The sequence below is a fragment of the Salminus brasiliensis genome, chromosome 22 (assembly GCF_030463535.1).
Source record: "Salminus brasiliensis chromosome 22, fSalBra1.hap2, whole genome shotgun sequence".
Classification (NCBI taxonomy): Eukaryota; Metazoa; Chordata; class Actinopteri; order Characiformes; family Bryconidae; genus Salminus; species Salminus brasiliensis.
In genome coordinates, this window is record NC_132899.1 from 12,805,677 (window position 1) to 12,860,353 (window position 54,677).

Here is a 54,677-nt window from a genome sequence, read left to right on the forward strand (position 1 = left end):
TCTCTCTCTCTCTCTCTCTCTCTCTCTCTTCACTTTTGTGTTGAGTTGGACAGTGTCTCTCTCTCTCTCTCTCTCTCTTTACTTTTGTGTTGAGTTGGACAGTCTCTCTCTCTCTCTCTCTCTCTCTCTCTCTCTCTTCACTTTTGTGTTGAGTTGGACAGTCTCTCTCTCTCTCTCTCTCTCTCTCTCTCTTCACTTTTGTGTTGAGTTGGACAGTCTCTCTCTCTCTCTCTCTCTCTTCACTTTTGTGTTGAGTTGGACAGTCTCTCTCTCTCTCTCTCTCTCTCTCTCTCTCTCTCTCTCTCTCTCTCTCTCTCTCTCTCTCTCTCCACGCGCAACCCGGCGCCCGCGCGCGTGCTCACACCTCCTTGCCGCCGTGCTCGTGCCGGAGAGATCGCAGTATCGCTCTCCTCACCGTTGGTCGAGCCGCGTTAATCTGAAGGGAAGACTGCGAGAGAGAAAAGGCTTGCTTTTTTGCCAAACACACATCACACCACCGATGGCCGGGATGAGAAATCTAGTGTGCCTTCAGCTACTGGCGCTAACCTTGGTCGGCTCTTCGACGCAGGCGGATGGCAAGAGCGGTAAAGAGGCAGGGAATGCGGGCAATTTCATGGAAGACGAGCAATGGCTGGCCACCATATCCCAGTACAGCCGCAAGATAAAGCACTGGAACCGTTTCAGAGACGTGAGTTGGCATTTCCCCCCTCATTACACACAAACACACACACCGTTGACCAGCAGAACGCGGCTGCTTTCAGTTAGATTTGCTGTCTGTTATTATTTAAACTTGACAAACGTTCTGTTCTCTAAAACCGACCGTTACAGCGAGGAGAAGTCTGACAGCCCGTCGTCGCAACTGTTTAATGTACTTTTCTGCTTCATTAAGGTGTTTTCATTCACCGAGCGCTCCCTTTTCCCTAATTTTGACATTTGACATTGTGAATGTGCTCCCAGGTGAGTCCACCAATTCCCTTTGAACCGATTTCTACTTCTATCACAGCGGATATTCATATAGATAGATAGATAGCTACGCTAGCTGATGCTAGCCAGTTATCACTCGAGTGGAAACCGCTTTTTTGACTTGGGCAGGGGGATGAATGGAGGGTTACACGACATTCAGGAGTCATTTTAGCCTGGAAAGTTACTATGTTGACCGTGTCTCTGTCCTCGCAGCCGAAAATAAGCACTAAACCTAAAAGACTTTTGGTTCAGCGGGTCTCTCTAAGCACATCTACGGTGAGCAGTCTTCGTAGTGGGCAGGTCAGGTTCAGGGGATGCTATGGTGCGGGGTTTCTGTCTTTATTTATTTATTTATTTATTTATTTATTTATTTATTTATTTATTTTAGTATAGCTGTATAGTCCACCCGTATTTTGACAAGTCCCACCCACACGGGATAGGGTTGGCCATTAGCGCCTGAGCATGACCTGCTTAGCCAATCGTGGAGCAGGTGGTGGACATGTCTTAGCCAATCCTAACACAAGAAGGCGGGATATTGCAGAAAACAGGCGAGAAAGAAGCACCTGTACAGAAGACCGAGCCTTAAAGAGGAAAACAGTGAGCCTGCTTCTAGCTAACTGCTGTTCAGCAGGTTGTTCTCATGTGGTCAATTTAATGAATAGAAACATTGTTTGGTATTATTTGCCCCTGTATTTCTATCTTTGCAGATGTGCTGTGTCACATTTTCCAAAACAAAATAAACGTAGCTTAATTATTTACATATATTTATTTGGTTTTATTATAGTGTTATAGTAGTACTCTTAAATAATTGTGCTGTGCGGTTCTGAGAAGCAATCTCAAGCTCTAAAACACAGATTTAAAATAGTAAGCTGGAGGCTGGAAATTGGATACAGGCTGCAGAATTGCCCTGGGAATTAATGAAATTGCAAACACAGCGGCATTTAAATCGAACCGAGCCGGCTCGGTTTGTCCAGGGGGACAGCCAGCTTTTGCTTCACACGGGCAACGTCTTCTTTCAAACGGGGGGCTTTGACTAGTGTCTGTATTCTTTAATCAATATTTATCGATTGCCTCATACCTCTGCCTGCATTGAAAATGGGTTTTACAGCAGAGGAAGGATGAGGATACGCATGGCTGCATACCCACTGCCTCCCAGGCTGCCTCCCTCCTTCACAGAGACAATATTTCCCCTCCCAAATCACTGTGTTTGAAAAGAAGGGAGAAAAACGACAGCTGAAGCCTTGGCGGCTCCCCCAGGAGCTGCTGTCCACTTGAGTTAGAGGCGGCGAGACACGTATTTGTTTATTTATTTTGTTGCGCAAGGCTCCTTGAGCAGGAGTGAGCCAGGTGACAGGTGAGGAAGAGAGAGAAAGGGGACTGTGCAGAATTGGTCTGTATGTGGGGGCAGGTGCAGTGTGGTAAAAACCTCCGCTCCTGTCAGGCAATTGGGCAGAGTTGTATTTCAATTTTGAGAGGGGCAGCAAGGCAAAATTGAATTGATAACTGGCTGGATGTATGCTGAATATCACTGTCTGTCATGTTGCTTTTTGGGCACTGCACTGCTTCTGTGTTTTCTGTTTGTCTACGGAACAACAGACTGTTTATCATCTGCTCGGGATAAGAGCATCAACCACATAACTCAAGAGAAAGGGCGTGCTGGTGTGTTTGCCTTTGCAAGCAAGAGCCTCTGTTATTGAGAGAGCAGGGAAAATGGGAGCAAGCTGTTTGAAGATGTACAGGCAGACTCACTGATCAGGTGCCTTTCTGTGCCGTACTTGATGTTTGAGAACAGGTAACCTATCTCTGTATTACATTATCTTTTAAAGATGTAGACATCAAGAAAGGTTCTTTGCAGTGATACCATAGAAGACACACTATTGGTTCCTTGAAGCAAGTATTTCTTTCCTTGATGTCTGCTTCTGACATTCTTATGGTTTTATGGAGGGCTGCACGGTGTTGGAATTTTCACCAGATTTCACCAGAAGTCCATAGGCCAACATGTCACAAAAAAAGAATGATATTTGGCAGATATTATCTGGTAGATTTCTAAAGGTCCATATCACAACATCTCTTTGTCCCGTTGTCTTTTTTACTCTCCCTGTAAAGAACGAGCACTGTTCTGATCATTTGCACTATACTGTGCCTCATTTAAAAAGCAGCCAGAGTTGAGACACTCAGGAGAATTGCAGTATATAAATGTGTGAAGCAAAAGTGAGGCAAATTGAATAGGTTGATCCATGTAAATTAGTTGGTTCTCAAAACGTCGGAGAATCACTTGTAGCACTTTCCTGACTATAATGTTTTTGGACTTTGGTAGGACGAACAGTGAATATTCGAAGGCTCGCTCCTTCATTGGTGGCGTACATTTAGCCAGATAGTCATAGTCAGTCATGCAGAGTATACTGAAGAAAAACCAGCATTTTCATAAAAGTTAGGCCTTTTTATTACCTACACAGCCAAATGTACACTATAATTTAGAAATTTCTTTAAAATTTCTAATTAAACCAAAAATATGTGTGATATGTGTCTGAAAATGATATTTAATACGTAAAAATTTAAACCCTACATCATCACCCCTGGTATCTATCAGATTGTGAGACTACTTGTGTGTTTATTCAAAATGTAGTAGATACCTTTGGTTAGTCCTCAACAAGCAAAATATGTTTTTTAAAAAAGCAGAATTTCCCTTTAAGAGTGTTCTCTGAATGGCTGAATAGATGAAGGACTGTATTATGTCTCTGCTGTTTACTCACTGCAGTGTGCTTTCATGTCCTTTCACAGGCTGTTGGGACTCATTTACCCAGCTGCCCCCGCCCACTTCAACACCTGTTGAATTTTTAGTCACTACTTACTAATCGATTCTTGCACTGCTGATTTGCCATATAAAAGCTTTATTAAGTATCAGGATGAATTCTCCTCTGAGTGATTGGACTTCATGTCAATGCACTAATTTTATTTAACATCTATGAACAGAAATTTCCTTTTGTTTGAATCTTTTACTTGCTCCTGACAACAGTGATGACTCTGTTATTGCCATGACACTTGTAGAGGAAGCGTGTTTATTGGATCAGAGGAGGCGTGTAACTGGGGGACTTTGACGTGTGGCTTGTTGTCTGCTCTGATCTATTCACCACATAAAGAGAACAGAATGTAATCCTTCTGTTGTTTTTTGATGCATTTTCATTTCAACATCTTAAAGCACAAATACCAAAGCACAGACGATTGGATAGCAAAGGTTAAGCCTTTGCTTTCTCCAGACAAGGGAATTAATTTTTGTCTTTCAGATATTATCTCTGCTTCCATCATAATACAATCCAAGCATAGCATTTATTTACAGTTTTGTGCAATACCCAAATGTCACTTTTTTTAACTGTTAGTAGTAAACACAGTCTCTGTAGCTAAGTTAACAAAACACAAATGTTTTAGCAAATCTGAATGTAAATGTACTTTTCACAGGGCTTTCATTGAATTATTGAGATATTTTAATCAGTGTAACCTTTACAAAGGCTTTAGTAAGTATATATATATATATATATATATATATATATAAATAAATGTGTGTGTGTGTGTGTGTGTGTTTATTTATTTATTTATTTATTTAAAATAGCAAATCAGCCCTAAACAAGCTTTGCAGCAGCCAAGAAGCCAAATTGGCATTACTTACTAAGAAAATATTGATATATCAGTGTATCTCAATATTTACTTTTGCAGTACTGTATCAATTCTCAATCAGTAGTTCACATGCAAAGATTTTAGGTTCATTTTGTGTTGTGTTTAGACCAAAATAACTTTTTTAGTTAATCATATTTTTACATCTGAGGGTTTTTATACTACAACAGTTTTCCTGAAATTAGATTTTTTTTAATGCAGCTTGTTAACAGTATCACAATATATAGATTCTTAACCCCTGTAGAGTGATTCGTATCATATTGCCAGATTCTTGCCAACACACGCCCTATGACTGTGTCCTGTGTCAATGTGTCCAAATGTTTGCACAGGCCTCATTGTTTTCAGTGAAAGACAGCAACCATGTATTGGGGGTTGCTAAAAAATAGATTGTTTGTTTGCTTTGTTGCAGAGGTTTACTGCTTCTCAAGGTTGTCCAGACATTTGTCTTTGGACTTTGTAATTATTAATATTCTTGAACAGGTAAAACTCTGTCTCCTCTTAATGTCCGTGCTTTCACTGATCTTTTTTTTTTCCTAAAAAAGTTACTTTTTTATAAAGTAACTTTATAGTCATGTGTGGTTCACATGCAGAGCATCTGTGAAATCTTGGTTTTATTATGGTAAGTGAGACATTAAGCTCTTATAGAATGAGGAAATAGTGTTGAAATGAGAGGATTTATGGCTGCTGGTCAGCCATCATAACAACGCTGTGACTTGTTTGAAATCCATGAGCTATGACTACTGTTTCAGTTGACACCTTTTTTTACACTCCTAACACAGTAAGCCCAGTCACAGCACATTAAGAGCCATGTCACACTAACATACTGCAGTAAGAACAGCAGTAAAATAGATAAATGTGCTTTACAGTTTATGTTTCCAGCCATCTGTATACGAATTGAAACATTACACGTTTTAGAACACAGCATTTTTTGACAAAAACTGCAATCACAAGACATTAACATTGATCTGTAGTAATTGCAGCCAACTGCAAAAAAACCTTTGGCTTTACTGTAAATTGCAGCCTTGCACAGGAATACCAAGGCCATTATACAGACAGAGACAAGTATGTTGTTAATAATAGCTTATATTTGGCGTTTAGGAGTATATCAGCCCTAATATAGCAAATCTGCATTTTCTTTGTGCTGTCTCCTCATAGCAGTATGGGAAAGTAACCACTCTTATCTTCTCCGCCCCTACATTGCTTCTGCCTTTAAAAATCAAAGGGTCAAAAAGCACTTTTATAAATTTCAGGGGCTGAGGAAGGAATCATAGACTTTTTTTAAACCACAGCAGGAGCTCATTTAAGTAAGGACAATTAAATATTTAATGGACAATTATATATAATGTAAATACTATATATATATATATATATATATATATATATATATATATATATATATATATATATATGTTTGGGTTTATTACAAATTAAAATCATGAAAGATGCCAAGTAAACCTAATGGATAAAAGCGGAAATATTATTTTGTGAAAAATTATTAGAAACAAAAGTTTATATACAAAAAAAAAACAAAAAAAAAATGTATTGCTTTCTATCCTTAATCACCCAGCAGCTTCTTTAAGCCCAGCAAAAACAGTGCTACATGTTGCTTTATTCTAAGAGCATTTGAGGACGTTGGCTGCTTACCCACCAGCCTCTTATTTGAATTTTCCATTCCGCCTTCTTAGATTCTGCAATCTAACCTTGGTTCCATTTACAGTGACACCACAGTTAGATTCTGGAAACTCTACAGGTGCCAGAATGTAACAACTTCACCATTAAAGATTTAAGATGGAACAGGACATTTGAATCAGAAGCTGGCGAATTGGATCCCAACTTAAGCCTTCTTGATTTTCTAGTCATTTGTCTCTCATGCATCCTATACACTTGTACCTCTGATCCCCAGACACCCCAGACACTGAATTTGGTAAATAAGTCATTCATGCCACTAGTTCCAGCTGTATGGACCAGGCCCAGAGTAAGCATATACTTGTCCTGCGTTAATATAGCTGCTCATTGGTAGCACATTTTTATGAAGCATTATGTTTGTGTAATTCTGAATATTCTTATAAACAATAAATGGAAACATTTACATATTAACAGTAGCCACTATTTTAGCTCATAAACATTTTTTTTGTATAAACAAAAAATGATTGAATCAAGGCATCACTGTATCCTATTAAATCAAAAATGAATCATTGCACCTTGTCATGGCGTGTGCGGCCAGACAAGACGGAGGGATGGAACTAAGCAAGGTTTTTTTTAGAACACAAAGGGAGTACAAAACAAGGTGCAAAGAAAACAAGGTGCAGCAAACTAATGGTAAAAACTAGAACACAAACGTAAGGTGACAAACTAAGTGGCGAACACAACAAACCTGGGACTGGGATGAGCAGGGAGTAACAGGGGATGAGCCGGAATGAACTAAGAATCTACACAAGGGAAGGGGACAAATGAAACCACAAGCCTAGCTTGGGATGTAGGGAAAACTAGAACTGAAAACTAGAGCCACGCTCTGAGTAAACGAAAAGGGTACCAGCTGCCTGACTAGATAACAAGGCAAGCTCAAGATTAGAACCAGATTAGAACACAAGCCAACATGGACATGCCAACGACACGTGGAGAATCAATTCACAGCAGTGAGTTGCAATCAGGAAGCTTCTTAAATGCTTCCAGTCCCAGGTGCAAAACATGAACATGAATCAAACACAAATGAACCGGAAACAAGGCGGAAGTCCTTATATGGGTCTGTTGGCGGCGGCCTGGGATCGCCCCGGGGGAGGGCGTGATAATGAGGGCACACCTCCAGTAACAAGTGATTAACTATATAAAAAGTGTGTAATGCAGTTGTCTTATAAATTGTAAAAAAAAAATAAAAAATCACTAATTGTATAATTTTTTGGTCCGGTTTCTTGTGGCTTATTTTTAAAACGTTTATGAAAAAATAGCCTTTTTACGACAGGATCCAACATCTCTACAAATCTCATAAACTATATGATGATGCATGTCAAATCTTGATTATTATTATTAAAATGTGTTTTTGCATTCTGAGTTTTTTTTCGGCCCTTTTACAAACCCTCAATCCTTGCAGCATACTCATGATCCAAAAATTACACACATAGATCCTACACCTTCCTGCTCTACACTCCAGCTAGTCTCAGTCTTTCTCTATCTTCATTAGTAGAAGAAAAATAGGGAAGCTATTTGACATACAGCATTGTTTGTCTCTTCTTGCTCTAATTTGCCTGTTCTTCTACACACTACGTGTCATATTAGTGCACAAAGGCAATCCAGAGTCACTGAATTCACACAGCTATGAGCTGTCTTGTGGTTGAAGCCAGCGCCTTTTATAAACAATCTGCGAGAGTATTCAGAGAGTAAAAAATACAGCTGGTGTTCTCTGGAGGTCATATGTGTCTGCATCCTTAGAGACTACTGTTCTAAGATCATTACTGTATCTAAGATCATTAGAAGAATTCATATTGGATATGGAAAAGAGTTTTTTAACATAAATATCAGATGCCCGAGTACTGAATGTCAGTTAATGTAGGTCAGAGAAAGCACATATATATAAACTAAAATACTGGAATGCACATGTACACATATATTGGGGCTGCCATACAAAAAACATCCAAAATGGTTTTATAGGCTTTACTCCTACATTTTTACAGGGAAAATGATTATTAATGGGAGGTGTTTAGTCATTGTAAAAAGATTTTATTCTTGAGCATTCCTATTGGTGCATTTATCATGACATTTGTCCATAATGTAAAGAACATGGATAAAATACGTTTTGCATAGAAGGTTTTTGCATGATCACAAAAATATAGCATTTATATAATATAGAAAAAGTGAAGACTTATGGATCTTATGGGTACTACAAGTATGTAATTATGTGTGAGAGGAGCTGATGCTATTGTAGATAAGGTAGTAAAGCAGGTCCCAATTAAGGGCTTATCAACAAGAAAAGCAGAAAGCAAAGAGCCAAAACCCCTCTGTATTGGCACACTGTGTGGTGATGCAGGCTTATCTCCTTGATCAAGTAATCACAGCAGCCATACATGGCATCCAGGCAAAATAATGAGCAGTCGCTGCTGGATAGTTTCAGCTTAATGTGTAATTGGACAGTAGGACAGTGTTTTCCATAGGACACTGTGCAAGTGATACAGCTGGGAGGAGAGGCTGTAGTTCTGCACTAAGCACAGAGCGATACAAAAATAATGTTTTAAGTGTAACAGATAAGATATTGAAATTCATTACCCAGTGATTATTATTATCAGAAAAATCCTGAATATTCACATTCCTATAATCAAAATTTAATTTGGATGAAAGGTCATAAGAAAATCATCAGTGTTGGCTTTGTTTAGCTTGAAGACAGACCTCTCTGCCCTTGTGTTTGCTTATGAGCTGCTCAAATGTCAAACTGCATAATTAGTGAAGCTGTGAATCCTTTCGTGGCAGAACACTTTCTACATTATTCATGCTGGGGTTACATCATTTTAGGACTTTTCAGATCTGAAGTACAAGCTCCAACTGCAAATGATTTCTTCATCATTTTTATTTCTGTTGGATTCAGTTCTATTGATTATTGTAGTTATTATGGGTGTAATGACAGTAGTATTGGCGCATTTTTTAAATAAATAAAATGCTGTACTGAAATGCCCATCTGTCTCTTTCTAGGATCTCTTATTTGTTTTAATGTATATCATGAAATAAATAACCATAAATCTCCTTATTATGGTAGATAGAGAGTGAATTGGGCAACTTGGGCGTCTAGTTTCTAAATTGGGGTAAAAAAAAGTATAAAAGAGCTAAATATATAACTAACACAGACTTCCATGATAATGAACTAACTGTTATATATCACTTTTTAGATAATTTGTTTCTCGAATCTTTCCCTTTTTCTTCCTAATTGGGACTGCCCATTTGTAACTCTCCCTAGCTCCAGAAATGCTCTTGACACTAGTAGGGTAAGGAATTAACACAGGTTGTTAGTTCTCAGGGCAGCCGACGCGCTTGGAGGAAAGCACCAGGTCTTCAGCTTCACCACACCAGCTAACAGATGCCTGTGCCAGCCAACATCACTTAAGAGTGAAAAAGGAAAGAGTGCCATCTACGCAGGGCATGGCCAATTGTGCTCTCTTGGACTTTGGCCACAGATGGCAAAGCGGCATGACTCAGGATTCAAATTTGTGACCAACAGGCCATAAATATCACAAAAAATATTGCTGAAACTGAAATATCCTTGCTATGATGTACAAAAAAAATTGATTGCCTAGAACTACTAGTTGCTGAATGGGAGGTCAACATGTATCCTTTCACATTTCCATATCTAAGTGCTCTGTAGCTGTGGAACTCGTCATTCAGACTTTCTCTTCTCTCTGTTTTATGGAGAAGGAGCTGCAGGTTGAGCTGCCCTCAGTCAGCTCTTAGCGGTGGGACAGCGTGTTCTCTGTGTAATGCATAGCTTGCAGTTCATAAGCAGACGCTGGGAAATCAAATCGCTCAATACAGATCTAGAATGTGGTGATTTGTTGAGATCGGGTTCTGGAATGGTGGTCCTGGATCACCTGATAGTTCTGGAGCTGAAATTCAATCAACTATTCACAAAACATTGATTAAATCATACATCGTGTTCATGTATTAATGAGAGCTGCCGTGGGAGACTTTTGGAGGCCACGTATCAGCGGGCACGCTCTCCCACCTCATCATGGTACTTAATTCTTAATGAATCATCTGCTAACCGCACCTGGCCTTTTCCAGCTTCCCCCGTCATGGTGCCCTGCTTACTGCTGCGCTCAACTTTACAGTAGCGCAGTGCCAACTGCAGTATATAAATACTTTCACTAGGGACGCAGGGTTGATGAGTTGCTGGCAGCACTGTTTGTCCTGCTGCATATTCGCCCGGCAAATAGCGGAACTCCTGCTAAGTGCTCTTGCCCGGGGCGCTGTGGCTGTCCCACCTTGGACTGCCCTCCTGCACAAGCTACTGCTGCTGCCAGCATTTGCTTTCAGATTTGAGAAAGCTGCTTGTGCTTATATACCTGCTCTTACAGGGTCAGGGAAGATGCTGCCTGCAGTTCAAATGAGTGAGTTAACCCTGGCAACTCCCTATGGAGTATAGAAAATTCAAACGCCTCTTCTTATGCTTGGTTTGTGCAGACTCTACACTTTTAAATCGATGCCATAGTTGTATTTGTAGGAGGAAGGTGCAAACTATGATTGCTGTGTTGATGACTGTACTAGAAAGTAAGTTTTTACTCATTTTCCATAAGCACTATCTGCTGAATACTACTAAAATGAGCAATTGCTGACCATTAATTTCCCCATCCCCTAACACTACAGTAAAGTAAAACAATACATAGCCAAGTTGGCATTGTGGGCTCCTTTACAACATAGATCAATACATTATGTACAACCACCCATGTTTCAGTTCTGGAAGCTGTGGCTGTCCTCCATTACAGGCACATGTCTGTAGGTTATTCTGCTCCTGAGTTAGGAAGCCTAGAATACTGTCAATGCAGGAATCGGGTTTGGTTAATTTTGTCATTATCGGGACCAATATCTGATCCTAGTATCGGATCGGTGCATCCCTAGCATAAACATACTCTCAAATAGCTTTCCATTCCTTATGCAGTGTAATGTACTGGTGAACGAGTGCCCTCACTGCTCGACACTGCTCAACTGCCAGAAAAACATGGACATAACTGCTAATACTACAAAGGTCGGACAAGGTGCTGTATCCTGTGCCTGCTGCAGTGTTTCTCACTATGTGTGGTACCATCACACTCGTTTTCATCTCTATGGGAGAAACCATGTTTCGAGTCAGTTACAGAGTGTAAAATGGCCTTTGCGTGTGTATTGATGTGCTTTTTACTGGGAAAGTAAAGCTAAGTCTCATCTGGTCACACTCTTAAAATTAAAGGTGATACAAGGGTTTCTTTGAGCAGTTCTATTTAGGAACCACTTTTGGTTCCATAAAGAGCAATAAGCCTCCTTCACTATTAACTTTCTATTTTAACATTTATCATTTTCTTAAATGTATTCTTGAGACATCTTTGTCCCAACAAAAAGTCTTTAGATTCATGCTTCACAGCATTGCTCTAATAATCATAATGAATCCCATTGTCCTCGTTAATTTAACAAATCCCAAATAAACAAAACGCTGGTGAATGTCAGAATCTTTAACTTGCTTTTAAAGTTTGAATCTTAAAGTTGGTTTTAGGACAAAATGTCTTCCGAAAAACGGTTAGTAAATAGGGCCCAGTGTTTGTAAAAGATACTTGTGAGTGTGAAGAACCTTTAGAATGGTGTAGAAACCTTAAATCAGCTGAAGGTTCTTTAAACATTTAAAATGTTCTTTACATTCTCAATAAATTCCCACAGTACCATGCAAATGCAATATTTGCTAACAGCTTGTGAACTTTGGTTATGCATTTCGTTCAGAAATCGTTGTCCACCATGAGGGCACTATCAATAGCTTACTGTGTACTGCTTGCATCAAACCATGACGTCAGTACCATGACGATTTTGTATGAATACATGTATTGTTACACCCCTAATATATGCAATTAATTTTGTAACTGTAAATTAAGGTGTAACTATGTAATTGGATTTAAATGATAATAACAATAACAACAACCACAATAACAACAACAACAAATAAATAAATAAATATAATAATACTTCTAAAGTTAACCCTAGGGCTCTCTGCCATCTCTCCTTTACACTGGCTTAGTGTAAACATCCCCACATAATGCCTTTCAGTTTATTCTGCTCTATTTTAGTGTGTACTGCATCATTTGACAGTTTATGTCAGATCCCAGTGGAGAAGCATATTGTGCATCTTTGATGGTCCATTCCAATTCCAGGTGTTGGTGTGGCTTAGAGAGATAGATAGAGAGAGAGTTTGTTATTTCAGCACAGAGAGACGCTAATGGATATGCAGAGCGGCTCTATTGAAATGACCTTAATCAGCCGTGTCCCATGCTGGGAGGGACTGGACTGAGCCACTGATGGCTTTTTCTCCCTCAGTTCAGACAGAGCATCACAATCTCATTTGGGGCTCATATGGCCCTTTCAAGAGAGACACAGCAGTACAAATTGAATATCCACAGTTTTATAACAAATGGAAATAGAGATAGCAGGGCAAAATGGTTTGTGTTGTACACAATCAAGTAGTCAGATTAATTCCGGTGTGAACTAAAATTCAATCAGCTGGTAAATCAGCAGGATATTTTTACATTTATTTATTTATACACCAGTTCTGGTATTTCCTTGTTAATCTCATCACTTAACAGTCTTTGCTTGTTTTTAGGGCAAATCCCCATTTACTTCCTGTCATGGTGATTTTGATATTTTGTAAACCCATTCTGTCAGTAAAAACGTACATTCCAGTGCCAGTAGTGGTGAGATCTTATTCAAGTGAGACTATAGGCTGTGTGTGTTTCAAGGCTTTGTAAAAGCCGTTGTCATGGGTTATTCATAAGTCATGACAGGTTTACCTGCAGTCAGAATTTGCAGGTTGAAGTCATTACACTGCTCCCCACGAGTCACCACTTCATTTTTCTTGCAACCTTTTGATTTTACAAGCCTTTATTGTCTCGTTATTGTTGATTCCTGGAGTGTTGCGAGAACACTGAGCCGCCTGTGATGTGGTGCCGTGTGGAGTGCTCAGATCAGGGGATTCAGAGCGGTTTCATTTCAAATCCTCTCATATGTCAGATTTGGTTTCAGATAGCAGGGAATAATTTAATCCCTCCTTTCATGGAGTTCACAGAGATATAATCTCAGAATGACAATGTGGGCAGTCTGCTGAGTCTTCAGGTATTGTGCTGTTTTGAAGTCTTATAGTCATACTCTGCAAATGTGTTGGCTTTGAGTATCAAACCTGAATAAATTTGGACATAATGCCTTTTCTAATCCAGTTTCCCCAAGATCAGTTGTTTTTTTGTCTTCTTCTTGAGTATATTTTTTTATACAGAGATGGAGAAGGAAAAGAAGAGACTCAGAGTTCTTTGCCCCGAGGAGTTCATTTGTTCCTTGCTTTTGAAAGAAAAATGATTCTGAAAAATCCTTGTTATCATCAGAGTGAATAGTCTTTTTCATGAGACCAGATGATCTTGTCTTAAATGTTAGTGTTTTCCTCGAGGCACAATGCTGACTCTGCTGTTCTCAGGGAGGTTGACAGGAGTCGTCCAGCAGCTTGCTCTTTTCTTTATTTCTTCAACCTCAGGGCACCTGACACATTTACGTTTAATCATCTTAGCTGATTGCTTTTGCCCAAGGAGACTTTGCCAAATGCAGGGACAGCCCCACCTGAAGCAACTTTGTTAAGCAACCTTCTTCAAGGGTACTGTGGCAGTATTCATCAGCTGGTTTCGGTGCCATGAGCATCTTGAGTCATGGCCAAGTTCCCTGACCCCTAAACTACCATCACACTCCACCCACCATCACACCTCACCAACCTGCCTGCAGAAAATACTAGAATTGTCACCCAGCACATAAAGCCTCAGCAGATGAAGGTGTAAAATACAGCTCAATACACCAGTCCGAAGGTGTTGTCAAAATTAAATTCTGAACCTATTTTTTAATGGGAATTGAAATACCACAGTTTCATGAGGAATGAAAAAGATGATGACAAAATGATTTGAACTGTTTATTACTGTTCATTTAGTCAGCTGGAAAAACCTACTGAGGTTGTTTGTGTTGGTTTTGACCAGCTCTAATAGTGTCCTCTAAATGTAATCTCCTGTCAGCCTTTTCTTATTTTCATGGACCAAATCCCCTGTAGTAGAATTGTTGTAACTGAAGTTGTGATATGATGTGATTGTCAAACAAATATTGTACTGTACACTGTTAAAAGTGTACGGTCTTTAAAGAACCCAGAGCTAACTGCTGAAACGAGCTGGAGAGTCGCTCACTCCCGGAGCTCCTGGACCCAAGCTCGCTGAACCTATGAAGCTTGGCGAGAGATCGCCGCAGACCTGCAGTAGCTCCCTAATGGACCCTGAGACTCCTGAGATTCCTCTGTACAAGGATGGACTCTACAGACTAGACCAGTGAATCCTGAGTCTCTGCCGTGAAACTCAATAACCTGGGTGCATGCGGCGCACTAAGAGTAATTCCCGGCAACCAGCAGCTGGCACTAGCCCTGCTTAAATACACCAGCCCACAGGTGTAACACATTAAACAAACAAAGAATAGTCACATGACAAACATAATCAGAAACCAAAATGGCAACGAGGGGTGTCAACCCAAAAGTCCCATTCAACATAAAAGTCCTTCACTTGACTAAACATGACATGATTGTGATATGGTTCATGATCGCCAGTGAGCCCCGTCCCGGGACCACCCCTGGGGCGGGCGCAGTGGCGCGGGCGTGACAGAGGATCTTATACTTTTAACAGTGTAGATCTGGGGCTTTGTTTTCTGTTGTATTTAATATTTCAATTAATTCTCTGCAGTTTTACACATCTATTTCTGTTAGTTTATTTTATGGGGATGCTACAACTCTGTTAACCATCATACACTGTCTACATCATAGACTGTTTTCTTTGGGTTGGGTTCTCTTACTTTGTGCGAGGAAGTTACACACCAACTTTAGAATTTTTCTTCAGCTGAACCAGCATTTGTACATGGGATAGATGAAAAAAAATGTGTTTGAGTTATTCTGTACTTCATTGGTGCAGTAAGGTAGTTGTGAGAATGAGGAACTGAACTAACAAGCGGGTCCATAGCCCTTAGAGTATAAGGGGTTTTAGGACAGGAACAAAATTCAAAGCTAAAAAATTTATCTTGGACTTGAGTCCATCCGTTTAACATGAGGCAAAACCCTTTCATTTAAAGGGAAGTTAGCTGAGAGTGCTCTTTGAAATCGACGCAGTATGAAATCAAGGCTGGCTGCAGAGTGAAAAGGCAGCCTTCACAGCATGTGTATTGTGGGTCTAGTCTGAGTGATATGTAGTTCTTGTCTTCAAGGTGCTCTTAATGCATTTGTAAGTGGATGAAACAGCAGTGGGCCTGTGCCATTACTCTCTCATTTAGAAAGCTGTAGGACGAAGAGACACAATGTTCCGACCCTGCCAGTCCGCAGCATTCTGCACCAGAGGAACTAGACTTTTAATTTTTCCTCCTTTCTTTCTCTTTCTTTTCAAAGCTCACACTGCTCTTTGCACCAAATAATCAGCTCTAACTATATGATACATTTTGTCACAATCAGGCAAAACTTTTTTACTTGAATTTTTTTTCCAATGTATAGGGTTTGGTCATGATGATATGAGAATAATGGCATACTACAGCAGAGCTGTTTTTTCTCACCTTGGTCGATTGTTTGTGATATGAAGGCTGCACTATATTCATACTTTAGCTGTGGTGCATTGCTAACAACAGTACAAAGCAGTGTTTTGCAGATCACTGCAGAAAAGGCATTGGGGGAAATGTGCTCAATGCCCCTCCAGATAGAAAGGCACCTTTGATCTTAAAGAGTGACAGTTTCTCTGGACTGCAGAGCAATTTGTCAAATGTTGCATTTCATTGGCTGGCTTTTTAATACAGGAAACTGTTGGATCATCATTCTGTCAATCATGTCTCATTTAGCTGGTCACTATGAGAAAAAATGTCATAGTGAAACTGTCAGTAACAGCAAGAAAAGAAGGTGCTGAAAATGTATTGGGTGCTTATGTAAGTGTTTAAGAGACAGTGAGCCTGAGTGGTAGCTTTGAATTTGTACTTTCATTTACAAAAAAATTACCTGTATCATTGCTGTCAAGCCAAAACCTTTTATCTCCGTTCTTGACGTTTTTTTTAACTTTTTGTCATTATCTGAATCTGGCAGTTGTTCTTGTCATAGTGTCCAGCTTTTATGATGAATTAACAAATAGACTAGAATTGCAGCAGTAGACTGCTGTTGAGTTACACTGTGGTTATCCTGTATATCTGTTATCTTTGCTTAATCCCATCAATTTGTTTTGACTATTTTCAGAATTGTAAAAACAACTAATTAATTGAATAATAGAGAAAATAATAAATCCATAATGAAAATAATCACTAGCTGGAAGCAAAATAAAAAGAGCTTCACTTCACATGCAGCTTTCTTATTTACTTATTTTAAAAAGGCAGCCATTTTATCTATACTTCCATTAATACACGTGGCATATTTTCCTCATTATTCCTTTGGCAAACTTATGCAGTCTGTTTCACAGAGAATATCCTAATAATTACCTAATAAAGGTGCTAGTGAGTACCCTAATGTGCTGTGTTTTTGTCTGTTGTCTGTCATCGGTATCTGTCACATCAGAATCCATCGGAATAGCCTCTGCTCTGAATGACACTTGCCTGCCAGTGCCGTATGAATGGTCTTTTGAAATTCTAACCAGTTTCCGTACCTCTTCCTGCATGTGATCCGACTACAGAAATCGCTCTGCAGTCAAAGGTACGACGCTAGGCAAACGGCAAATTGATAGACTTAATTTGTGGCTTGATAGATTGCCTTGATTGTTGAAAGCTTTAAGTGTATGAAACGTGTGCTCCTGTGCTATTTGAATGCATGTGCTGGACCACTGCGGCTTACAGATGCAAATGTGGACCAGGCTGAATTTCCTCAGCGTCTCCCAGTAGGTCACGCTCCACTTACACTAAGCAGGGACACAAGAGACACCAACATGAATAGAAACAGAAATGGTTCCATTGTGAGGGCGCAGCTCTGAGCGCCCACGAGTCATGCATGTTACAAATGCTGTCTGATCTTGTTTATTAATGCCGTTATTCAGTAGATTGAAGCGTGTGTTGTTTCTAACCTACCTGATGAGAGTAGAGTAAACGCCTGTATTGCCCTTATCAGGCCTGTATACATGTGCGTATATGTGTGTATGTGCTGTGGATTTGGCTCTGTAGAGGACGTGTCCTTCAAGGTAGGGGAGATAATGTGTTTATGGAGATAGGTTAGTGCCATCCATCCAACTGTGTGTGTCCTTGAAGAATACATTCATGTCTGATAAGACGTAGTTAAAAAGAATGGTATAATCTCAAGGGCACAGCACGTGGTGTGTGCTGCCGCAGGTCCTAGCTAAAGTGTTTCAGTCAGGCTTGTGTCCAACCACGAGCAGCCTAGCATTAGTGCTAGTGTTAACGCAGGCCCTGGAGGGCCAGAGCAGCATCTGGACAGTCATGCTCCATTAACTGAAGCATCCTGCTCTACAGCGGCTAAGCTTGTGCTGCTCTGGCACGTCTGCCGGGGTGATGTTTGTTGCTATGAATCCCTAGACCCTCGGGACCTACTACCATGAAGAACTGAGCGCCCTTAACCCCCACCTTACCTCTTTCCCAGTCACAGCAGGCATGTCTGGGCACACACACACGCATAGCAACGTAGCACTTAACACTTAGAATCTGGTCTGAAACAGCATTGTGTATATTTGTGCATGTTATTGATCATTGGTCTCTCCCGTAAGACCTTGAAGAGCTGGAACTATGCTGTGAATTTTGTTGTGACATCTTACTCCTCTCCTTCAAAAGGTGATGTTTTGAAGGTGCAGGGATTTGTTCTTATAATGACTGAACTATAGGCCTACTTGTCTGACTCAGAATGATGCAGGGACAAACACTGCTCGCCAGCTACATTGCACCTCATATCTCACATCTTCGCTAAGCATAAGGGAATGTATGCTCACTGAAGGGCACATTACACATTATTTACACGTTAGGTGCTAAACTGAACAAGTGGAGCTATGTTTGCTTTGGCACTGTGCATTTGTAGTGTAAAATAAAGAAGGAGTGTGAGAGGTGCAGAGCATTTGCTATTTACTAAGAATGGATCAACCCTGAGAGGGAACGTATGTTCAGTCATTTTCTTTGTGTTTTAATGTTTTTAGCACACCTGTTCTGCACAGAAAGGGGTCAGAATGTCACTAAGTATTAACACTGAGATTTGTCACTTTCTGTTATAATTAATATGATATTAGTGAGGTTTCATTGTTGTAAAATTGCTGCTTTCTGTTTTGTTTTACTTCACATGACCTGGTTGAATACAACTTAAAACGAATGGAATAATAATTGAATAACAAAAGGTTAAGCCAGAAACACTTTTACCAAGTTGTATGAGACTTCGGAGAAGCGATACCATAGAGGCACTATTGTTTCCACAAAGAACCATGTTTGTAATAGAGAGGAGTGTGAAAAACCTTTTAAAAGGTTATGATGAAGACCAGAGATGGACTGACAGTGTTTCTGGGTCCGATACCAATAGCTGTTTAGCATGATTGGTCGATTGCTGATGCCGATCAAGAATTTCAGTGCAGAGCTGCACTGTAGAGTTGAGAGGGAACACAATGACAGGGCCCGAAAAGGACTACCTATCTAGCCCTAAAACTCTAATGACTTTGGATGTGGTTCCTGTAGCTTTCTGACTGTTGCTGTTGTACATTTGGTCATGGTTGAGTGTGGTCTACACTATTTGCTGTTTTGTGTGGTTAGCAGTGTTTGCTAGTTCAGCTGTGTTCCGATATTCGCTGATCTGAATGATAGACTGGATGGAGGGGTATCAGTGATGAGGGTGTATAAAAGTATTTACTCTCATCAAGAGACACATTACTTTTACACATTCTACAAATATGAGTTTGAGTGAGTCTGCACACAGAGCGGAGTACGACTCTGACTTTAAAGGGGTTGAACAAAGAACGGCAGTGTCCTGTGCCCGTGGAGCCTTACGCAAAGGTTTCATAATCATGATCTGGTTGTCTCTCAGGATTGGCTGTTAGGGATAGATTGACCAGTTGCCGCTCTGATATTTTGGCTGAAATTTGGCCAATGCAATACATAATCAAGACATCAAGTGATTTTACAAAAATGGTTCTTCTATGGCATTGCTTGAAGTACCATTTGTAGCAGCTTTTTATTTTTAAGAGTGTGGAGTCACAGCCATTCTGTGCCAGGTTGTATAGTGTGTGGGTTGGTTGTGAAATAATATAAACAGTAGAAGTAGTCGCCCTGAGTATGTAGTTTTTTGTGGTTTGTTTGTTTTCAGACTAAAACCTGAGATATTCTTACCAAATGAATGTTTTCCTCCTCAAGATGAATTATTCATTATTTCCATTCTTGCATGCAAAATAATATAATTGGGGTGAATGTGGGGCTTCCAAGTAGGATGCCGTTTAAGGTCATCAAGTGTTCAGAAACTGCACTTCTTCCACAATGATCATAACCGAGAAGTGCCAGACTGAGAAAATCAACAGAAAATGAGTCTCATGAGTTTCAGAATGGATGTACAAGACTAGGTGAACCTCTGTTCTTCAGAAATTCCACTAACAAATAAGACATAAAATACGTGAGTGCTGTTCAGCTTCAGGCACAAATCAAATCAAATTCAGCCTTTTAACACAATGATAGCAGAGCAGAGAGCGCTCTTCTAACTCAGCGGGAGCCCAGCCAGCTTTCATCAGCTGTAGCTTATCGTGATCTGCTCTAATAATCTTTCTTTATGTGTAGCCTTTGGAACGCACACATGTACTCATCTATCTTCCTCAAGCACAAAGTGTGTGATAAAAACACAATTAAGCCACAATTCCTTACACATGTGCATGAAATAGAAAACGATTTGTGCTCTCTGATGTGCCTTTTACTAACATTTAACTCTCCCTCTCTTCCTTTTTTCCCTTTCCCGCCCCTTGCTCCTGCTCTCCCTCCCACCACTGAAGGAAGTGGAGGTAGGAAACCATTTCTAATTTTGTCATTTACGCTGTGATGTCTTTGTCTTTTAAGGGTGGGGGGGTTGCTCCACCTAGAGCAAATTGGACTTGAATATACAATTGGTTCAAACTAAATCTTTGGTGTCTCTAGATCATTAGTCTTTGAACTTTTAGTACTTACTGTTTCATTTACCTTATGCTCATGGATGATAGAGAATTTTTCATCATAGAATAGAGGTCAGTGCATTGTACCTGTATAGTTGTAAGTTATGTTTTTTGACAGTGCAGTAAGCTATAGGCCTAGATATACATGGTCGTTGACTGAATTAGGCCGAAGCCATCAAATAATGCATGTATCTAAGTGAAGCAGATCTGCAGTACGCTGACTCCCCTTCTCTTTTAGTCACTGAGTGTGTTGCACAGATTGAGTGAGTTTCCACTGGTTCTGTTCCCGTGGGTGTGAACTTGCGTCAAGTTGTGATCTGTGTTCCCATGGTGACAGGCACAAGTTAATTTGTTATGATCTTATGATTGTAATACAATGTACTTTAATGATTTGTTACTTACACCTTTATCATCAAAACAAAGGATGTTGTGATGCATTTCAATTTACACATGCAGTCTATCACACGCAGTATTTATTTCTTCTTTAGGATGACTATGTCCGAACTGTGGAAGATCCCCAGGGTTCTGAGGAAAGTGAGTATAGCACTGTTTTATAGAGTCCATATGTTGTAGCCTACTGCTTTCACTGTGTCTTAGGATTAGAACAGCTGGGTGAGGGAGTGGATATCCTATGTTAATAGCCCCTTTATTGTGCATTACAGATTGTTCTACAAATGGCAATATCATGCCTGTACAAAATATCATGTATATGGTGCCATGCAAATTCTAGGATTTTTCTCACTTTTCTTAGGATTTCATGGTTTGTTCTCACATTAATCACAGTTCTCCATACCATAGTTGTATTTTTTATAAAAAATATTTCTTGTAGATAGACTTGCTGTTATTTGTTGTGCTATCTGGTGTGTAACAGAGGAGGATGTGTTTGTCCTTTAAATCTTGGTCCCTCTCAAGGTTTCTTCCTCTTGCTCTGAGGGATTTTTGGTCACCATTGGTTTGCTCAAAAGCGGCTCTGCAAAGCTGCTTTGTGACAACATCCGCTGTGAAAAGCACTATATAAATGCATTTGAACTGATTTGAATTGATGTTCCCAGGCTGCAGCGACAGGTTTCAGGTCTCTAGAAAAATCACATGAGAAAAGTTTGTGTGACATTGTGTTTCTATTCCTTTATTAGTTCAGTTACACGGACAAATGAAAAAGGCCAGTATACTCCACCCACAACTTTTACTGAACTAAATACTTACTGTGTTCTTTTAGTTCAGAAAGATGAAGCTACAACTTGTGTGATACATTATATCTGTTTAAGTGCCAGGGGCCGTCTGAAAATTACCAGAAAAATTATGTTGCTTATATTATTAGCAGTATTATTAATGTAATAATAGTAATAAAATTATATGTTAGTGAATCAACCTTTGGTGTTCTTGCAGAAGAACAAAATCCCCCCCCCCCAACTCGCTTTAACTGTTTATACTTCAGTCTAAGTCTATACTACTATTTTGTATTTGCTGTCAAAAATACCAATATAAAACATTTTTTTCTTTTCACTAATCAAGACTGTATGCACAAATTCAAATCATTATAAAATATCCCTTCTTCTGCTTAAGAACACACTTTTAAAAATAATATAGTAATAATTAAAAATAATAAAATAATATATAATAATTTTTTAATTGACTATGACAAATAATTTAAGATTGGAACTGACAGTGTGTTTGTTATTGATAACTGCAAGGGCTAAAAAAATCTGCATTCATTTTTAGAATACTCTGAAGTCCATCTAACACAAATCTAAAAGTTGCTTGGAAATTAACTTCAGCTTTTAAATGACCACAAAAACTTTGTACACTATCTCGTGTTGTAGAGGAGCCCAGAATGCCAGCTTGGCTGTTTATTGCAGTGTTTTTTCCAAGTGCTGGAGGCAAGGAGAAACTAATGGTGAATCCTACATGTTGCAGTTAGTCATTTGAGTTTTATTCAGCAGATATTGCTCATAATTGTGTGATACAATCACACAAACAAAGCACCATCATTCGAGTGGTGTTCAAGCATATTATTTAAATCCTACCGGAAATAACAGTTTCTGTTTTTTTCCAACCACTCCACTAAAAGCTTAGCTGATTGTAATCTACAGTGGTGCAATAAGGAGCATAAACAGCAACAATAATAGCTAGATTATTAGTGTAGAACACTACAGTCTGTGGCCACCAACCCACTCAATTTCTCAGAGTCCATGTGGGCTTACAGAGCCTGAGGATGAACAGCACTCCTTTTGCTTTTAACCCATGTCTCCCTCAGTTCTCAGATCAGTGAGAATAGCTAATGTGTCTGTGAGACAGGAGCATCCTCTGCTCAGCTGTACAGCATTAATCAGCGCCCCTAAGGATCTGCTTCTGCAGTGCAAGTGTCACCTCCCTCTTCAGCAGAGTTAAAAGACAGAGAGAAATCAGAAAGAGAGAGCAGAGACAGTCAGAGCTAGGTCAACTATTAAACTTGCATATTACAAAATATCTTTTAGAACAGCTTAAGTGATTTAGGCGCATTTTATTTGATAAAATCTTTTTTTTCAACATAGAGAAGCTCAATTTTGAACCTCACAAAGCCACATATTTGTTTAAATTGTCAAACAAATAGCTCAGTATTTTTTTAAAAACATCTAACATGTGACCATCTGGCACACTGTTGTAGCATTACCACTATCCATCTTTTGTTTGGTTTTAGTCACAGTCATTTTATTCTTAAATGCTTTATCATAGGAAAGCAGTGTGAAATTTAGTCCCATGCTCTTCAAAACGGTCCTAATGATTTAATGAGGGACCACCAATTACACATCGCGATCCAAACCTAATTATAGCCCCTGCCTGGTTTAATGTTTTTTTTTTTGGTTGGATAATGGCTATATTTCACAGTGCATTTTTTGAGCAGATGGATTAAGAATAGTAGAAAATGATTTTATGTAAATCAATAGCTTTTCACAGAGCACTGCATTATTTACTTCAATTGCAGACTTATCGCTTAGGGTCAAACAGTCTAACAGAAGCTTTTGAAAAGGAGCAGTTCAGCGTGGATTGAGTCATAAATCATTATAATCAATGCGTTAATCCTTCCATGTGCGGACTGTCTAGCTATCCTTCTGTCTGTCTTGTCTGTTTTATCTGTGAATGTGAACATTTAAAAATTTAATATTAAATGAGTTTTATATACAATTTGTTTCTTTTCACAGCCTGTGCATCATGTTTTGACTGCTCACCTGTTTAGTCCAAATGAAGGCAGCATAGAAAGACAAAGACAACTGCAGTCTTTTTGGAGTCTAATTAAAATCCCCAAATTCACGCTTGTCCTTACATTGGTTTCTAATGGTTATTTCCATAATATTATTGGATGAATCATACATGTCAGAGCCATTAGTCAGTGGCTCTGTTAGTCAAATATAGTCATTGTATATACACACACACATATATAGACACGGAGAAAAGAATTATATAATATATATAATATAAAATATATATATATATATATAATATATATATGTTTTTTTCTGTGTGTGTGTGCACACAGACACACTGCTTGCAACACCTTAGAGTGCTGAAAAAAATACACCTATGTACATATTCATTTTTGATCAAACGTCTTTAAGAAAATCAGTGGCTTCAGACCACTGTACAACAGTGGCTGCCTTTGCATGATGCAGTTTGGCAGTGGCTCGCTCCAGTATAATTTAGTTTTCGATGTAGTGCTCAGAAATGCGTCTCTTGTAGCACAAGAGGAGGAGGTGGGGGTAGTGAGAAGAAGGTTGTTTATTGTAACTCAGGGATGCATAAATAACTGATTTAGCCTGCACTGTTACTGACGGTTTGAATTGTCAAGCTAAGACATTGTGTTAATTCCATTAAAAGCAATCCCTTTACCGAACCATCTGTGTTTCCGTTTGTCTATCTGGTTAAAGAGCACTATTGGTTAAAGAGAGCACTATATTTGTAACTGTGCACTACAGTAACTAGGCTTCAACATCCAGAATACTGTCCATCTGTCAGTCGATTTGTCCATGCATACATCCATCCATCCATCCATCCATCCATCCAACTATGTGGATCTGTTTCTCTGTCTCTCTGGTTAAAGAGCACTATTGGTTTAAGAGTTCTAATTCTTGTAACTGTGCCATGCTGTATCTGGCCCACAGCAGTCCATTTGAATTGCTTTGATATCAGGGTCATGTGACCACTGTGCTTAAAATCTAGTTCCCTCTTGTGAGTTGGTAGTCCATGTTGTGTTGACATTTGTACCCCTAGATCTGAGGGTCTAATTGGCTCCAGGAGCCATGCTGGTCCAGTGAGGACCAGAGAGCAGCAGGATGAAAGCAGCAGTGAGAAGAGATAAACCAGCCAAAACAACAAAAACAAGCTGATTAGGAGGAACAGCTAAGCTAATTCCCTTCGCTGAAGTAGTGCAGCTCGGGCTCATTTAAATGGTTGTCGTGAGGTGAAGGAGGAGTCGACCGTTTGGAGAGAGACTTCCATTAATGAATGAGCATGTCACTATGCTGCAGAAATTCCATCATGCTCTCATGTTTCTATGGAAACGTCTTCAGAACAGCTCCAAGCTGTGGGGGAAAAAAAGGAAAGAAAATACATAAAGAGGGAAATATGCGGCCAATTTCCCCTCATTTGGTCAGTAATACACTCACACAGCCTGCTGCCAGCGACCGCACAGAGATACTGCAGCTACCATTCATCCCACTGAGCGTTACACCTATTTATCTCCCCCCTCTCTCTTACTATTAGTGTAAAGATGCAGATTCCATGGAAAGGAATTTCTTTTCATCTGCACATGTGTTTGAGCCTGAGGCAGCTGAGTGTGGCACTGGATTACGAGTCTGTGTTTTATGGCGAGCCTGTTGAAAGAACAATGAAGTATTGGGGCAAAACGTTAGAAATAGGACTTCACACCAGGCTCTGCTGTGTTTGCACCGCCTGCTCTATTGGTGAAAATATTACAGAGAGAAACTCTTCATCACAGAAATCCCTTTGGTGATATAGAGCCATCCACTCAAAGTGTGGCACAGGGATATTGTTGCACGTTTTTGTGTGCCTCTCATGTCCACTACTGCTAACATGCTATTGTACACGTGTCCTGTTCTAAGAGAAATAGACAGTATTGCCACCCCTGCACCCCACACACACTCATTCAAGTCTCTGGAGATGGACTACCGACTTTTATTATTTACAGACAGTGTTATTATTATTTTTGGTGAGACTTGAGTTGGGCTTCCACATTAGGAAAGAAATAACAGATGTTACATCACTGGAACATGACTGGAATATGTTTTTTGATGTCTGCACAATTCTTCTGAGGTTTTTATGTTTTTTTCACATGTGGCAGTTCATTAACGTTTATTATTGCTACCATACATGTTTTTATTACACTTATCGACTGCTAAACAAAATGAGCATTATTGTTGATTGCGGAAAGAAAAGACATACATACATATTTGCTATCATGTATTTTCCCCTAAACATATGAAATAATGTTCCAGTTTGCATGTACTACTGAAATGATGTAATTCAAAAGTCAGCATAAACAGAACACAAACAGCAATAAATGAAATTATGTTTTAAAGTATTATTATTTAAAAAAGTGAACAAACAAACAAAAATAGAAAATCTAAATGAATGGTGCCATTAAGAGTGAACTGAACTGACCATTTTTAAAATGGTTGTGTTCCTAGGTCCCTATCAAGATGGAAGCTATACATCTAAGACTACATCTAAGTCAACTCAGTATTGTCAGAATTATGCTGAGTCCTACAATACTGTTGTACTTCTGCCTGGAAAAGCAGACACTAGAGCCATGTGATGACAAGGGTTTACACTCAGCTCAAATTAAATCAACGTATATCAAAATGTTACCTCTGTAAGAGATTCCCCTGATGTTCTCTTCCCGTAAACAATGGCTGCAACAGTAGCTGTTAGTGCCCAAGGGGTTAGTCAGTGAACAGTATGATGGATTTATCTCACAGTAGCTAGACAACCCTGCTGTTACTACAGTGTGCCAGGGAGAGGAATGCCCCTAACATGCCCCTAACAGTTCCTGTCCAATACATAAATAAAAAGATTTCTCAGTAGTAATTGGATTTTATGAAGAACCTTTAATTAGTTTAAAGATTTTTACTCAAACATCTCATCTATAAAATACCCATCAGGTTTTCAGGGCCACAAAAACTGTGGCATTTTGACACCCTGGCTTTCAAAAATGGAGTTTACCTTTGTGCTTATTTTCAAATGTCATATTTTTTATTATAGATTAGATAAAAAGATTCAGAACATGGATATCATTGTAAATGATTAAGATGCTAGGGGCAGTGGTTAGAGCTCCGGGCTATTGATGACAGGGTTGTAGGTTCGATATCCCTGGGCTCATTAAGCTGCCACTGTTGGACCCTTGAGCAAGGCCCTTCATCCTCTCTGCTCCCCGGGTGCCACAGCAATGGCTGCTGGGTGTGTGTGTGCTCACTGCTCTTAGTTCACTAGTGTGTGTGTGTGTGTTCACTGATGGGTAAAATGCAGAGGACACATTTCGCTGTACATAGTACAGTGACAGATATGTGCACCTTTACCTTTAACAATGCAGTCCGTAAGCTAAGGCTCTATAATTCTCACATGATGTATGCTGTACCTGAATTTGGATAATATAATTTATCATGATGACGATAATCATTTGTCTAAATTACATTCATGTTCAAACTCTGTGAAGCCTTTTGTAGTTGGAGACCATGTAGATACACTCATCATTCAAATTTTGTTCATGTAAATATGTAATCATTGTTAAGGCAGTTTAATTTCTGATTTAAAGGATTTTAAAGGGCTGTGATGCCCACTGTTTTTAAAAACTAGTAGTCATTTTCTTAATTCACCTAAATTTGCAGTACAGTCATGTCCATGGATAAGGTTGCACAGAAGTACAGACCACAATATATATGGTGAACAACAGTCTGTTTGAAAGAAGTGTATTTCAGTTGTTGCATTTAGGTTCTTAACTACAGTCTGCATTTGCATTTAGAAATTGCTTTTTTTTCTTCTGCAATTGATTGTGATTGGAAGTAATAACTCCCTGGGCACTGGTTACAAGCTTTAACCATTTGAGCCAGCTGTCAATGTGAATAATATGCATGGTGTGTGCTGGTGGATAGTCACATGCTCCAGCAGTGTGATTTGACTGAGGACCATTACATCCACAGAGTGACGGGAATGAGGGAGAGAGATATGGAAAGTGACGTGCAGAAAAAGCACAAAACAAAAACACATTCCGTCTTCACCGAACCACCAGTGGTTAATCACATAATCCGTCAGCTCCAGAGTCTTGGTTGCTGTTTTTTACTCATGAACCATGAATTTCATCCAAAACATTAACTTTTGTCTCCTCTCACCCAGTGAGCTATTCAGTTTTTTCTGTACCGGAGCTCAGATGAGTGATGTGACTGGTGAAATCAAGTATTTTCTGACTAGGAGAAGAACATTCTGTCTCAGTAAACCTACTGAAGGGGGGATTGTTTTTGTTTTGTGAAGAAGGAAAGCTGGGAGAAAAAAAGCAAGAGAGAGAGAGAGAGAAAGAAAGATAAAGCTCCAGAGTGTGTGAAGCCTTTTTATGAGGGCGCATGAAGGCTATCCTGAGTCTTTATTTAATCAGAATGTGTGCTGGGCTTCAGGATGTTTGTTTATCTAGTTGTTTATCTGGTTTGCTATCAGACATTTGGAACAGATGGCTTTTTTCTCTAACGAAGCTTTGCTTCCAGCATGTTCTCTCTCACAGTTCCTGAGTCTTTTTTTTGACTCAGCTTGCCTTGAATTATTCATATTCAGTCTAAGCTGAGATAAGTAAAGACAAGATTTAAGATCCTTGCATTTCATAGATAAAAATAAAGCTTCTCACTGAAGCTATAAAACTGATGTATGCCTCTTATTTAGTGCATCATATCCCCATAACGTTTTATTGCTACCATCCACAACCAATGTTTCTTTTCAGCATTGTCATGAAAATGGTTCTGCTCAGCTGCTGCAGATGTTGGGAAGCAGCAGACCGACACTCTTGGTAGGATCAGTAAGAATAAAAAGACAAAAAAAGCACACAAGGTAAAGGCTCAGACCGACTGCCTGTATTTACCTCTGAACTGAGGTGTGAGGACAGCACGGCGTAAAAGGAGAAAGTTAATAATAGTTCAATTATACCTCTGCTGCCCCACAGGTGTGGACACGACCAAGGACCCGTGTCAGAAGGTGAAATGCAGCCGACACAAAGTGTGTGTGGCCCAGGGCTACCAGAGAGCCATGTGCATCAATCGCAAGAAACTGGAGCACAGGCAAGTCACAGGACAGTACATGCTGGCGTATAATGATGAATGATTAATGATGTGTTGCAGATGTGTTATTTATGTGACACCGTGTCTTAATGTAATTATGATGCAAGTTTTAAGTTTTCAGTAGGGTTCTTCTGTCCCGGGTAATGTACATGACATTTTAAAAGACTTTATATGAATTTATATCCATACTAGTTATGTGGATGATAACGGTAAAAGATCATGATGGACATGGTTCTTACTGCAGTTTGTTACTTAAAAAACGCCCCTCCCTCGTCAGATTTTTTTCATTTACATTGAACAGACAGCCAGAATGTCGGTGAAATGCTTCTTTTTTTGCTGTTTCACTTGCAAACAGAACAGAGAGTGATAAAAAAAAAAAGAACACGTCACATATGTACATGCACCAGCAAAAGAAAGCGAGAGACAAAAGCTGTGTCCCAATTCGGGGACTGCATCCTTCGGAGGGTGTATTTAAAAAAACGATTGCGTCACAATGGTGAGACTAGGCTGTCCCATTTTGAAGGCTCCTTCTTATGTGACTGAAAGATGCGTTCTTGTTTTCCATGGCAACATCAAGCCATCAAGATTGATAGGTGACAGGAGCGGTGCTTCTTGACGCAATGGTAAGAGTAGGAACCTCTTTCTCTGAAATAGGACACAGCTAGGGAAATAGAAAAGAAGAAGTAGGGGGCGGAGGAGAGCCAAACAAGACTACAGTTACCATAGCGATACTCCAAATTTCCCACAATTTCATGCAAATCCAACGGTTCACAGCCTAAAGTTTCTGGGTGGAACTCACGCTTTGTGAAATTAGGTTCACAATACAATCGACAGTGTTTGGACACTTCGTCCATAGCTATCTGCGTAATGTGTATTCTCAGTGCCATGGCAGTTTGGTACAAATACATGTACTGTTACACCCCTAGTCCATACTGTACATACAAACTGGTTGGTTAGTCGGTGCTTGCATAAAATTACAGTATAAAATTGCATATTATCCCTGTTTTTGACTGTGCTGTCAAATATTAAAGCAAAATGTGGAAACCCCAAACTGTAATGCAACCATTACTTTGAAAAAGCTGTTATGGTTGTAAAGTGCTTTCAGGTTGTGCAAAACTCTTGACATCTCACACCTTAGACTTAGGGCTGTATTTAGGGCTGCCTGCATTAGATATGGAAAATCCATCCTAAATCCATTTATTGATGCTTTGTCTGTAATGAAACATATAGTTGTTCAGTGTTTTATAGTTACTGATAGTATCCATGATATTCTTAGTCAAATCTACAGTATTTTGACTTGTAATGAAATCGTACTGTTTAGCCACTAATGCAGGCATTTTCTATATGTGAATGTGTCAATATGCGTCCACACATGAAGGATAACTATGTGTGTGTGTGTGTGTGTGTGTGTGAATTGTTTTAGTTTAGTTAGGGTTTGAGTGTATCCCACATTCTCCATTTATCTGCTGCGGAACAGCGCTAAAGAACTACGACATAATCGGCAAAACTAATGGGCCAAAACATCATTGCCTGCAGAGTCTATATCTGCGGCGGTGGGCATTTATTTCTCCTCTGTGACTCTGTGTATATGTGTGCGTATGTGTGCACGAATGTGAGAGAGCGAAAGTGCGAGAAAAATGGAGTGTGTGCGTGTGAGTATGTGATATCCTTAGGTTCTCTCTCAGCACCATTAACTGCAGGCTCGGCTCAGTGAATGGGCGAGTTGTGGCTGTGCTGACAGAGACTGATACACTCTGATCGCACAATCAAAGCTTCAGCCAACCACAGCACCAAGGAGACCGAACGAGGCAGAATTTACGAATGGATTATGGGTCATTTTTGTAGCTACATGCTGTTGAACAAGGAATTAACTGCTGTTTGAAATCAGCTGCTCTTTGCCTGCAGTGTGTGCTTTGACTGTCAGTATTAATAGGATGATGCTCTAAAACACTGCTTGAGAGCTTCCACTAAAAGGACAGAATAAGACCATGATCTTGGGCTCAATATATTTGTGCTAAAGCATATTTTGGGTCTATAATATTGTGCATATCTTCGCTGTCATGATGCTATAACACTGCTGTTGTACTGTCTGCTTTATAGGGTCAGACAGCCCGAACTGAAGCCTCATGTAAGCTGTAAACCATGCCAGCTGTCCACAACAAACCCTGTTTGTGGATCTGACGGACATAACTACGCTTCACAGGTACACACACATAAATTACAACCTCCCCAACCTCCAGCGCACGCAGACAGACACACACACAAACTGGCACAGACACACCGCTGATTCCCTCATCGCTCTCAACCTGAAACCAAATCAAATATTTATAGGGGTGACCACAGCAAGAGCGAGTGAGCAAGACATAGAGAGGAGGAGGGAAAAAAAGAGAAAAGCATTGGAGGGACAGAGTGAGGGATGGAGGGGGGGGGGGGTGGGGGTGGTAGAACGAGCGGTCGTTTTCTTTCTGCCTCTTGTGCACAAGGTCAAAATTAAAAACGATACATAAATCAATAAAGCCGGCAGCAGGCGAACGATACGCCACTCAAATCAGCGAAGGCCATTAATCAAACTACTGCATTTAGCCACAGCAGCATTCTCCCTCCATCTCTCTGTCTCACACTCACACACACACACTAAGAAATGTACATTCCAACACACATGCAAGTATATTATAGCTTCTCTTTTTTATATTACAGTACATTACACTCAGTCTCTCTCTCTGTGATGTAGAAGCAGGCTACATCCCATGTATGCACCTTCACAATAAAATCACATATCATATTTGTGGAATTATGCAGACATTATTAATCTTTGTGTGTGTGAGAATGAGAGGGTCATAGTAAGGGAGAGAATAACAGTGGAATGCAGAGCTACACTGTAATTACTCCATGCCTCTTTTTATTTCTTTCTCTCACTCTCTCTCACTCTCCATCGCTCTCTGTCTCTGTCTCTCTCTCTCTCACTGCAGTGTAAGCTGGAGCAGCAGGCGTGCTTGAGTGGTAAGGAGCTGAGTGTGAAGTGTGCAGGACCATGTCCGTGTGTTAGTGAGGCTGTGCTGAAGCCCGAGACGGAGACGGTGCCTGCTCCCAAACCAGGTGGGCCACTCAGCACCCACACACTGTTACACTGCTGCCACATTATTCATTGCAAACTAGAAACTTAATCAGGCTGGAGATTTTGAAACCAGTCCAAGTGTACTCATCCTGCTTGAGTCTGAGCCAAACCGACCCACAGCACCAGCCCTGTGGAAAAAAATTGTTTCAGAAGTTGTTCCAGCTTAGTAAAGTCAGTCAGCACTATGCACTTGAATGTTCCAGTAACCTCAAGATTTTTTAAGCTTGTAAGCACCAGTATGCCTATCTGTTGTGATTACTGATACCAAGCGAGACCTAATGTTGCTCTTTTTAAATAAAATGTGAATGCCACTGTGGCCCAAGGTTCGCAAGTTTCTCTTTTTCCTGAGCCATCCTGCTTTGCCTGGAGTCAGAGAGAGCACAACTGACCGTGCTTTCTCCAGGTGGGTAGATGGCGCTCTCTCCCCTTATCACTTTTAAGTTAGCTGGTGTGGTAGGCACCTGGCGCGGTCCTCTGAGTGCGCCAGCTGCAGTTCGAAAAGCGGCAGAGACAAAAAATATGAAAAGCATTCACCCTCCAGTTTGTGCTGTCCATGTATAGAAACAAAAACATGCCTGTTTAGAATTTATTATTTTTGTGTAAAAGTTTGTATCAAGTGCTCTTATTCTGAAGCTGTTTTAAGAGGATTCTTGAATTACTCTTCACCATAGTTCCCATAGTTTCCCCTCTTTATATATTGTATGTGGTCTGCATCCTTCTTTTAAACTGCCACAGGAGAACATTTGGACAAGAACATCTTGGTGATACCCTCTGGTAAACGTATACTCCTCTAGTGGGAGGAGTCTGCTCTACTGCAGAAATCAGCAGCATAGACAGTGGGCAAAAAAGTACACTATACACGTCTCAAAGTCAGCATCTTACAGTTACATGTAACTCAATGTAGTCATCAGTGTTGATTTGGTTTTTAGTGCACACTTAAATAAAAGTGCCATAATATAACTATATATAAAAATATATATATTTTGGGTCCTTAATTAACTGTTAAATGGGTGATTTTTTGAACAACCATTTTTGCAAATGATATGAGCAAAGAATAGTTTTAAACTTGAAAGGATTTTATTATAGAACCATATGTCCAAACCATGTAGAAACTTTGTATATTTCCACAGTGTATTTATTACTATCCAGCTTGACTCTGCAAATAACAAAGTGAATTTAAATTCAGAACTGTGATTACACATCTATTCTGCTAACACAGGCAGCATCTGTATCTCAGATTTAAGTTTTTCTGCTGCAGTCTACACAGCCAGCATATTAACTGACTTGTCACGCCTACAATAGTAAAAGGTCCTGTTGCAGTGTCGCTCCCTTTTCAAAAAAGTCAGACATATAAATTGGATGAGATGAGCAGCAGACCCAGAGGTCAGTCTTCACTTGGTGTGACTCAATGAAAGCGAGAAACTACATGGTGGGTGATACACTCATGTACTGTGTACAGTGATGATATGGTTTCTGACCTCAGTGACCCTTTCCTGCTGAATGGCCTGCAGATCAATATTGGCCCATTCCGGAGATTAGGTGATCTGTGTAAGCTGCTAGTCAGAATCAGAATCACTATATTTCGTATGTTACACATATGAGGAATTTGTATTGGTAAATGCACACATGTATACCCCCCCCATCATTCTATACTCAATGCCCCATAAAGAGAAAGCGCAACAATTTTAGACATTTTTTGCAAATGTATTTAAAAAGAAAAATTATTTTCCTTAAAAAATATATATATATTGCATTGATGGAAGTATTCAGAACCTTTACAAGGTTTGCACACCTGGATGTTTAATTGAGTGCAAATCAGGGCTCTGGATGGGCCACTCAAGGACATTCACACAGTTCTCCCTAAGCCACTTGTGTTGTCTTGGCTTTGTGCATTGTCTTGTTGAAAGGTGAACCTTTGGTCCTGTCTGAGGTTTCTGAGCACTCAGGAAGAGGTTTTCATTAAGAAGAATTCTATATTTTGCGATTTTTGAGATGACGCTTAAAATCGAGGCCAAAAAGTTCAATCTGGGATTCAGCAGACCATATAATCTGTAGTGACCTTGGGGGCTTTTCATGTGTCTTTGTCAGGCCCATCTGCACACAGGATCTTTGGAGCTCAGCCATTGGGAGTGACCATTGGGTCCTTGGTCACCTCTCTTACCCTTCTCCCCCGCTGCGTTAGCCATTCTACAGCCTCCTTTGATGTGTGTTTAGGCTCATTGTCCTGTTGAAACACCCTAATGTGTTTTAACAATTTAGCTGATGTTTTAAGGAAACTTGCTATTCATGTGTATCATGTACTGTAGCTTTGATGAGTCTTTCATTTAGGAAAGGAAAGGGGTGGGTGTGTCTCTTTCAAACACAGCTCAGTTGTCCCTGCCTGAACCTCTACACCCCCGTCTCTCCTCTTTGCAGAAAGCTGTACAGGTCAAGACTTGGCTGATTTGGGAGACAGGCTCAGGGATTGGTTCCAGCTTCTTCATGGCAATGCTAAAACCAATAACTCTGGTAGACAGGGATCAGGAACAGCATCAGGTTAGCAACAACACACGCGTTCTCTGACATAAGCACACACGTCCACATTTACGTTCTTCACACATGCACTACTATGTCTGCTCCTTCTCCTCCTGCAGTGTTTGAAAGGAACTTGGTGGCTGGCTGTAAGGACTCTATTGGCTGGATGTTCACTAAGCTGGACACCAGTAATGATCTGTACCTGGACCACTCAGAGCTGGCAGCTATTAACTTGGAGAAGTATGAGGTGTGTATCAGACCCTTCTTCAACTCCTGCGACTCGTACAGAGATGGCAAGGTCTCCACGGCTGAGTGGTGTCTCTGCTTCTGGAGGGAGAGTGAGTCTTTTTGAAATATTTATATGTTTGTCTGTCTCACCGTCCTGTTGCTCACTAACCTTCACCATCTTAAAATCGTTCTTTAAAAAAAGTAATTATTGTATTCACATGTACTGTCCCCTTTTTACCCCAGATATAGCCAAGCAGCCAAGATATTCTAAGTGTCTGAAGTATTTTTTTTTTTTTTTTAGCATTGCACGGGAGCTACTAGGCTAATGCAGCTAACATAATGAAAGCTTACGTACACAAGTTAGCAGTGGGCTACCTAAATGCCTAAAGAAGCATTCAAACTCCTAAGTAGTCTAAAGGTAATTGGACTTTCTGACATTGACATTGAAATTCATAAAAATGGGTGAAGGTGCAGTAATAGCCATTATCAAACCTATATTTGTGTGTAATATTGCTATTTGGATAAAGGTGAAATGATTTTTTGTGTGTAATTTTGCTATTTGGATAAAGGTGAAATGAATTTTTGCCCACAGTTTATATGCAGAAGTTCACTTTTGTTAGAGTTATACTAAGGTTGATATACACAAAACTGTCTCAATACAATTACTAATAGTTAACAGTTCATTGTTGGTAACACAGGAAGTATAAATGGATAATTAAAACAAATTATTATTTAAAAGTATACACTGAATACACTGAAAACATCATTATAATAAAAAACAATAAAAAGTCATATTCACGTAACTAAAGGACACTTCATATTTTGAAAACTGACCGTCAGTGGAAAAAACATACAGGTTTATTTATTTTTATCTATTTAACTGCTGACTGACATTCAAAGTGAAAGTAGAGCTGGAGTTTGTAGATCACTTTTTTACATTTTAGTTTCTGATTTGCAACAAAAACACTTATAGACTTATTTGTCAGCTTCTTATTGTAGTTTTCAATTCCCCCTTAAATAGTACAGTTAAGACTTCTTTATGGTTCCTGAACAAAACTGCTACGCCATTTAAGGTGGAATGTAAAATCCCAATAGGCAGCTGATGAATAAGAGGCCAACATCAGTGTGTATGATCAGAAACTGAAATGTTTTATTAAAAAAAAAAATTCTAAATTTAACATGATTGCTAAAATGTTATTACAGTTTTACACAGTACTGTCAGCAGATAGATTAATAATAATTAAGTTTTCACTCCATCAGCAAATGAGATAGGGGGCTCCGATGTATCATGCATTCCTAGCTCTGATGTAATGGCTGCTTCTGCTGCTGCTATAATGATGTAATTATTCTTCAGAGACATTTTGAGTATGCACTACTTAAAACTGGTCACAGTGATCTAAAAGTCTTCTGACCTGCAGAACCACCCTGTCTGGCTGAGATTGAGAGGATCCAAGTGCAGGAGTCAACTAAGAAGAAGCCAGGTACACCATGAGTCATAGGCGGGTGTATGTGTGTGCATACAGTGACATGCTTGTGTTGTGTAATTGTGTAGTCCTGGTGTGCATCTATCGGAGGCGCTATAAGGGGTTCATGATACAGATTATAGATTATAGTTAGGGATTAACTACTAATTAGATGGGATTACAGGACGAGCTGGCTGTAGACACACACACACACACACACTCCTCTCTACTTAACATTTTCTAGAGGCATGTTGTGTGAGTGTTTGTACATGTGTACAACTGTGTGTGGTGTGGATATTGACAGAGGACAGCGGATTCACACCTAGCAGACGGATGCTTTAGTTCCCTTTATAATAGAGGCACAGGGAGAGCGGGATTACCTGTCAACCTATTTCCTCTATCTCTCTCTCTCTTTCTCTTTGTGCATCTGTCTCTCTCTTTCTCTCTGTCTCTCTTGCTTCTTTTTCTCATATTACACCCTCTCTCTCTTTCTCTCGGTGGGTTTGTTAGGCAGCAGTGTTGAGCTGTAATACTGAGTGACTGTTTTGTATGACAGCAGCCCTCCTGGGAGGCGGGAACAGTACTCCAGTCACAGTGCTGTCGTTGGTTTGTTAGCGCTGTCAGTCATTGTAGACTACAGACATCAGAGATCTTCCGTATGTCTCCATACGCCCCATGTATAGTCTATTTTATTCTGTTCTATTCTAGGCCACTCTAGTCTGCTTTATTCTATTCTATTCTATTGTATCCTATTCCAGCCTATTGCAGTCTAGCCTGTCAAATTCTATTCTATTCTATTCTAGTCTAGTCTAGTCTAGTCTGTTCTAGTCTGTTTATTCTCATCTGTTTTATTCTAGGCCAGGCTAGTTTGGTCTGTTCTGTTCTATTCTCTTTTAGCCTAGTGTAATGTTTCTTTTTCTGTTCTGGTCTATTCTAGTCCAGTCTGGTTTATTCTATTAAATTCTGTTGTCTTCTATTCTAGTTTAGTCTAATCCAGTTTAGGCTGTCACATTCTATTCTATTCTATTCTATTTTAGTGTGTGTGTATGTATATATATATATATATATATATTTATTTTTTTTAAAAAATTTTTATGGTTTAGTCTAATCCAGTGTAGTCTGTCTTATTCTGTTATTTTCTGTTCCATTTCATTATATTCTATTAAAGTAATATAGTCTAGTCCAGTCTGGTCTACTCTATTAAATTCTGATCAATTCTAGTCTAGTTTAGTCTAATCCAATGTAGTCTGTTGCATTCTATTATATTCCATTCTATTCTATTCCATTCTATTCTATTCTTTTTGTAAGAATCTTTTTTATTGTATTCTATTCTATTTTCTTTTAGGAATCTTTCTAATTCTATTCTAGTCTGTCTTGTCACATTCTTTTCTATTGAAAATCATTAGCAGTTAATGTAGGTGTATAGTGGATTAAAAATTCTCTCTCTGTAGATATGAAGAAAGAAGTAATGTGTTATTTGCTGCATATGTTTGCCTGTAAACAGACTGATGGCAGGATGCCATTAGCTGGAAGCGTACATTTCATGGAGCAGTCCTCTGGCTGCTGGGCCATCGTTGTCCAATAAATAGGCTCTCTCCCTGTCTGCTGATAAGCTTTCTTATCTCACATCTATAAAGTGCCACTCAGACTGCCTTCCCCTGATTCCCCATCACTGTGGAGCAGCAAAACAGAGTGTCATATTAGTATATTGTGTGTATGTTTGTGTACGTTTATGCTTGTGTGTTTGTGTCTGATATGCTGTGACTGCTCAACAACAACAGGAAGCATATCAATATTTAACAAGCGTGTGTGTATTTGTTATAGGTATGTACATCCCTAGCTGTGATGAGGATGGATACTACAGGAAGCTGCAGTGTGACCAGAGCAGAGCAGAATGCTGGTGTGTTGATCCACACGGCAATGAGGTCACTGGATCCCGTGTTCATGGCAACCCTGACTGTGGTAAGTGTCACCTATAATATGATGTGTGTGTGTTTTTCTTTCAATAATTATTTAATTAATTCATTCATTCAGGCAGCAATCTGCCACAGCTGACAGCAGGGGTCTGTAAATAAGCTACAGGAACATATAAAGCAATTAAATTATGCAAAGCCTTTGTATTAAAAATGAGAAGGTTGATTCAAAGCAAAGTGTTATTGCAGGAAAAATGTTCAAAGTGGTACATTTCGAGTCAGATTATTTATTAGTTGTAAATATAAGAATGGATGTACTGTAGGCTGGTAATAGCTGCAATAAAACCTTGGTAAGATAAACCTGGTTCTTTATTTTTATGTAAAGCATTAATTTGGCTGTAACTCACAGTTATGGATTTGAAGACTACCACTAGTAATAAACTGTAATGAACTGTGACATGTGACAACTAAGGAATTCAATACAGAAGGTTACAACATTAAGTGCTGGCTCATTTCCACTTAAAACACACAGATTAAGTAATGATAGGAGTAGAATGGTGTCACTTAAATATTGAAATCATTTTTATTCTGTTTGAATATTTTATATGCAATAGGATTTCCTGAGACTGTGCCTTAACACTTTGGTACATAAGTAAGGTATATGGATGGAAAATCCAGTCTTTTTTATGAAAAAACTATGAAAAGATTATATTAAAAAACTGTCAATCCATACTGTTGTTTTTCTTTTAATGAAAATGTAGTAAACTGAGTCAAATAAATGGTAAATAAAATAAAATGATAACAGCTAAATTTCCAATCTTTATACGTTCTGTGACTGTTTAAACTTGTACTAAAATTAATCAAAGCAACTGTCTATAGACCTGAAATGAAATTGAAGCCCACAAGGCATGGAAAGGCTTTAAGAAGATAACCAAGCGTTTTCAGTTTTAGGTTTCTACAGTGATATTCTAGAGTGTTATGAAAAAATGGCAGTTCAGGGGAAGAGATCTTGATGAGATCTGGAAGGCCAAGAGAATGAACTGCTTGTATGCTGGTGAGACAGGTAAAGCAAAACCCCCATATGACTGCCAAAACCCTGCATGAAAGTTTAAGTCAAAAGAGTGGTGCACTGTTCCACTGTGCAGTGCTGCTTGCAACCTGCTACCTTGTCATGAAACTCAACAAAGTTGAAGTTTTGGAAACAAGTGCTGTGGACTGAATACAAGGTTGTTTTGGATTTTGCATAACACTATACTAGAAATGCTCTCTATATTTTAATGCTGCTTTTCTTTCTGTCACAGATGAGTTAGTAGGGTACTCTGGGGACTTTGGCAGTGGCGTGGGATGGGAGGATGAAGAGGAGAAGGAGACGGAGGAGAACGGAGAGGAGGCTGAGGAAGAAGAAGAGGCTGAGCCCGGAGAGACTGATGATGGAGGGTACATCTGGTAGAAAACACTCACAGTCATCGTTATGCCTGTCCTCCACAAAGACCATCTGTTGAAATCTCAGTATTAATTCATTTTAAGTCTTGCTTGGTTGAAGCTTTTTTTGAGATGAAGGCTGAACAGGTGATTTGTCACATATTTAATATGCAGTTAATCTTTTCTTTGAAGTCTAAATAGCAAATAATTACCTGAAACAATACCTTGACAGCGATTTCGGTACATTATTGCAATGTTTTTGAGCATATGAATTTGATCAGGTGCACAACCAAAACAATAAGCAAATCAGTTTGGACATGTAAACATTAAAACCTGCCTGTTTATCTTATCCTAGTACAACATATCAATTATTGGATTCATGAACTGCAAATCCCAACGCGGGTCCTTGGTGGATAGGCCTTTACACTGCTGTTAAACGCAGAGCAGGAGAAATCGCTCACTGCGCCTGAAACTTACTGAAGAGCTTAGCAAACTGGGCTAACAATGCAGTAACTCTGTTGGAGGGGGATGTAGAGGGACAGGGACAGGTTTTGTCCTAATTATGTGTCATGTTTTCTTTGCTTGTACATCTACACAAAATGTGGCCATGCTGTGTTTAGGAACAAACACTGGTCTAAGCTGCTCATAATTAATAAAGGGATGCTTTCTATTCAGTTTCATTTAATATAATCAGCATATTCACATAACTTCCCATATCACACCAACATTAACATATAACTGCCTCAGTTTACAGGGCAGCATCACTATGTTAATGTCCATCCACAGCCTACTTAGTATGTACGTATCTCCTACCTCTAAAGTCACCTATCATATTAGCAAATCGAACTCTTAAAAGGTAGCTGAGTAGGAACATATACTGTATTTAGAATCAGGGATGTAATGTTTCAAATTTTCCAGATGGTTAATTAGATTCAATTTCAGTTTCTCAAGGATAGGAATCGCTGTAGTCACAGAAAAACAACAACTCCACCTCCTCATACGTGCACCATATCCAGCTTTATGGAACAGCCCTCACAGTCTTCTCCCTCTAATGATGAATGTGCCATGTGTGTTATGTTGCTTGAATGTGCTTTTTTCTCTCTTTTTTCTTGCTTTGTGTAAAGTGTACTTGAACACTTAGATTGAGTCGAACATGTTTATTTTTTCCTGTACGTAATATTCGCAAGGTAAATGAAATTGATTGTTTTTAATATTGCATGTTAGTTCAGAAGAATGTACCTTTAATGTCTGCAAAGACAGAGTACTCTGGCCCTCTGATATTCAGTACTCTCCTTCCAGCAAATCTCCAGACGACAATATCTCGTTCTTCGTATAGATTGTAATAGAGAGTAAGGTCTAAACAAAATGTGGGACTGAATCTGAAGAAATCTTATTGTGAATAATATATATATATATATATATATATATATATACATATAAATATATATATTATTGAATTGTCTTTAGATTGTTATATATGTCTCTTATTAAATTAAATTAAAATAGATGTACTATTCATTGTATGACATTTTGAAGAGATACGATGAAGGAAATGGCCTTGGAGATGGATTACCTCTGAATTGATCAACCTAGATAAAGTCTTTCAAAGTCAGCCTCTGTCAGCTGTAGGTCCAAATGAGCTGAAATGTAAAGCGGGATTAGTTGTACACTGTCTGGACCCCAGGCCGGTATTATCACAGACCTAATAGACTTGCCTGAGGAATTATATTAAAAGTGATGAACACATCATGGATGTGCTGCAACGCATTCATTATATCGAAACTGTTTCTGTTGTGAATGTCAAATTTTAATGAGGCTGCTGTCTCCTTCTCTTTCAAGAATCTGGTGAGATAAAAAGGAGAAGGAAAAAAAAGATCTTAAAAGACTTCCACCACGCAATGCATTGTAAAATCATTCCCATCCGGTGCAGTTCATTATTGTGGTAACTCTAGCAGCATCAGTTGGTATATCTAAAGTTGCTTTTGCTGTCTTTTTCGCGGTTTGCACAGTCTTCAGTGCTGCTGCTGGATCTGGTCAAATCAATACACGTTAACATAACGTGGAGATGGCAGGGTCAGAGAGAGGCACAGCGTTTGGGATTCAGCGGGGTTGCGCCTTCACGCAGTCTAAATGAAAGCACGCTGGCGAGAGACGAGCATGTGGCTCTGAGACATTGTGCACATTTTTGGTTCTGCATCAAATCAAATGATAGCAAAATCTAAAAACCTTCACAGCTTTAGACTCAATGAAGCAGCTGTCTGAACAGATACAATTGTTCAACATGGAACCGTGAAGCGTTACAGAAATCCTGAAGAAATCAATGTTATGGTTTTGTAGGACGAACCCAGAAAACATCCACCTCTTCTCTCACGTCACATTAAACTGAACTTCTGCTGTGTATTCAGTGCTATTTAGCTCAGCCCGTGACGTTTTCCACTGTATTTGATATTTGATAATAAATCGGCACTGGAACCATTGTATTGTTGGGTTTGGGTTTGTTAGACTGTAAGTTTGTAGAGGTGAAGTATCACATGTGAAAAAGACAAAACATCACAAGTAGCAGGTTGATGAAGCAAATAAACTACAGTCAAGGCATCTGAAAGGGTTCTTCAGTGTTTCTGTAGTAAATATTTATACACAATTACATAAAGAATAATGACAACTGCCTGCTATATAGGGTTCTTTACAAATGATCCTGTACACTGATAAGCGTAACATTAAAACCACCTGCCTTTTATTGTGAAGGTCCCCCTCATACTGCTGAAACAGCTCTGACCTGTCAAGGAATGAACCTCTAAAAAAGGTCCTGTGGTATCTGGCGTCAAGATGTTAGCAGCAGATCCTTTAAGTCCTGTAACTTGTGAAGTGGGGCCTCCATGAATTGTCAGTGATTCTTGTTTACCAGTTGTTACCAGTTGTCCTTCTGACTGGTCTGACTCATCTAGCCATCACAATTTAGTTCTTGTCAAGTATCTCAAATCAGTGTTCCTGCTTCCACCTCATCAACTTAAAGAACATACTGTTCATTAGCTGCCTAATATGACAGGGGCAGTAATGAGAGTTCATGTCATTTACTTCCACTTCCGGTGGTTTTAATGTTATGACTGAATGGTTTTGGTAGAGAACCTGTTTCAAAATGAAAGAGATATTCTTCCCAACCAAAGCTGGAAAACTTCACTGGTCTCTGGTTGCCCCCTGTGGGGAAAAATAAAACTGCACCTCTCCTCTCCTCACTGCCTTACACAGTCGTGTTGTTTCACTTATCTGAGAATTTATGTTGGAATGGATATTATAAGCCTGGGTGAATAAATCAGAAGGTCTCAAATATTAATCCACTAATTCAATTTTTAACCACTCTGCATTTGCTGTAACTGTCACTAAATGAGAAATAACAACGGTAATAAATGCTGTTAGTGTTTACAGCATTACAGACTAATATTAGGCTTTGATTCAGCAGGAAATTGATGACTGTAATGTGCTGCCTCAGAATAAACTGCTGAAATGCACTGCTTTAATTACTGATCTGAAACTGCAGGGCTGTTTTTAGTACCTCCCAACATTTACAGTGGTAAATGAGACTATACCTATAAGTAGAAGTCTAAAGCCTGCCATTTCAAAAAATGTTATATATATAAAATATTGGCTCAGAACTGAAGTAAACACCACTAACCAACAGCTTGAGTTTAAGTGGGGGTACAATATGATTCTGTTTGCTCGCAAAAGCACAAGTTTAACTAATATTGGAAAATTAAAAATATTATTTGCCATTGTCTATGATAAGCTGTGAAACACAGCATAAAAACGATAATTATAATTAAAAAATAATTACGAGAATATTTAAGAACTTAAGATTTTGTGAATTCGGTCCCTGGTTTTTAAGAGCCCCTTTCTCACCAGATGGTTAGAGAAAATATTTTCTCCCAAATAACGAGGCTTTTGGCCATTTTCAGATTAAAGGATGGTGGGATAACATCCACTTTTTTGTTAATGCAACAGCATACCAACGCTTATTCTCCTCAGTTGGGAAGAATATTTGGCCAACCTGCTCTTTACTTTTCACTGCAGAATTATTTGCAGCCTTCTACATCTTTACATCTCTACATTTCAGCTGGCGTGTAATCATTCCTCTCTTACAGCATTTCCCACTGCCACATTGTGGAATGATCTCCAATTAGCCCCGGAGTCTATTTTTTTTTTCTTTCTGAAAATCTCATTTCATCCGCAATTAGAGAGCATGTGCCAACCCTTATCTTGCGAAAAGAAGTTTTAAGTTGAACCAAAGGCACCTTTAATCCACTCCTCTCATTTTTAACCCTTCGTTCCTCCTGACTGGAGTGTAAAATATATTAAAATCAGAGCCCAGAAGCACAGTTGGATTGTTCAAAATTTATAGATGACATTTTCTTGTACATAATCAGTTATGTTTAAATACCTGGATTCAGTTGAAGGCTATGAAGTGTAGAAACACATATGGACTTCATTATACAATATTTACAAGTGTGCAAACACTGATAAAGGAGAACCACATTCATTAGCTACTTAATGCTGCACATACTCTCCTATCAGTGCTTAAAAACCAAACGGCTGATATTCACTAAATACCTGCAGCATCTTAGATGAATCCTTAGACACATAACTCTGCAACACAGCAAGAATATCTAGAACTCAGAACCGAGTATGAACAGTATCTACAATATGACACATAGACTGTACACTTTAATATATTACTTTAGAACATTTCAGAGAAAATTAGATTAGTATTTCAGAAGCTAGCCATACTTTGTCATGTTTGCATCACCCCATATGACACAGGAGGTCTATGAGGTGTCGCTACGGCCTGAAGGTCTATACAAATTTAAACAGCCATGGACATCAGTGTAAAACGTCTGCAGAACAGGATTTTCTTTCCATTGCATTCTTTAACTATTCACACAGAGGTGAAGTGTTATTGCTTTACAAATATATACTGAATAATAATAATAATAATAATAATAATAATAATGGTAGCCAAGTACAAAATAACGACGGTCTAGAGGCTGCAAGTACTCTCATTGTTAATCTCATTATGTCATTAACTCATTAATGATTAACATTCATCACCTAGATAAATACTACACACTTTCTCTAATTCAGTCAATTAAAATCAAGTATTACAGTCACACACTACCCCACACATAGCCATATGCAACACACAGCCATATACCTCTGGTCAAATTACATGCTTAAGTAACTTAAGTATAACTTAGTACATTTCATCTGACCAGGTGTACCCAAACTTTTGCATACGAGTGTTTATCATAGTCTTGGGGCATTCACTCCCGGTCCTAGGGGGCTGCTGTCCAGCACAGTCAGATTCATATGGTGATATTTATTGTGATAAACTTTGTTATCATGATACACAATGTGCTTTTCTTAGCATATTGAGGATATTGTTAGTGCTTAAAGAACACTGGTCAACTGTGAGTCTCATTACAAACAGTGTAATTAGACTGGTTTGATTAGATGAAGTCCAGGAGATGTTAAATATAAACAAATCACTGTATTCACAGGATGGAAGAGTATCTAAATAGTAGTTTTTAGGAATCTGTTGCTGCTGATGTGTTTTGTTGGTGATTACGTGAAGTGATAAATATGGTGTATCATGAAAATGTCTTTAAATATTGTGATGTATTTTTACAATATCGCCCAGCTCTACCTACTAGCCATTATATAATACTTTTTCTTTTTTAAACAATACTGAAAATCTTGGGTTTCGGGCCAATCCTGTCCCGATATTATCTAAACAACTTAAACACTCAGCTACCTCACTGAAAGCCAACACTCAGCCAACAATACATCACACAGCATGAGTGTGTGCTATTTCAGGATGGATTTCTTACAAGATCAGATCAGATTTATTCTAACCCCCACCCCCCAGCATCTTCTGGTGATGTTGACCTGATACAGATGCTCATTAATACTGATATGCCATTTCTACAATTAACAGATGCTTTTATGCAGGGAAATGACCACAGTGTTCTGAATCACAGCCCCTTCACAAATGGGAGTGAACACCCTACTACTGGGAGTGACTTGCATTACATTTCTGTTCTCCAAGTTGCCTTCTGAGATTTTTGTTATTACACAATGCTTTTTGGGTACCATCTACATCATCTATGTCATTTTGCCAGTATGTACTACTCCAGCAGAAACAGTGCTCCAGTCCTAAACTTAAACTGCTATGACCACACCAAATAAATCTTACATTACAGTAAATTTTGTCACATATGAGCACACATACACAGACACACTGCAGAAATAGTGTACATATGTGTGACTTGACATGAATGGCTGACCGGCCCAAATTAGAAAGTTACATACTTTTATATGTTTTAGGTTTTAGATGACAACATGAAATCACATCTGTTGAGGGTTTTGGACTCAGTGAATGAGTGTCTTTAAGCCAATACCCAGTGCATTTCCTGGGCCCCTTTATCAAAGTGCTCAGTCTCCACTGCTCATCAGAACTCAGAAGTAGGAATCTTTTTCATGAGAAAACTCAGTCAATGTACTGAGAGAGCCAGCGGAAACCTTCTCCATAGCCCTGTTTCTTCAGGACGCTGCACATAAACACTTCCAACGGACGCACACTCAGCTCCTTCAGTGACATGTTTCCCTGGAAGCAGAACATATTTAGAAGATACAGTGTTTACTCACAGCACATAAGGTCATTGGATTAAGGGTGTAATGATTTCAGTACAGTATTGAAAACACTGAAACACAGTCCACCCCATCAGTCAATTTGCTACTTTTTTAAAATGAAAACCATGAAATCTAAACTTGTATGTTCTAAGCTCTATTTAGTCGGGATTCCATTTACATGGGGCAGATGTCGCCTCACGTTGGAACAAAGGTTTTTGGTTGCAGCTACACCCCGTATTTAGTGTCCAATTGCATGCGTCAGAGCTCCTCCAGCAGGTAATAAAAGGGTTTCGATTTGCGAAGGAAAAACTGCAAAATTAAGACAAACCTGGGTTTATCTTCACATGGTCTGCACCGGAGAAACACCACCAGCTTTTTAAAAAAGCTAACTTCACCTCATATAAGAGTGAGGTGATAAGAGCAAAATACTAATAAGACTGCATCTCATTAGGGGAGCGTCTTAAATGTACTACGTTTTCTTGGCAATAAGTCCTCCCCGCCCAAAACGAAGCCATTATCTATGACTTCACTTAACAACAAAAAATGAGCTAAACACAGAATAAGTGAGGTTTTATAAGAAATATTTCACATTTTGTGTTGAGTTATGTGTAAAAGCACTTGGTTTTGAGCAGTGTTTTGATTTGCTTGTATTGTTCTAAGCCAAATCAGTGTAATAGACCATATTGGAGCCCAGTAGAATCAAATCACATTAAACACATAAAATACAGAAAATGAGCCCTGTGTGTATAAGCGAACAACTGCCAGTGACTTGCGTGATTGGTTCATTTTGTAATAAGCTTGCCTTTGTAGTGCGAGTGCATGTACTGAGAGCATCACGAAAAGTGCTTCTCTTGTGCTGGCCTGTACAGATGAAAAACCTCTCATATGAATACAGCTCCTTATTTGCAGGTGCTCCTGCAAGGTAAATGCCATGTATCCAAATAGTGATGATCTTCCACCCCTTGTGAAGTGAACTCGTGCAGTGTTTGTATCCAAGGAAAATAATAAAAAGCATAAAATGAATTAAGCTAGTGGCCATTTTGCATATATAAAAATAAATAAAAGAACACACACACACACACACACACACAGACACACACAGACACACCATTAGATACAGTGTGTACTGTAGTCTGTGTGTCCTAGACTCTGACCTTCCCCGTGGTCTGTCCATCAAGAGTAAAGACTTCTCGTAGCCTCCCTTCACTCACTGCCTCTGGGCGATCGATTTTATTCCCCAACACCAAGATCGGCACATTAGATATAGTCTCGTCTGACAGCAGTGCCTGGTGACACAAGGGAGTACTAATGTTTAAAAGATACAAAAATAAATAAAAACATTGGACAGACATAAATTTGTGAACCTGAAGACTGTAAACTTACATCAAGCTCAACCTTTGACTCAGTGAGACGCTCATGATCGGCACAATCAACAAGAAATACCACACCATTCACAGCTGGCAGATAATTCTTCCACACTCTCCTGGCTGGAGGAAGAACAGCACAATAACAAGTGATTGCATGCCTCTGCGAGTGTATCAGAATGGACAGATGTTCAGATACACTTCAGCCCCAAAACCCTGTTTTTTATTTAATTAGTTTCATTACAATGTAGATTAAATATGTTAAGAAATGTGTGACCCAATTTGACTTATTTACACAAAAATAAGCATGAATGTTAAGTCTGACCTTGTACATGACCACCAAGATCAAATGTAGTGAATGTCATTCCAGCAATGGTTAGCTCTTCTGAGGCTGGAAAATAAACAAAGGGATCAATCAAATGCAGACTCTTCAGACGGATATAAACATGAATACTATAGACAGCAGCTAATGAACTGGGAATGCTGATGTGTTGTGTTCTTTACTAGGATGTAATGTAGGCACATGCTGTCCCAGCCGGTCATCCTTCAGCATGTGCAGCAGAGTCGTCTTCCCTGCATTATCCAACCCTAGGAACACCAGCTTCCCCGATTTCTTATACAGACCTATCAAGAAAGAGAGTTTCAAGTTGGTGGAAGCCTTTCTGAACTAGGGTTGTCCCGTTACCAGTGACAGTTTACTGGACACTGCGGCCAAGTGCTTAAGCTTATGGTCATCTCAAAATGTCACTGCAGTATATGGTAATACAGGGAACACAAGTTACACAAGTAGCATAGATGGTTCTATGTTTATGTACAGGAACCACAATCTCATCCTGCATTATTTTAAAACAAAAAAACGATCAAAGTTTAGTTTGCTCACAGAGTAAATCAAATCATTCAATAAATGTTAAAACATCAGTCTGACAACTGCAAATCTTAAACTGAGAAGCTGGTTAGCCTTAGCATAGTTAGCAGGATAAGCTCTCTACAGAAAAAATAAAGTCTGGCTGACTAATTATAAATTATTATTAATTATAAATGTTTAGACGAGAATTACTCAGATTTTGTCCCTGTAGTGTTGGCTCTATAGCCTACTTGCTAAGCTATTTTGCTAGATTAGCCACAAATACACCAAGCATCAGACAGCCCAGTGAGCTACTGACAGGAGTGTTAATGATAAAAACTGTCGGAGAGAGTGAAGTCGAGCGACTGGTGTTGGAGTAACAGAAAGAAGAAATGAGACCACATATGAGACTGCGAGGTTCTGCCATATTTGGACAAGTACCCAACTACTTAGGCTGAGAGAAGATAGCTAGCAGGTTAAACACAAGAGCACAGACCATGTTCCCACTAACCACACATTTAAGAAGATAAAACCTCACATCTGAGAGCACAAAGTCCAGTGAATGGTCTTAGGAGTGTTTTCAACTGTTTTCTTAGGCATATTTAATAGACAGGTTCATCTGGGTCTGTTTGCTCTCGCTTTTAATCGAACTCAGCACATCGCTAAACTCACAATTACAGTGAGTAATAAGTACTACAAACTTACCAAGGAACTGTAGTACACCACTAAAGCCTCGGTAGATCCAGTCAAATATAAAGGACATTGTGGGTTGTGTCTCCTGCAAGAAATAAAAGTCATTTGCAAAAAGGAATCCCACAAGAGTAATAAAAGTGATCAGGCAGAAGAGAACTGCTTCAGAAAAACGATTTAATTAACTGCACACGGTGTTCAGTATTATGCTCACTTAACCATTTAAAGAAATATTCAATTAAGACAAATCAAATTAATGTGATTCATCACCTCAGTCAAGGCACGTTTGGCATCTGAGACGTGTGCTTCTTTAAATTACAACGAAGATGCTCGGCTCATGTTGCTAACCATCACTGGACTTAAACAGTGACAAATCTTATCTTTTGTAAATACAGTCCATAATTTTACTTAATTTTCTCCCAAAATCATCTACATTGTAAACAAGTCTGTTTTAATGATTTAGTAAAATGACATAGATCTTCTCTAAACCTTAATGCTAAAATATACCTGCATTATATCCTTTTAGTACTGTGTCACTTTCAAGCTGGACCACAATCTGCAAATGATATACACACATACAGTGGTTCAACTATGTGGAGGTATACTTATGTTTTTATACACTAAAGTAAGTCATATCGTGTTTAAAACTACATCTCTGTGTGAAACAAAAGAAAATCAATGCGTTTGAGCTGGTTGAGAGATGTTTTAAACCTGTATTTACAGAGACTAGATTGATGATCAGCATGAGCCTAAGCTTTCCTGTGCTTAAACAAAAGAAGCAAACGTCAGACACCAAACATGTCTTGGTTGATCACTGCACATGGGGTCAGTGATTAATTACAATTATTTGATTTTTCACTAAACTATTTCTTTAAGCTTCACCTTTGTGTCATGATGCCTTTGGGAAACCCAGCCCTGTTCTGTAAGACCTGTACGGTCATGCCTATTTGTAATATGTGTAGAACATTTGTAGAGTAAAATCAAGCCATTTTAGACATAAAACACTAAAATCAGAACCGTGATCTTAAAATCTAAAATTGCATTGTACCTGACAACAGGTGTACAGTTGCACCTGCAGACAGCAGTGTTTACAGCGGCAAATGATAAAGGCTTCAAGGCTCTAATAGGCTCTGTAGCTCTCAGCAGCTTCTCACTAAAGCTGGTGTGTTTGATGACAGGTCACTTAGATTTCATCCGAACAGGATCATTAGAATAGCAGCAGCTGTTGTCCGCAGCACTGACCTCTCCCAAGCAAATACGAGAAGACTATATATACTAGCTATACATGCACACACCTGTCAATCTTGAGGCTTTTCCAGGGATTCTCCCATATTTTACCCTCTTACCTTCACTCACGTGAATATTAAATCCTGTAATTATATCCCGTAGATCCCCCGTAGTTTTAAATGTACAGCTGGCTTTCGTTTACTACACTCTCCTATAGTGGACGTATGTGGAACATTAGCTGTAACGTCTAACAAGAAATCCTTCAATTAAACGGTATCTGCCAATAGACTGTCTGTCACGTTTAGCCAGATATCTAATTCTGACTACCAACTTGCAGTCACTTACTTAATAATGTAGTAGTCAGCTACTAACCCACTCCTTACACTGATATTTTAAGCAAGTAGTGCTAGTTTCCTCTGGGCGGTTTCAGGATTCACTGTGTGGACGATGGTAGGAGTGGTGGGACGGCCCAGGGCGTTTTTCCAACCCCCCACTGCTGAGAGATGTGCACATGCAGTATTTGTCTGGAGAACTGTCACGTTAAATAAACTAAAGTGCCAAACTGTCGAGACACCCCCTAAGAAAAGCTGTCAGCTAACTTGTCTTAGCCAGCGAGTTTTTCATTAGCGACAGTTAGCTAGCTAGCGTCCATTCCCCTACAGCTGCGAGCTGGCTCAGCGGTTAGACTCTCGGCTCATCCCGGGACTGCAGAACTAACACATTACACCGTTTTGACTAATATAGCTGGCTAGTTCTAGCTAGGTTTGTACAATGCCCTCCTACACAGGCAGCTATTTTACGGTTTAATCCGAGGCCTCGGCCTCCGTTATCCTGTTAGCTGCCATCAATAGCTGGTTAGCCAGGGAGGCTAGTTAGCTAGCTAACGTTACTGCTCTCCGGTTCGTTCTCAGAATTCAACACAGCAGTATTTTATGTGCCCTCACCTTTTTATGTGCACAACAACTGCTTCACCGGGTGTCACGGTGTCCTCGGCTGAGTTGTGGTGGCTGTTAATGTCTTCTGTACTGCAGAAATTACCCGTTAGCTCACTCGCTAACGGCGCCGCTGAGAGGAGACGGCGTCCGTGGCAACCATAGACAGCGGCGACGATCGATTCCTTGATGAATCGTTCTTTTTGAATGACTCGTTTAAGTGATTCAGACAAATCGACACACCATCACGAAGGTACCGTCATACATTATAAAACTTAAACCATAACTTAAAACCTAAACTATAAAAGTGGGAGTCATAAAGTGTGTGTTCTTTTTACATTGCAACTAGTAAACAATGGTAAAAACACGCCCTTTTGTTACTACGCTGGTTAGCTACATTGGTATCATTAGGATGATGAATTGTAAACGTGGTGAAGCAGTCACAGGAAGGGGACATGTCTGCCTCAAAAAATGTTGTTGGGGCAGATAGTAGGGTAGGTCTAATGGTTAGATATTCGCTTTAATTTTAATAGATTAAAATGAAACGTTCAATCCGACGTACGAGTCATCAAAACGTTCAATCCGACGTACGAGTCATCAAAACGGACATTTCAAAAGAGTCGGTTCTTCGAAGTGAGTAGTCCGATCTGCGCTTCTTCTCCTCGGTGAAGTGAAAAGGTGAAGCGCTTCAGCGCCGCGTGCTGTATGATAACAAAACTGGCTTGTCCATCAAAGCACCTTTTTCTGACTTTTTACGTTGTAAATATGATGTCTGATCCTGTTTCTCTTGTTCCTCATCATCCTAATACCTCTTTACTGTATATGATGGTGATAATTATTGTAAAGCAATCAATGTTGAACTTTGCTGCTCATTTTACAGCCTGAAACATATGGCACTGCATCTTTGTGGTGTCTATGATGTTTTTCATTTTGGACTATCAGATCTCAGATCTCAAGTTCTACCACCTAAGTAGCTTTCTAATTCACCTCTAACATATGTAGAGTTATATGTGTATTCATTAGGCGCTGAAAGACTGTGCATGTCTAGAGTCTCTTTCAGACATATAACTAGTCTAAATAGTCATATAACTAGTCCAAATAGTCATATAACTAGTCCAAATAGTCATATAACTAGTCTAAATAGTCATATAACTGGTCCAAATAGTCATATAACTAGTCTAAATAGTCATATAACTAGTCCAAATAGTCATATAACTAGTCTAAATGTCAGAGAACACTATTCATTTATTTATAGTCCAATCAAACAGCCTTTAAGTACAAGTTATTCATGTTTAAGATACATTTGAGGAAATTGATAAAAGATAATCCTCTTGCACAGAGAATGCAAAAGTCAAAGGAAAATAAAGTAAGGTGTTTTTGTTAGATTCCTCCGCTGTGAGATGACAACTCAACACGGTGGGTCTAAAAAGATGTGGAACAGATCAAGAAGCTCTTACTGAGAAAAAGAAATCTCTGCAGATTTCTGTAAAACAAATATAAGTTGTGACAGATGTAAAGGATGGCCACTTCATATGTGTCAAACATTCTGTATCATTTTCTAATAAATACATTAATAACAATAATTCGTTTTTTTTCTGGCCCTAAAAAATGAATAACTGGAATGTAATAGTTACTTTGACTGAGGATTAAATGAACAGAGGGAAGTCTGCAACGTTTGCGCAGTGCTGTTACAGTGATAAAGCCATACACAACTACAGTTTCATACATGGCAGAAAACTTTATTCACATCTGATACACAAGTCCAAACCTCTTCAGTCCTTGCAGAGCACGGTTATGGTTATTAACTGAACTGAGTAGAGTTCCTGATCATCTTCTGTCAGACATAAGCCATTTCTTCAGTCAATTAAGCAAATGTATGTGTCCGTAAATGTGGCTGCGTTGTTTCAAATGGGTCGGAAAGCAATAACTACAGCTTCAGTACATTAAGCATATTGGCAGGATTAGCTAAATGAAGCCTAAATCATTTGTTAATCTGTCACCCACAGCTCCTTGATGGCTACTTGCTGTAGTAGTACCATTTATCAGCTGAAAAGACAGACAAGAATAAAAATATATAATCATTAAATAAAAAAATCTTGGAATTAATCTATTAGTGTAATGTATTTTTGAGAATGGAGTACCATAACCATGCAGGGCCATTGTGTTGACTACTGCAGTATGCACTGTCTGTAAAATAACAACTGCAGAGACTGCCCAGGTTTTGATGGTTGTATAAAGATGACCTACCTGAGCTCGGGATAGGTTCTGCATCACCATACGCACTTGCCTGATGGGAAAATGTAGATAATGGATCAATGTTCATAGAAGCTACTAGAGACATTTCAGGGATTTGTATATTCTTTATGAATTTCACTATTCTGAAATCTAGTCATCTGGGTAAATTTTCTCTGCTATTGCTTTGCTGTTAAGAGATGAGGAAAATGAGCTCATGGTAAATCTCTTTTGCGTCTGAATGTAGCTTTGCTAAACAGAGCTGAAAGCACTCACTGAGTCCACGATGCCTTTGGCGTCGTCGCTGGAGCAGATGAATGGGCTATCTGTGACGCAGGTGTTCATGCTGGAGGAGATAATAAGAATAAAGCAGAAACAGTGACAACCACAATCTTCCAACACAGTTCATCCATTACACCTTTAAACAAAATGCAATATGAGACAAAGAGAACCTTAACTCACCTAACCTAACACCCACACTTTTATAATTATTTTATTATTTATGTATTTATTTATTTTAAGTCATCAACACATAAAACACTCAAAAATCAATTCTCTAATCTTGTTGATACAGCATGTCAATTGAATGTACATTCATTTAGTACCTTTGTGGGACAGTGTGGGACAATATGGCTACGTTCACACAGCAGGTAGGAATTCTTGTGACTTTTATGTCGAGGAGAAGGGAAAATGAATGACAGCAGTGAGGGAGGTTTTCAGCTTTAACATATTTGGGGTGATGTTTCTTCAAACGAAATTAGAATGCACATATCACAACCGCTCCATGTTTCAATACAGTTCTAAAGAAATGGCCAAACGTGGCCACAGGAGGGCGCTGTCAAAGGAAAATAAAAAACTAAAAGGGAAGTTTAAAGAAACCAAGCATGCAACCCAAAAAAGTGACCTATGAGTAATATGTCTTTTTTTACAGCGCGCTTGAACACATTCTCTGTGATCATCCCATGCAGGCACTGGAACTCCACAATAGCTCCTTGGAAGCTGGCGAAGATGAAACTGAAGCCTTACTTGAGGCATTGCTCTTTTGCACATGTGCGTCAGTTTAGGAGCATGAACTGTTCAGACGAACGTCAGATATAGGTCACATTACAAATATCGTGTGAACAGCCTAAAACAAAACATCGTATTTGGTGGATTTATGACACTTTACCTGCTGTGTGAACTTTGCTTATTTCCCAGGGCATATTAAATACTGGCTGATTCACAATAATGAGAAGATAATTACCAGTTGAGCTCCCCTGCTTCAGT

The 54,677-nt window shown here is 39.2% G+C and overlaps 3 protein-coding genes across 3 annotated transcripts in view; 1 reads left to right on the forward strand and 2 right to left on the reverse strand.

Annotated features, from left to right (window-relative positions):
- Positions 1-328: 328 nt before the first annotated feature.
- On the forward strand, positions 329-41,921 carry LOC140543649 (testican-2-like). The gene is made up of 11 exons (XM_072666761.1): positions 329-688; positions 20,322-20,330; positions 20,966-21,011; positions 28,672-28,786; positions 30,887-30,989; positions 31,756-31,882; positions 34,317-34,436; positions 34,535-34,753; positions 36,062-36,124; positions 37,931-38,068; positions 39,321-41,921. Exons 1-11 carry the CDS (start codon positions 500-502, stop codon positions 39,467-39,469), a joined length of 1,278 nt encoding a protein of 425 aa, XP_072522862.1. The 5' UTR covers positions 329-499; the 3' UTR covers positions 39,470-41,921.
- A 1,891-nt stretch (positions 41,922-43,812) lies between these two features.
- sar1aa (secretion associated, Ras related GTPase 1Aa) lies at positions 43,813-51,345 on the reverse strand. The gene is made up of 7 exons (XM_072667611.1): positions 51,192-51,345; positions 49,036-49,108; positions 47,991-48,110; positions 47,812-47,877; positions 47,506-47,609; positions 47,277-47,408; positions 43,813-46,096 (listed from the first exon to the last, which is right to left on the reverse strand). Exons 2-7 carry the CDS (start codon positions 49,091-49,093, stop codon positions 45,980-45,982), a joined length of 597 nt encoding a protein of 198 aa, XP_072523712.1. The 5' UTR covers positions 49,094-49,108; positions 51,192-51,345; the 3' UTR covers positions 43,813-45,979.
- Positions 51,346-52,937: 1,592 nt separating this feature from the next.
- Positions 52,938-54,677, reverse strand: part of ppa1a (inorganic pyrophosphatase 1a) — a 7,128-nt gene continuing 5,388 nt past the window's right edge. The window contains exons 8-11 of the mRNA XM_072667278.1: positions 54,655-54,677; positions 53,688-53,757; positions 53,427-53,466; positions 52,938-53,225 (exon numbers count right to left, since the gene is read on the reverse strand). The exon at positions 54,655-54,677 is cut by the window's right edge and continues 63 nt beyond it. Of these exons, the coding sequence (XP_072523379.1) occupies positions 53,197-53,225; positions 53,427-53,466; positions 53,688-53,757; positions 54,655-54,677 (162 nt within the window). The 3' untranslated portion in view covers positions 52,938-53,196. The remainder of the gene's footprint in view (positions 53,226-53,426; positions 53,467-53,687; positions 53,758-54,654) is intronic.

Coding starts and splice junctions, on each gene's coding strand:
- LOC140543649 (XM_072666761.1), top strand. CDS start 500: ATGGCCGGGATGAGAAATCTAGTGTGCCTTCAGCTACTGGCGCTAACC. Junction 21,012..28,671: donor TCCCCAGGGTTCTGAGGAAA/GTGAGTATAGCA, acceptor GCTGCCCCACAG/GTGTGGACACGACCAAGGAC. Junction 36,125..37,930: donor GTCAACTAAGAAGAAGCCAG/GTACACCATGAG, acceptor TATTTGTTATAG/GTATGTACATCCCTAGCTGT.
- sar1aa (XM_072667611.1), bottom strand. CDS start 49,093: ATGTCCTTTATATTTGACTGGATCTACCGAGGCTTTAGTGGTGTACTA. Junction 47,878..47,990: donor TGTGCCTACATTACATCCTA/GTAAAGAACACA, acceptor TTTATTTTCCAG/CCTCAGAAGAGCTAACCATT. Junction 46,097..47,276: donor ATGGACAGACCACGGGGAAG/GTCAGAGTCTAG, acceptor TTCTGCTTCCAG/GGAAACATGTCACTGAAGGA.